At 52.8% G+C, this 69,308-nt stretch overlaps 2 protein-coding genes and 1 long non-coding RNA gene across 12 annotated transcripts; 1 reads left to right on the top strand and 2 right to left on the bottom strand.

Annotated features, from left to right (window-relative positions):
- Positions 1-2,973: 2,973 nt before the first annotated feature.
- LOC130683142 (uncharacterized) lies at positions 2,974-4,823 on the top strand. 2 transcript variants are annotated; one of them, XR_008996751.1, is made up of 3 exons: positions 2,974-3,261; positions 3,444-3,551; positions 4,458-4,823. It is a non-coding gene; the product is annotated as an uncharacterized LOC130683142 (long non-coding RNA). The 2 variants fall into 2 exon arrangements; XR_008996750.1 differs by lacking the exon at positions 2,974-3,261 and having other exon boundaries at positions 3,418-3,551.
- An 18,243-nt stretch (positions 4,824-23,066) lies between these two features.
- On the bottom strand, positions 23,067-51,281 carry LOC130682783 (zinc finger protein 768-like). Its single transcript, XM_057497592.1, has 10 exons — positions 51,270-51,281; positions 50,064-50,807; positions 49,943-50,021; positions 32,871-32,905; positions 32,657-32,790; positions 32,292-32,483; positions 31,925-31,979; positions 29,278-29,680; positions 27,959-28,036; positions 23,067-25,358 (listed from the first exon to the last, which is right to left on the bottom strand). Exons 1-10 carry the CDS (start codon positions 51,279-51,281, stop codon positions 24,268-24,270), a joined length of 2,823 nt encoding a protein of 940 aa, XP_057353575.1. The 3' UTR covers positions 23,067-24,267.
- Positions 51,282-60,189: 8,908 nt separating this feature from the next.
- On the bottom strand, positions 60,190-64,675 carry LOC118930583 (zinc finger protein GLI4-like). Of its 9 annotated transcripts, none has more exons than XM_057497685.1 (5): positions 64,596-64,675; positions 64,043-64,307; positions 62,969-63,126; positions 62,016-62,132; positions 60,190-61,191 (listed from the first exon to the last, which is right to left on the bottom strand). In XM_057497685.1, the coding sequence occupies exons 3-5, from the start codon at positions 63,090-63,092 to the stop codon at positions 60,296-60,298; spliced, it is 1,137 nt and encodes a 378-aa protein (XP_057353668.1). In that variant the 5' UTR covers positions 63,093-63,126; positions 64,043-64,307; positions 64,596-64,675; the 3' UTR covers positions 60,190-60,295. The 9 variants fall into 9 exon arrangements, with proteins under 9 accessions (XP_057353668.1, XP_057353669.1, XP_036778078.1 ...); XM_057497686.1 differs by having other exon boundaries at positions 64,173-64,307; XM_036922183.2 differs by lacking the exon at positions 64,043-64,307 and adding an exon at positions 63,554-63,717 and having other exon boundaries at positions 64,596-64,652.
- Positions 64,676-69,308: the final 4,633 nt, after the last annotated feature.

Below are 69,308 nucleotides of genomic sequence, written 5' to 3'. Positions count from 1 at the left end.
ACTGTAACTGTCGGAGTAACCACATCTTTTTCAAAGAACAGAACCGAAAATAGTTTAAAAGGCATTCGGCGCACAGGTGCCTCTGCCTTGCTTTATTTACCCTGCCTGTTCCCTACCTCTTTCTTGCGTGAGATGACAGTGTAAATAGCGACCTCTATCCAGCAGAACAAAGGAAGAAGCTGATGGGAAAACCGGTAGGTTTTGGCCTTGAGAAATTAGGTGCTGTAAATGAACACACGGCCTGACAACAGGGTCTGTGTGTCGGTTCACGGTGGATGGGGGTAGTTTGAGCTTTGTTGTTTTAAATAATATTCCCATTTCTGAATGAAGCACTTGACCTTGGGATACAGGAGTTGTTTACCTTAGTGTTTTTTCTGAGTCTCAAATTGTGTTTGTATTGCCTGTGATGCGCTGTTCTGGGGAAAGGAGGGGCAGTGCCTTCTATGTCTGCCATTTGTTGCTTCCACCCACTCCCTGCCATGGCCCTGCTGTGAGCTTAAGTTCACATCTAAGTAGGTGCCTGGGTATGCAGACCCACATGTTCCAGGTTGCTGGTTTCTTTCGGCTGCAGAAATTGGGATTTTAAGGTTGAAATGTCCCAAGTGTGAAATATTGCTGAATTTTGCAAAAATGCTTGGTAGGCCAAACAGAAATGTGCGTGACCCAGATGGCGCTCATGTGCCTGCAGTGTGCAGCCTCTGTGCTGTAGACAAAGGCAGGATTTCTCTCTGCTGGGTATTTTGTTCCAACCCTCCTTCTTCTGTCATGGAAAATGTCAGAAATTCATGGAAACTTCTGTAGTTTTTTTTTTTCAGTGATGAAAGTTCTATAATATAAAGTTCATCATTTTGACCATTATGAAGCATACAGTTCAGTGGCAGTAAGGCACATTCATAATCGTGCGCTTCCATCATCACTAATTCTAGAACTTTTCCAGCACACCAAAGGAGATGCCATACCCTGTATTCGTCTCATCTCTCAGCCCCTAACAACCACTAATCTGTTTTTTATTTTACAGATTTGCCTATTCTGGATATTCTACATAAGTGGATTATATAATATCTGTCCTTTTGTATCTGGCTTCCTTCACTTGGCATGTTTCCCAGATTCATCCACATTGCAGCATGAATGAGTACTTTCCTTCTTAGGGCTAGGGATATTCTTTTGTGTGAATATACCTTTTATTTATCCATTCATCTGCCGATGGACATTTTGGGTCGTTTCCACCTTCGGGCTGTTGAGAGTGTTGCTGCTGTGAATATCCACGTACAGGTGTCTGAATACCTAGATGTGGAACGGGACTGCTGGGTCCTATGGCAACTCTGTTGGCCGTGCTGGGGAACTGCCGGACTGTTCTCCAGGGCGGCCCCACCGTTGTCCAGCCCCACCAGCAGTGCTGAGGAACTCCGTTCCGCCACGTCCTTGCCAGCTCCTGTTAGAAAATTTTCTTTTTTGCGATCGCCACCCCAGGGGGTATGACACGGACTGTTGGGAGTGCTCGGTCATGGGTGACTGGTCACGCCTGGCCCCGTGACTCAGGGCCTGGGGACCCCTGGCAGGGCTCTGAGGGCGTGCCCTCCTGCAGATCCTGCTCAGGCTGCTACTGCCTGTCTCTGTTTAGTTTGGGTTTCGTTTCTGAATAAACTTGCTCACACTGATTACTTTTTAAAAGTAGTAATCGAAAGTACTTCTGAAGGACTGTTGTTCTAAATTAACAGTTGTGGGGCATTTGTGCTACTGACGGCACAGAGGCGGACCTGGTGGTGATGGGAGGTGGCTTTGCCCGCCAGCCTTCCTGTGGCCCGCGGAGGCCCCCCGCAGGCGGGAGAGAGTTTTGCAGCTCCCGCCGGCTCAAGTGGGGTAGAGTTTTGCCCCTTGGAGCCTCCGCTCACAGGTTTACCATATTTAGCGAGCACATTTTAGAAACAAGCCCATTAAAAGATTGGAGACTTCTACAAGATTATTTGTATTTCTACCCGTTTGGGGAATGTCAGGCTTTCTAAGTGAGCAGCAGATTTGCATATTTATACATAAATTTGTATTCTGTATCTGCGTGGACCCGGCAAGCAGGTGAAGATGAATAACTGAAAAGCCACTCCAAAGGCCAGGTAAGCATCTTAAAGTGATTTTCATGACCAACTTTATAAACATTCATGCCTGTGTGATGTTTATTCTTACAAATATAAGAAGACAGTGAATGAATCCGCTGTCTAACTTTCTGATAGGACTTTGTTGTGAAATCAGTCGGGGGATCCTGGATGGGGAGAAAGCCCGGAATGGCTCCTCCTCCAAGCCCTCCCCCAGCAGCGCGCGTGCCTGGGGACCGGTGAGCCTGGGGCAGGAGGGACGCAGTGGTCCGGCGGGGCCCGGCCGGGGGCAGCTCCGAGTCCACTGGTTGCGCTGCCCTGGATTCCTGACGAGGACACCAGTGCAGAGACACAGAAGCATTTTCTGAAGCTCGGTGGGAGGTGGTAGAAACACGCAGCCGGGGGTTGTGCGTGCACCCGAGGGGGGCATCAGGGCGCTGCAGTGTCGCCAGTGCGTCCGGGGTCCTTGCCGCCTCCCTGTGAGCTCCAGGGGTGGCTGGGCCTCGGCCACGTGGGCCATCCCCCTCCTCTCCGAGCTGGGGCCGGTGGCCCGCTTACGGTGTGTTCTCTAACGGGCAAGGTTCCGAGGCCATGACGGGGTGCCGGGGACCAGCTGAAGACGGCCCTTGGTGGGCGTGAGGCGGTCCCCGGGGATGGGGCCCTGCAGGCAGCACCCACAGGAAGGAAGGCCCAGGGCCTTGCGGCCCAGCGCCCTGGGCAAGGGAATCGCGCTCGCCCGAAAGGACGTGGGGAAGGCGAAAAGCAAACGGAAGAAAAACGATCGGACGAGAAAAGTTGGGAAGGGCTTGGGGAGGGCCGTGCGGGAGGTTCACCCAAGGCCTGGGGGACACAGGGGTGCGCACGCGGGGGCCAGCCACGGGGGGACGGCGAGCCACGAAGAAGGGGCGCTAGCACCGCGACGAGAGGCTGGCGGACCCCAGAAGTGGAGGGGCGGGCGGGGGCGGCGGGGACGCCGCGCGGGCTGGAAAGCCAAGGAGGAAGGAGACGAAAACGCGGTGGCGGCGCCCAGGCAGGACGGCGGACACCGAGTCCGCGCCTGGGGCGTAGGAAGAGGAAGACGCGCACGGCCGGCGGGGAAGGGGCTGCGGAAGCCAGGGGCGCCGGCTGGGAGCAGGAGGCCACCATCGCGGCGGAGGGAGGCCGCCACCCGGTGGTACGCGCCTGCCCCCTGCCCCTCCGGGACCCCTCCGACGCTGTGGCTGAGAGGGGAGGGATGCCCCCACTCAGTGCCAGCCGCTGCTAACAGTTGGAGGCACGTTGGGGAGGGGTGTGGGTAACTCCAGCGTGTTGTTGGGCGGCACACAGCCTTTGCAATGGCGGCTTTCTGGCCACCAGTTGGAACCGGCGTTGGTGAGGTTCTCTGTCTGTATTGCTGCTGCGGGCCCTGGTGAGGTGGGGGTGTTACCTCCGTTTCTCAGAGGAGGAAGCCAAGGTACAGAGAAGGTAGGCCACCAGCTCACGGTCACGCAGCTACCAAGCAGAGGAGAGACTGCACACCATCATGTTAACCATTAGCCCTGGGCTGTCCCACACGCAGCCACCAGCCTCGCGTACAGTAAGTGCCCTACACCTGGTGGCTCTCAGTTTGAGATGTGCTGTGGGTGTAAAATGCACACTTATTTCAAAGACTTAGTATGAAAGAAACAATATAAGCTAACTCATCAACTTTTTAAGTTGACTAGTGTGACAATATTTTGGATATATTGGTTGAAATTAAAAAAAATATATATATATATATATATTTTTTTTACTCTACATGGCATTTTTTTTTTTTGAGAGGGCATCTCTCATATTTATTGATCAAATGGTTGTTAACAACAATAAAATTCTGTATAGGGGACTCAATGCACAATCATTAATCAACCCCAAGCCTAATTCTCAACAGTCTCCAATCTTCTGAAGCATAACGAACAAGTTCTTACCTGGTGAACAGTACAGGGGCAGTCATATCACAGAAACTTTTGGTTTTGGTCATGTATCATGAACTATAAACAATCAAGTCAGATATGATTATTCGTTTGATTTTTATACTTGATTTATATGTAAATCCCACATTTCTCCCTTATTATTATTATTGTTATTTTTAAAATAAAATGCTGAAGTGGTAGGTAGATGAAAGATAAAGGTAGAAAACATAATTTAGTGCTGTAAGAGGGCAAGTGTAGATGATCAGGTGTGTGCCTATAGACTAAGTATTAATCCAAGCTAGACAAGGGCAACAAAACATCAACGGATGCAGAAGATTTCTCTCAAAACAGGGGGGCTGGGGTTCTAAGCCTCACCTCTGTTGATCCCCAGAAATTAAATGTATTTTTAAAAATTAATTCAACTGTTTCTTTTGGCTTCCAGATTAAAATCCACACATGTCTGCTGGGCAGCACAGGCTCATGCCCTGAGAAGAGGTGCAGAGGAGATACAAGTTTGGTCCTGGCCTTAGGTCAGAAAGGCCTTTATGGGTCAGCTCCCACAGCCAGCGGCTGTTTGATTCTGGGGAGACTGTTCAAGTTTTCTGAGTCTTGTTTCTCTTATCTGTGAAAGGTAGTTACTGAAAACCTAAAGTATGAGGATGCATGTGAAGGGTGTGTAGTGGGTGGGTGTGAAGTGGTCTCTCAGTGGGGATTCGATTTGCGTTGTCCAGAGGCTAATCACAGTGAGCACCTGCACGGGCATTGGTCTTTTGCATATCTTCTTTGGAGAAGTGTCTGTTCAAGTCCTTTGCTGTTTCTAACTAGGTTGTTTTTTTATTGTTGAGATGTAAGAATTCTTTATCTATTCTGAACACTAGACTTTTACTAGTTATGCAATCTGTAAACATTTTTTCTCTTTCTTTGGATTGTCTTCTTGTTCCTTTCGGGTGTCCTCTGAAGCTCAAAAGTTTGTACTTTGGTGACTCCACTTTAGCTCTTTTATCTTTGGTTGCTTGTACTTTTGATATTTAAAAAAACCATTACCTTTGCAGAAATCTGTTGCTTTCCTATACACTAACAATGAACTAGCAGAAAGAGAAATCAGGAAAACAATTCCATTCACAATTGCATCAAAAAGAATAAAATACCTAGGAATAAACCTAACCAAGGAAGTGAAAGACCTATACCCTGAAAACTATAAGACACTCTTAAGAGAAATTAAAGAGGATACTAACAAATGGAAACTCATCTTATGCTCTTGGCTAGGAAGAATTAATATTGTCAAAATGGCCATCCTGCCTAAAGCAATCTATAGAGTCAATGCAATGCCTATCAAAATACCAACAGCATTCTTCAATGAACTACAGCAAATAGTTTTAAAATTCATATGGAAGTACAAAAGACCCCAAACAGCCAAAGCAATCCTGAGAAGGAAGAATAAAGCAGGGGGGATCTTGCTTCCCAACTTCAAGCTCTACTACAAAGCCACAGTAATCAAGACAATTTGGTACTGGCACAAGAACAGACCCACAGACCAGTGAAACAGAATAGAGAATCCAGATATTAACACAAACATATACGGTCATGGTCTATTAATATATGATTAAGGAGCCATGGACATAGAATGGGGAAATGACAGTCTCTTCAACAGATGGTGCTGGCAAAACTGGACAGCTACATGTAGGAGAATGAAACTGGACCATTGTCTAACCCCATATACAAAAGTAAACTCGAAATGGATCAAAGACCTGAATATAAGTCATGAAACCTTAAAACTCTTGGAAAAAAACATAGGCAAAAACCTCTTGGACATAAACATGAGCGACTTCTTCATGAACGTATCTCCACGGGCAAGGGAAACAACAGCAAAAATGAACAAGTGGGACTACATCAAATTGAAAAGCTTCTGTACAGCAAAGGACACCACCAATAGAACAAAAAGGCATCCAACAGTATGGGAGAATATATTCATAAATGACAGATCTGATAAAGGCCTGACATCCAAAATATATAAAGAGCTCATGCACCTCAACAAACAAAAAGGAAATAATCCAAGTAAAAAATGGGCAGAGGAGCTGAATAGACAGTTCTCCAAAGAAGAAAATTCAGATGGCCAACAGACACATGAAAAGATGCTCCACATCGCTAGTCATCAGAGAAATGCAAATTAAAACCACAATGAGATATCACCTCACACCAGTCAGGATGGCCACCATCCAAAAGACAAACAACAACAAATGTTGGCGAGGTTGTGGAAAAAGGGGAAGCCTACACTGCTGGTGGGAATGGAAATTAGTTCAACCATTGTGGAAAGCAGTATCGAGGTTCCTCAAAAAGCTCAAAATAGAAATACCATTTGACCCAGGAATTCCACTCCTTGGAATTTACCCTAAGAATGCAGCAGCCCAGTTTGAAAAAGACAGATGCACCCCTATGTTTATTGCAGCACTATTTACAATAGCCAAGAAATGGAAGCAACCTAAGTGTCCATCAGTAGATGAATGGATAAAGAAGATGTGGTACATATACACAATGGAATATTACTCAGCCGTAAGAAGAAAACAAATCCTACCATTTGCAACAACATGGATGGAGCTGGAGGGTATTATGCTCAGTGAAGTAAGCCAGGTGGAGAAAGACAAGTATCAAATGATTTCACTCATCTGTGGAGTATAAAAACAAAGGAAAAACTGAAGGAGCAAAACACCAGAAGACTCAACAGAACCCAAGATTGGACTAACAGTTACCAGAGGGAAAAAGACTGGGGAGGACAAGTGGGAAGGGAGGGATAAGGGAGGGGAAGAAAGGGGGCATTACGATTAGCATGTATAATGTGGGGGGCGGTGCACAGGGAAGGCTGTACAACACAGAGAAGACAAGTAGTGATTCTACAACATCTTACTCTGCTGATGGACAATGACTGCAATGGGGAATGTGGGGGGAACTTGGTGATGGGGGGAGTCTAGTAACCATAATGTTCCTCATGTAATTGTAGAGTAATGATACCAAAAGAAAAAAAAATAAGCAGCTGCCTGTATTCAGCTTGCAGAGCCTTCATGTGATTTAGCAGGCAAAACTGATGGAGAAGAATTTAGGAAGAGCTGTATTTCTCATTTTGTCAATTAAAATTCCTAACGACTTAAAAAAAAAACCATTACCTAATTCAGGGTCATGAAGATTTACACCTATTTTTTTCTTCTTCTTAGTTACATAGTTTCAGTTTTAGGTTTTTGATCCATTTTGAGTTAACTTTTCCACCCACCCTCCACACCCCTCCCCCCCGGTAACCACTAGTCCCTTCTTGGAGTGTCTGCATCTGCTGCTGTTTTGTTCCTTCAGTTTTGCTTCATTGTTATGCTCCACAAATGAGGGAAATAATTTGGCACTTGTCTTTCTCTGCCTGACTTATTTCACTGAGCATAATACCCTCTAGCTCCATCCATGTTGTTGCAAATGGTAGGATTTGTTTTCTTCTTATGGCTGAGTAATATTCCATTGTGTATATGTACCACATCTTCTTTATCCATTCATCTACTGATGGACACTTAGGTTGCTTCCATTTCTTGGCTATTGTAAATAGTGCTGCGATAAACATAGGGGTGTTTCGCCTATGTCTTTTTGACTTTTGAGAAGTTTTTTTCTTTGGATAAATTCCAAGGAGTAGGATTCCCGGGTCAAATGGTATTTCTGTTTTTAGTTTTTTGAGGAACCTCCATATTGCTTTCCACAATGGTTGAACTAGCTTACATTCCCACCAGCAGTGTAGGAGGGTCCCCCTTTCTCCGCATCCTCACCAGTCTTTGTTGTTCCTAGTCTTTTCTATGCTGGCCATCCTAACTGGTGTGAGGTGATAATCTAATTGTTGTTTTAATTTGCATTTCCCCGATGATTAGTGATGTGGAGCATCTTTTCATGTGCCTGTTGACCATCTGAATTTCTTCTTTGGAGAAGTGTCTGTTCATATCCTCCGCCAATTTTTTAATAGTGTGTATGTCAATCTTATGTTCTGCCACTTTGTTGAATTTATTAGCTGTAAAAAATTTTTTGTAGAATAGTTTGGGTTTTCTATTCACAAGACCATGTCATCTGTAAATAGAGACAGCTCTGTCTTCCTTTCCGGTTTGGATGCTGTTTATGTCCTGTTCTTGCTTATGTGCTCCAGTTAGAGCCCCAGGGCCATGCTGGCCGCAGCACCAAAAGCCCTTGTCCGGCCCTCAAGAGAGGGGCGGCGGTCAGTCTTTCACCTCTGAGTGTGACATGGCTGCCTTGTCTGAGGTCCCGGAGGCTGCCTTCCATGCCAGTTGCTGAGTGTATTTTCCTCTGCTTGTATCATGGTGGTGTTTGTCACGTTCTTTTCCTGCAGCTGTTTAGAAATCTTATATTTTTGTCTGGACACATTACTGCTCACAAAGCCCGGGCAGTATGAATCCGAGAGCACAGGGGTCTTGGATTCTGAAGGAGTGGTGGCCCCGTGCTGACGTTTACTCCCAGTTTTAGAAGGACGGTAAGAGAATATGTACGAACTTCTAAACACACCTGGCACAAGGTGGGCCGTCAGAGCATCAGCCGCTGCTGTTCTAGCATGTGTCCAGCCAGCAGCTGTGAGGCTCATTCTGAAATGGTGGTGATCACGGCCATCCTGGCCTGCCTGGGGGCTGTGAGGCGGCCGCCGCTCTGTGCCAGTGCTTCCGCCACCAGACGCCTGTGGGAGTGGAAGAGCTGGTGGTGGTAGTGAGGGTTACCGTGGGTGTGCGGTGGGCTGGTGTCTGCTGAATTCACCCAGGTGACCGCGGCGAGCCTGGGCCTGCTGTGTACTCCAGGGGTGCACATGCACCTATGTCCTAGTCCTGTTAGCCCCACTTTACAGAGGGACACTGAGGTGCAGGAGAGGCGGGCACCTGCCCAGGGCCAGCTCAGGGTTCACAGGCGAGCACAGGCCCCTCTCTCCCCACCAGGACCTGTGCTAGAGGGCTTGCTCAGCCTCCCTGCCTGGGGTGAGCAAGCATGGGGAGGAAGGTTTTGGCTGTGCAGGGTCTTCGTGGAGAAGGGACTGGTCATCAGGGATTGTGTTTCAGGACTGGTAGAGACAGTCGTGGGAAGGACCCTCCTCTGGGGAGCCGCCTGGGGCAGGGCAGAAGGTCCATCTGTGGGCCCTGTTCTGGCTGCGTGGGTGTTTTGGATGTTGTGCCTTGGGTGCCTCGCTGGCCGGTGTCACAGCATGGCCCTGTGCAGCTGGGTGGCCTGCTTCCGTGCAGGACCTCCCGCATGCCCTTAGGTCTCCGCGCGGCAGGGAGTGGGCCGGCCGGGGCTGGAAGCGTGGGCCAGGCTGCTGCCAGGTCACCCTCAGGGAGGAACCTCAGGCTGGCTGCATGACCATGAGAGCGCCTGGGCAGCTCTGGGCCAGGGCGTGGGGGCGGGCGGGTCCTGGGAGGCCAGGCCTTGTGCCCAGGGGAGGGCCAGGGCCAGGGCAGGCGGTGGGCAGGCAGTGGGCAGTGCGGCTGTCACTGCGGGACATGTGCCCCATGGAGGCCCTGCCCGCCCTGGCGCCGGCTTTCTCAGGCGCACAGCCTTGCTTTGGTTGTGCAAGTGCAGTTTACGCAGCTGCCCCTGCCCTGTGACGCCCTGGCACCACCCCTCCCGGGGTTCCCGCCCCGGCTGGCTCCCACGCTGCGTGGGCCGAGCACCCCTGTCTGAAGCGGGGAGCCACGGGTGGCGTAGGGGCAGGGGTGGCCCGAACCCAGAGATGCGCGCTGGACCCTGAGGAATTCAGGCCCTCCTGCCCCTCCGCGCCGCCTCAGGAGTGCTCCCCTCTGTTGACCCTCGCACACCCAGTCAGCAACCGCTTGGTTCCTCCCCAGAAAGTTCTTCAGCCTGTCGACCTCTTCCCAGGTAGTCCAGGAGTGGCCCCACCCCAAGCAGCCCCTCCACAGCTCTCGCCTGCCCACAGAGCGTGCTCACCGCTCACTCTCCGTCCTGTCGCAGACCCTCCAGAGGCCTCCTGCTGCTCACAGGTCTCACCTGAGCCCAGGGGCTAGCGAGGGTCTCCTGGCACCCTCATGCCCAGGTGTCTGAGCTGGGTGGGTGCTTGACCCTCCAGAAGGTCTGCCAGGTAGGAGTGCCCACTCGCTGGTCCCTCCCTCTGTCCCTCACCATGCGGGGGGGTGGGAGGCCAGGACCAGGGTCTTTATTATCACAGGGCCTTTGCACCTGCTGTACCTTTTGCTGAGAGTTGCCTCTCTCGCCTTTCAGTAAATCAAGCTTAACTGACCCAGAGGCCCAGCATCCAGCTGTCTTCTCAGTGGGGGTATGTCACAGTCTGGGGGCTGCCATTGAGGTTTAGGGGCAACACAAAGATCAAAGAAGGCAGCGGGAGTCGTCATGGAGGGTGCTCAAAAGAGGCCACTTTATTCTGCATAAAGCTGTACTTCTTATACTGCTATAGTGCTAACTGATGGTTACGTTAAGTATTGAAGATGCACATGCACGTGGCCTGCATGGCCAGGTGTCTGGCCTTCAAGGCCCTTATCTAGCTCCTTTCTCGTGGGTACAACACACTGTGTTTGCAGGTTTCTCATATCCAGGGTGAAGCAGTGGACAGCTGTCCTCAGGGAACAGTAGGGAAGTGAGGGGGAGGCCTTCCCTACAGGGTACATCTGTGCCCCCATCTTCTCTCTCACCACGGCTCCTTGGAAGGGGCTTGTGGGCCATCTGTGTCCCGGGCCTGTGAGCACTGGCCAGTGCAGGCCCTTGGCAGGCCTTCTGGGCCTGGGGAGAGATGATGAGTCCATGTGGGACCAGGTGCTGGCACGGAGCTGTGCCGGGCCTTGCCCATCTGCCTCCAGAGCAGCTGCCGTTTGCAGGAGGAGGAGCACTATCTCGGGAAGATCTGGGGACAGGTTGGCATGGGGCCCTGGTGGCCGTCCTCAGGGTCTTGTCCCTCGGGTCTCATGGGGTTGTGTCGGGCCAGGCCAGCCTTCCCACAGCGAGCCTAGAGTCCCTGAGGTGCACCCCCGGGGCTGCCCTCCTCAGCCTCTCCTCTGTGGGCGGGACTCAGGCCCCCTGCTGTCCCGGCAGCCCCCTTCTCATGGACCGCTCTTCCTGTCTTGCCCTTGACTCAGCTCCTGACCCAGCTCTCTGAAGGAGGCTGCAGATAAAGTGAAGGTTCCTGTGGCCAGGATTCTCCCCTGGCCCTCGTTGGCTAGCTCACTGCACACGGGTGGGCATTACGTCATTATTGACTCTATAAAGAGCTCCGCCTAGTGCTCTGGGCCACACAGTGGCATGGCTGCAGGAGAGCAGAGGCAAGACTGGAGTGGTGTCAGCGCCGAGGACAGAGACTTGGACAGCTGCAGAGGCAGAGGCCCAGAGGCAGAGACCGGCTTGCTGCGTGCAGACTCGCTCTGAGTGGACGGGATTCTAGTGACTGACCTGCTACCGTGGGAATAAAGTTGGGTATAACCCTTTCACCCCAAGAACATTCCATTGTTATTTCTTTGGTTTAATTGATTCCATAGTGAACTTGTCCAGGGCTGAAACCCATTGGCAAGACAGAGGTGTATTGGCTTGAGCCAGGCCCTCGTTTAGCAAAACACAGTCACAAGTACCAACAGCATGCTTCCCGGGGGGTGGGTCTGAAGGGACCCAGCTTAGGGGGAGCCTTTCTGTCTTGCCAAGGGGTTTCAGCCCTGGGCAAGTTCCCTATGGATTCAATGTGACCAAAGAAATTGACAGCAGAACGTTCTTGGGGTGAAAGGGTTATACCCAACTTTATTTCCAGGTGGCAGGTCAGTCACTAAAATCCTGTTCACTCAGAGCGAGTCTGTACGCAGCAAGCCGGTCTCTGCCTCTGGGACCCTCTGGGCCCATCTGCCCACACAGCCATCCTCTGGGCCTCTGTCCTCAGCGCTGCCACCACTCCAGCCTCTGCTCTGCTCTCCTGCAGCCTTGCAGCCCTGCCACCGTGTCATGCCCAGAGCACTGGGCGGAGCTCTTTATATAGAGTCAACATGTATTGCCCACAGGTGTGCAGTGAGCTAGTCAACCAGGGCCAGGTGAGGTTCCTGGCCACAGGAACTCTCACTTTATCCACACTTTCCCACCTGACAGGTGCACAAGCCTGTTCTAACTGGTGGCTTCGCCCTGGATCTGAGTGATCTGGAGAGGGAGGCGTGGTCACTGAACTGGGAGCACGGTCTGAGGTCAGCTGGTCAGTCCCACCCTGCTCCTTGTTTCTTCCACCTTTGCGCCACTGCACTCACCTGCGTGGAGTCCCTTGGGGCATCGCCCTGAAGGCCCAGGTGCGGTGCATCAAGGAAGAAAGCTTCCCATCGTCTGTCCTGCAGGTGGGGAGAGGAGAGCCAAGAGGGAGTGAGATGGAAACAGCTAGAAGGCGGGCCTACACTTCACCGTGTACCCAGGGAGTTGGCTTCCGCCCTGATGGTGAGGACGTGCCCTGAATGATCCATGGGGTCCCCTTGCCCATGGGCGAAGGCAACATTGTGTCTTGGACCTGCTTTGCACCAAGTGACCCCAGAAAGCCACCTGAAGGCCTGCTGCTCTTTCCAGCAGCCCACCTGGGTGCGTTGCGGGTCACCCCACTGGTGTGGGCCGGCCCTGTGCTGGCAGCAGTCTCCATGGCATTAAACAGTCTGCACTTCGGAGGCACGCTTGACCTTTGCCCAGGCATCAGTCAGTTGCCACACCCAAGTCTGGAGTTCAGAGGCTCCCTGAGTGCCCAGCAGGGTGGTGGCAGGTGGGCTCTGCCCTCCAGTACCTGCAGTCTGCTGTCCCTCAGAAACTGCCAGTGACTGGGGTGCTGAGGAGGGGACCTGTGCTCCTTCAGCTGGCCCTGTGTGGTGGGCTGAGGGGCACCCCCCGTTCCACCACCTCTGCCGTCCGTGTGGCCAGGGCGGGCTTGTGGCCAGGGCCTCCTCTCTGGGTGAGGCCCGAGTCCGTGTGCCCCAGGTGTGTGGGGCGTGCTGTTAGGGCAGACACTCCCAGGGTTGGCCTCTTACTGAGAAACTTGGTCGCTGCCGGTGCGAGGCCCCGCTGCGGGTTGCCCAGTCTCCGGGGTCCTCTCCCACTGCCAGCGGCCCTGGCACTCACCCCTCCGCTGGCTGTGCAGAGCCCACTTGGGGCTGGCACTGCTGGTTCACCGCTGGAGCCGTCTCTGTGCTGGAGCGAAGGAGCCCTGGGGGGCTGGGCCCCACACGGACAGCTCCTCCTGGCCCCTGCCCGGCTGCTCAGGGGGGCCACGGAGCCGGAGCGCTGCCCTCCCTCCCTGCTGTGGGGCTTTTGGAGTACTTACCCCATGACCTGTGGGTGCCCGCTGGCCACACCCCCACTCACGCCCCCTGCAGACACTCAGCCAGAACTCATGGAACCCCATTTTTTCCTTGTTTACTGCAACTCTTGTGATTTTTGGCTTAGAACTTGTTTCTGTGAGTGAGGCTGTAAATCCCGTGGCTGGTTGGGCCGTCAGAGCTGCCCAGCATCAGACAGGTGCCTGGAGGAACTTCGAGGCCTGGCCAAGCACTGCCTGGGGACGCAGCCAGCCCTGTGCTCCAGAGCCTGCCTCCACTGGGCGCTGGGAGGTGGGGGGACTAGCCAGTCCTGAGCCATCACGGAGCCCTCAGGCCATGGCTGGTCACCTGGGGTCCCCTGTCCTCTTGAGAAGCTAGTTTGGAGAAAAACTGCTGTTTTATCATGAATGCCTTTCTCCTTATTACCAAACTAATGCATTTTTATTTTTCCAGTGTTTTCTTGTGAAAATGTTCACACAGAAAAGCTGAAAGAACTTCATTGATGGCCCTCCTACCAGCGTTAGCATTCACTCTGCTCCTTACCCACCTTCATTTCTTGGCCTGTTGCTAACATACACAAATTCTAGAATAAAATGAGAAAATGGTGAGCCAAAGAGGTGAAAATACTTACAAGGTTACAATACCTGTGGTTACTCCTGCTTCTCTGCTTTGGAGCCTTGACTTTTAATTTGTTTCTATCATTGTGGAAAATATGTGTTTTACAACTGTACATGTTGCTGAACTATAAATTTCTATTATAATCGTAGTAACAAGATAAAATGTTAAAGCAGGGGAAGTGTGCGTGACCCTGGCCGTGGAGGTCTCCACGGCTCCCGGCGTCTGCCCCGAGGAGCCCGGGGTGCTTGCCTGGACACACTGCGCCTGTCTGTGCACGTGAGAATGTTCCTCTGGACGGCGGGGTCCCGGGACTGGCCGTTGCTGGCAGAGAGGGGGACAAGGCGAGCTTTGAAACAGCAGGCCTGCGCGGGCTGCAGGGGGAAGTGCACAGGCCCCGGGCCCTGCACCTTCTGGTGCAGCAGGAAGTCCCTACATTTTATGGGAACATCAGATCCTGAGTCTGCAACCTGAGAAGTTTCCCAAAACAACTCCTCGGGGGTGGGGAAGGTAGGAAAGTGTTGTTGCAGTGCCCGAGGCAGCTGCCCTGGGCCCTCGCCAGTGCTGGGGGCTGTAGGCTGCCCCCTCTTGCCCTCCCTTCTCAGGACAGCCTGGGCCTGGTTGCTTCTCTTCAAGAGGCTGGGGAGGCAGGCAGGGGGTGTGGACCAAATTTGTCTTGATCTAGCCCAGGAACAGCTGCAGGAATGGGCATGGCTCCTGCAGGGGCCTAGGGGGTGTGTTCTGGTCCCCAGGAGACAGACCTCTGAGGCAAAGCTCTTTGAAGACAAGATGCTACTGAAGTGTTTTCTTGTCTCAATAGGAAAACCTTAGTTGTGAGTTCCTGCTCATCCCAGCGCCCAGCTGATGGGGCGTCTGTGTGCCACACCCATGGGACTCCACCCAGAGACAGACAGGCCTGCTCAAGCCCCTTTCAGGGCTGTTTCAGCACCAGCGGGTCAGCCGGTGCTGGCTGTCACTGGTACCCACCTGTAGGCACACTCACGTGTGCTTCTCTGCCGACCGCGCCTGGGCTCTGAGTTCTGGCCATCATGACAGAAGCTGCACGGAATGTTCCCTTCCGGGCACTGTGTGGACACCAGTGTCCTTCCCAGGGCCTGGGGTGGGACGGCTGGGTCTGGTCGAGCAGTTTTCCAAAATGGCCGTGTGTGCACATGCACGTTGTGTGGAGTTGCGGGCGGCCTGTGGAGTCAGCCGAGCTGGGGCAGGTGGGGGGTCTCATGGTGGCTTTTAGGTGCATTGCCCTGAGGATTGAAGACAGTGGGCATCTTCACAGCTGCTTATTTTCATATTTTCTTTTGCAATTTTTTCCATTTAAAAAATTGGGCTCCTCGCCCCTTTCTCACTGAGTTGTAGGAGTTTCTATATTCTGTGTGCAGGCCCTCTGTCAGCATGGGCACCGTGGATGCTGTGGGTTTGTGCTTTTGCACTTTCTCCGTGAAAAAGTGCCTCTGCATGGACAGAAAAGCTTAATTAATCAGCTGTTCAGTTTATCAAACTTTTCTTAAAAAACGAACTGTCTTGTGCTCTCTTTAAGCCCTTCATCAGGAGTGTGGCTCGTGAACTTGCTCCCAGTCTGTGTCTTGCATTTTCTCTCTTAACAGCGTCTTCTGAAGGTCAGGAGATTTTCATGCTGGCGAAGTCCAGTAGATCAGTTTTTAAAACGGGTTGTGCTTTTGGTGTCATGTGCAGGAAATCTTTGTCCAACCTGAGAAACAGATACTTTCAGGTGTTTTCTCAGTTTTCAGCTCTAGTTGGTCTAGGCCTGTGGGTGTTTTGTTCCAGCACCTGGGTTGGCTTTGGGCCATGTGAGCCGGGCCAGGAGTCCTTTTTGTGCACAGGTGCTGTCGCCGGCTGTTGCCCGTGCTCTTGTCCATGTAGGTCCGTCTCTGCCTCTGCCCTGTGCCGACACGTGCTGCCCTGGTTGGGGTGGCTTCGCGCTTCAGTTAGGGAGTGTTCATTGTCCAGCTTTCTTCGCTTTCGAAGGGCATGGCTTTCAGTCACTAACAAAGGACACGCAGGCTTGTTATTTTGCCAGGAGGCAGAGCAGAGCGGGTAGAACCTAAATGGAAGGGGAGTCCTGTTAGTCCTCCCCTGGTGCGCAGGCCACATGGCAGCCTGAGTGGGGGCTGTTCTCCAGACGAGGCCATGTGGCCCAGCTCAGGAAGGCACTGGGAGGACGCACCAGGACTTCGGCTCATCTGGCCGCCTGTCTGAAAGGCCACTCTTGGCTGGACAGGTGCAGAGCACAGGGGTGGCCTTGGTGTTCTCTGTCCAAAGTCATTCCTTCTGCTTCTGGGGTGTTGTGACTGGCCCTGTGAATGGGCCCTAGCCTAGTCACAACCATGCCTGCGTCAGAGGACCAGAGTGTGCAGCCTGGGAGGCCCTGTCCAGGGAGGAGAAAGGGGGCCGGGGGACAGGAGGCGCGGGGAAGCGGCCCCATCATCTCACAGAGCCGTGCCTCATGGATTCTCCCGGATGAGTCCCTGAGAATATGCACTTATGGGGCTGTGGCGACCCTGGCATCACGTCTACAGACGCTTTGGAGTTATGTTTTTCTGTGTGTTTAAAACGGACCTTGTCTACCCCAAGCTCAACAGACAGTCCACCTGCTGCGGAACAAGGATAAATAGTGTGCCCAGTGATAAAGGGCTCAAAACGCTTGTGGGTGTGTGGGTGGGACCCTGGGACCCTGCTCTGCCCTCCCAGGCTCCTGAGGGGACAGTGGCTTGGGCAAGTGTGCCACCCAGGCCCTGGCACATAGATGCATCCTGTCCCTTCAGCACTAACATCTGTGTAACATATTATTAGCTCAGAAACTAAAAGAAGAGGCAGAAAACTTCAAGAGCTACTGTATTTTAGATGGTTGCCGAGAAAAAACAGGCAGTTTCAAGACAGCCGTTGTGTTGTTCCGGGGCCACGTCCACTGCCCGGAGATGGGGATGCTGAAGAGGGGAGTCCTGCCCCAGGACGTGGCTGTCACCTGCACAGTGTGTGGCCACTGGTTCAGACCTCATGTGGGAAGGGTGCCCTAAGGAGTCATACGCCTCTGAGGGAGGCGCCACAGGTGCATCGCCGTGGCTGCCCTCCCGACGGAGCTCTGGGCCTCGGGTGGCACTGCTTGTCCCGAGTTCTCGTCTCTGTGCCCCACGCTTGAGGCTTTACCACCATCCCCTGCCTCCAACCATGAATGCCTGCGTGTTTTCTGCGTATTTTTCTGTAGTTCAAAGGCTCAAGGTGGTATAATGCAAGTGGCTGATTCGAACTTCCTGGGAGAAGGTTCCAGCGGCTGTGGGGGACTCTGTGCATCCTCCATCCCTTCAGCATGAGCCGCTCATCTGGGCAGCAGGGGCCGGCTGGGCCTGTGAGGAGCCATGGGGTGTGTGCACAAGCTGCTGAGGCCCTGGAGACACATGGGGCCTCTTGGGACAGCTGCCTGTCATCCTGCGTGGGGGCAGCCGCGGCTGCCGTACCTGGCAGGCCCCTAATGAGTTGTCACACGCCTGGTGACACAGGAGGAATGAGGATAGAGGCGAGCTGCCGACATGTGGGCTGCTGAACCCTGCAGGGCGGTTGTTCAGCTGCATCCAGAGGCCGCTGGTGGCCAGCACATCATCGTGTTCAACTTCCTGGTGAAGGACTCAATCCGCTACCATAATGGTGCTGTGGAGAAGCCTGAGAGAGCCCCGTGGCAGCGGCCTGGGTCTGGGGGAGGCAGTGGGCCTCGCACCTTGCCTGCGGTGACTTCCTCGGTCTTTCCATGTGGGTGGTCAGGGAGCCAGGCCCATACCAGGACAGGCTGGTCCAGACGAATGGAGGACGTGTGTCCCCTGCAGGGGGGACCTGTGGAAGCCGCACTGGGCCCACCTTTGTAGGTGTCCACCTTGTTACTCTGTCCTGGAGACAGGAACCGCCGCACAGCTCTGGAGGCCAGATCTGAAAGCAGGGAGTCAGCAGGCCGCATGCCCCCTGAGCCTCTGGGGAATGTCCCTGGTCTCCTGTCTGTAAACAACGCAGTCGGGTGGAGCCTGCTGGCTGGCTACCGACCCACACTGCGGGAGGGGCGGATGAAGCCTGGATGAATGGGTAAATTTCTGGTCTGCAGAGGGGTCTGGATAAAGGGAAGTCAGGGTCTGGCAGACACCGTTACCTTGTGGAATGGTGGGTCCGCATGATGGATGCCCTGGTCTCCTGTGGGGGTGGCACCAAGTCTCAGCCACACACAGTGGACCCCACACTGACCACCTGCACCTTATGGTACAAACACGCCCAGGGTAGGGGCCCGAAAACAGACGGAAACGTGGGGGGACACCCACATGGGAGCGGGTGGTAGTCCAGCTCAGAGACCCCAGCCACCCAGACCTTGAGGGGCACTGGCTCTGAGATCTGCCTTGGCCGTGATTAGTGGGGAGCTGGCATTGCTCCCAGGGATGAAGGGCAGGTAGGGGCAGGTGGGAGCCTCAGCTGTGGTGGTCTGTCCACACCTGGGCCACCCGGCAGCCGTGTGGGGCTGTCATTAACAGGACCCTGAGGTGCGCCCAGGCCCAGCAGCTTAGAGTGCTGCGGACACATCTGCACCGGGCCAGCTGGGGGTGGCGAGGGTGTGCGAGCTAGTGTTCCAGGGGGTGGTGTCCTTGCATGGCGGTCGGTGAGGGAGCACCCTGGGGTCTTCTTCTGAGGCCCTGACCCCCTCACACAGCACCAACTCTGTTCCACTCGGGAGAATTGGGAGGCTGGGCCTCCCACCAGCCGTTCTGGACACTCTGTTGCCGGCCACCTGGTGGGAGCTGCGTGGGACATGCGGCTGCTGCAGAGCAGCGTGTAGCTGGCTAGAGAGCCTGTGCTTCCTGGGGGCTGAAGAAAGGCCGGTGGGGGGGTTGCCCTCGCGGACACCACCCTCTGGGCGCTGTCTCCCAGCAGTGAGTCCTTCCCCTGGAAGAGGCCAGAGGGGTATGGACGCTGGGACCATGCAGGCCCCCGAGAGGCCCTGCGGTGGCAAGTGAGTCTGCACGTGTCGGGAGCGCAGGCCTGGACTCGCTGTGGCCTGGAGGAAGGAGCTGGCACGTGCGGAGGGGTCCTGCGCGCTGGCTGCCCCCACTCCCCAAGACCCCTCACCTCGAACACAAGGAAGCCAGCTGCTGGTCTCCACGTGCTGATGTGCAAATGTCCGGGGAGGCCCTGGCTGAACGCCCGTCCCGTCTCCCGGAAGAGGCCACCTCCCGCGCTCCGCTGGGCCGTCTGGCCTCCTGCCGGCAGGTACGACTTGCAGCTGTCCACGAAGACGAAGGCCCTAGGGCGACCTCTGGCGGACCCGGCGAGAGCTGCGCTCACAAAGCCGTAGGCTCGCGGCTGCCCCAGAGGCTGAAATCCCCGTGCCCCTGTCCTCCCCTCCCCGGGCGGAGCAGGTGGGACGCTGGCACAGCCCTGGAGGCCACCTCTCCCCTCCCGCGTTCAGACTGCCAGCCTGGAGGGGCACCTCAGGAGTTGGGGGCGGCTTGACTGCCAAGGGGCCCCGGACCTTCAAGGCCAGCGTCACTGCAGGAGCAGCTGCGTCCACTGAAGCAGGCGAGCGCCTTCCCGGGGCCCGCGCGGCTGCCTAGTTGGCAGGCCGCTGCCCATCAGGGTGGAGTGGGGCCGCCTGACCTGAAGGGACAGTCCTGGGGGGCCGCAGAGGAAGGTCAGGGATGTGCGCTTCTGAGCTGTGAGGGGCTCAGGGCCCCAGGACTCTGCTGTGCCTTCCCTGCAGGGCTGCTCCTCCTGGCTGTGACCAGGGGCCTCCCCAGGGGCCACCACCACTCAGCACCCATTTCCCCTCCATCAGCCCCAACCCAGTTAGGCCCCTTGCCCGGTCTTTGCTGCTTAGGCTGCACACAGTGGGGTCTAGTGCTGACACCCAGCTCTGCACCCACTAGGACAAGGCACCCACCCCTACCCCTTGGTCCCGTCTGTGGTAGCAGGTCCTCAAGCAAGGGGAAGGGGCTCCCACATGAAGCATCGAGGCAGGGGGCAGTGGTCCTTCCCGTGGCTCCTGCTTTCTAACAGCCTCTCCGGTTCCAGGTGAAGACAATGTAGTCACTAAGGCTCTCTTTTTAACAACCGTGTGAAATAAGCTGTGGCTGTTCTTGGCAGTTACCAGTGCGAGACTCCCAAGACCTTTGAGAGGTCGATGCAGAATCTCCAGGTGAAGGTACAGAGTGGAGGTGGCACCTCCCCACAGGGGCCGCTGGGGCCAGCCACTGTGGGCTCATCTCCGCAGCCACCCCTGCTCTGTGCCTTGTCCACAGGGTGGGGCTGCACACTGGCAGAGGTGCTCCAGGCGAATCAGGCTGCCCTGCGCCAGGTGCTGGCCTGGAGGCAGCTCTCCTGGGGGAGGGCCAGAGGCTGTCCTGGCATGGCCTTCTGGTGTGGAAAGGCCTCTAGTCCAGGAAGGAGGTCAGTGGGACAGGAGGCCGGGTCTGGCTGGAGCAGGTGACGTATCTGGGGCCTCTTGGCCTCACTTTGTCCTGGCCAGAGTGACTAGTCAGGGTTGGCTCTCTGGCACCCTGACTGGGCGAGCAGGTATCTGTGGGGACTTGGGGCTGGTTCAGCTGAGCCCTCTGGGGGCACAGGGGTAGCAGGCTGTTGACAGTGAGCCCTGGAGCTGGACCAGAAGGGACTGGGCCCCTCTTTTGCAGATCAAGGCAAAAGAGCAGCAGGTTGTGGAGGCCAAGTCCCCACTGAAGAAGGCGAGGGCCAACCAGAGGCTCCTGGGACCACAGGTTCAAAAGGTGAGTGTCCTGACAGCCCAGCCCATCGAGTGGGGGGTTGGTCATGAATATCAGCTTTTCCCTTTATTAATTCTCTTGTTTTCTTTCCAGTCATTACTCTGTGATTTAAAAAAATACAAAGTATAAATTTCCTTCATGAATGATGGGGTTACATTCCAACCCTTCCTAAGTTTAAAATATCTTCAGTCAAAATTGCATTTAATACAGCTGACGTGCCGAATGCCACAGCTTAGCCTGGCCTCCTTTAAACTGCTCAGAACACTCACGTCGGCAACCCATTCAGCAAAATCCTTGTCATGTATTGAACACTGTACTGAAAGTGAAAAACAGTGGTTGTATGGGGACAGAGTGGCTGCATGGGGATGGAGGCTGCATGGGGACAAGTGGCTGTCAGTGTGTTGGTGCTGACCCTCGCGACTGTGTGGCTGCCTGGAAGCTGTGCTTGCTCCCCACCCAGCATCAGAGAGGATCAGACTGTGTGTCACTGCTGGAAAGGGATCCAAATTCAAACCTGCAAGTACTTTCCACCGAATGCATTTAGCTTTCATACCATCATGAAGTTGAAAAATCTTAATTCAGACCATCATATGTTGGGGACTGTCTGCATATTATTTGTGCACAAAGGGGAGGCAGTACACGAGTGCCTGTGGAGAAAGGTGGCCCGGTCTAGTGGGCAGAGGCTTTGTGGCCTTGTGCTCCCTGTCCCTGAGCTCCTGGGCCACTGGAGCGCTTCCTTTTAGAGGCTGGGTTGAGATGTGTGTTGGTGACATTGAGCTCACTGGCTTCGCGGGCAGTGAGAGGTTTGCACATTCAAAGAGCTGTGCTGCCCTTAGCCATTGCCTTCTGGACGTTTCCACCAGCTCAGAAACCAACCGGGTTCTGAGGGCCCCTCCCCCGGCCCCAGACGTCTGGACGGGGCCCTTGGTTTGTGGGCTCATGCGTCTGCCTGCCTTTTCTCCCTGTCCTGGAGGCTCACTGGAGCTGTGGCCCATGCCGGCTTCCTGCCTTTCCGCTGCTCGACCTCCCCGATGTGGACAGCCCTTGTTTGGTTGATCCATGCGTCGGCTGCCGGACATTCGGGTGGTTTCCACTTTGTGGCTTTTGTGAGGAAAGCTGCTGCGAACACGCGGGTGAGTCTGTGTGTCCAGTTCTCATGGGCACACACCTACGAGTGGGACTGCCGGGTCACCTGGTAGGTGACTCAGGTTTAACATTTTAAGAAAGCGCCAGGCTGACTACACCGCGGCTGCCCGTCGCCAGCAGCTCTCAACCTGAAGAAACTCAGAGCCTTGGCCCTGCTGGAGGGGGACCAGGAGGCTCAAGCCGGAATGTGCATATCCACGGGGTGACCCTGCAGGTCTGTCTCCTCTCCTGGAACTATGAGATCCATGCCAGACCTTCTGTTTACACATCTCTTTACATTTCCTGTGTGTCTCTGTCCTTGCCTGGGGGGTATGCCGGATGCCTTTGGGCATGTCTCCCACTATACCCAAGTTTCCTGCAGCCCTGCCTCATCTGCTATTTAACCTGGGCATTTTGAGTTCTATGTCAGTAACTATAGATTTCATTTCTAACAGTTCTTTAAAAACCCTCCTCCTCATGCCCAATGGTCTCGCTCTCTTGTGCCTAGTGCTGTCTGAACGCCACACTGGACCACTTGCTGCATCGGCCAGCAGTTCGGCAGCTGTTCTTTGTGGTGGTGTTTTCTTGGCTCTCGTACAACTGGGCCTATGTTCCTGCTTCTGTAAGATAATTGTTGCAGTTCATGAGCAGCAAGCAGCGATTGCTCTGCTCTACCGGGAGGCATGGTGATCCCGGGGCCCTTCCACCTGAGGTCTTGGAGCAGCATGGGAGTCCTGGACTGTCCCCACCTCACCACTGGCCCCAGTCAGCAGCCCAGTCGCTGTGGTACCACTGGCTCTAAGCTTAGAGGACGCTGCCCTAACAGGCTGCAGCCTCTAGCCTAAGTGCACATCTTAAACAGGTGACATCCAGAGCCCTAGAACTACTGCCTTGGGGTCCCTGCCAGCTGCAGGGCCCAGAATAACTCACTGTCGGTAAACTACAGCAGACAACTGCTATTGCACAGCACCAAACCGTGGCCGGCTGGGACAGATGTGGCACGTGACTCAGGGCCACTGACTGCTCAGCCCTGCCCTGGTCACCACGAGCTCTCAAGAGACCTGAGGTCACCTCACCTGACTTGTGCCGCAGAGCCGTGTGACATGCACCAAGATGCTTCCCCAACTGACACAGCTCTCCTTCCTATCTGGCAAGTAACATTCACACAGATGCAGAGCACCACCCTACTGGGATGTGAAACGAGATCATAAAGAGCGCAGCCACTCAAGACTGTTGCTTTATATTAGTTTTTGTCTTCTGTCTCCAGCCACAGATCATAAGGTCCCATAGCACATTTCTTAGACTCTCACATTCCCCTGGTGCACTCTGACCTGTGCTTTGTACACATCTAATCTGCCCGCTGACTAAGTCTTTTGGGAGCCATCCCGGACACACTTTCCCGGGAGCACAGCCCACCTCCCCCAGCCCCAGCCCTCCTGTGCTCCTCGCCTGTGTCCCCTCCTATCGTGACTTCCACTGGGCACTGCTTACTCAGCTGTTGCCTCTCACCTGCAGAGTCCTTGGGCACAGACGGATGGTGGCCGTGTTTCCAACAAGACTGCCATTGAGCTGGGACGGCTCAGTGCTCAAGGATGGTTCGTTCAAAGTACAAATAGCTCAGACTTCCCGCTTGTACTACCGTCACGAGGCTGAATTCTGCACGCTGTGTGCTCTGAGGTGGCGTGAAGACAAGCGGATCAGTGTCCCCCCTGCCTAGCCAAGCCTGTGCTGCCTCTGCGCCTGCCTTTCACAGTGCCCCCCGTATTTACTTCCTCTCTGGTGCAGTGCCTCTTCTGTGTCAGCTGTACTAACACAATTCTGGCTACAAGGAGCTACACTTTGGTGGGGAGACACAGACATAAAGTACAGCTTTGATACAAGGTAGGGAGGGACTCACGCCTTTAGGAAGTTCTACGGGAATGAACCAAAACTACTGGTATGTGGATCAATCTCAGGAACATCAAGCAGAGGGAAAGAGGTCAGACACAAAAGAGTGCAGTATGTCATACTGTTGTACTTACGTAAGGTTCTAGAACAAGCCAAACTATAGTGATGGACACAAGGTCATTAGCAGCCCGTGGATGAGGGCTGACTGGAGGGGACACAGGACTTTCCAAGTGCTGGGAATCCTCTACTTTGATAGAGTGGTGGTTATACAGGTCCAAACAGGTTATGTCTGTCAGAACTCATAAAACCCATACTTAAGATCTATGCATTTTACCACATGCAAGTTATACCTAAGGAAAAAAGTACTATGCAATTAACCTGGACATGCGTGCCACCATCAGAGCTACCGGCTTCCCATCTAAGAAGCTTGCCTTCCCCAGGACTCCTGTCTCCTCTGACTGCTGGGCAGGGCGGCACAAACACTGGGGGCGTCCACGCAGGCAGAAAGCTGAACCTCCAGGGTGCACACTCGCCAGCAGGCTCACTCATCGCCGTGAACCTGCCGGTGCTGAATCAGATGAAAGCTCAGGCGGAAGGCTCGGCCGCACTTGCCGCAGTGGAAAGGCTTCTCCCCGGTGTGGACCCTCTGGTGCCGGAAGAAGCCTGACAGCGCCCGGAAGGCACGGCCGCAGTGGCCACACTGGTGGGGCTTCTCGCCCGTGTGGATGCGCCGGTGCTCCCGCAGGAAGGAGCTGCGGCTGAAGGCGCGGCCGCACTCGCCGCATGCATAGGGCCGCTCGCCCGTGTGGACCCGCTGGTGCTGGATGAGGTTGGAGCTCTGGCTGAAGGCCTTCCCGCACTCCCCACACACATAGGGATTCTCCCCGTGGTGGGTCCTCCGGTGCCGAACAACATTGGAGCTGTGGACAAAGGCCTTCCCACACTCCCCGCACCCATACAGCCTCTCCCCAGTGTGCACCCGCTGGTGCTTGGCGGCATCCGACCTCTGGCTGAAGGCCTTGCCGCACTCGGTGCACGCGTAAGGTTTCTCTCCTGTGTGCGTCCTCTGGTGTCTGACGAGGTTGAAGCTCTGGCTGAAGGCCTTCCCACACTCCCCGCACACGTACGGCCTCTCCCCGTGGTGAGTCCGCTGGTGCCTGACGACGTGCGAGCTGTGGATGAAGGCCTTCCCGCAGTCGCTGCATTCGTAGGGCTTCCCCCCCGAGTGCGTGCTCTGGTGTTTCACCACGTCTGAGTAGCACTTGAAGCTCCTGTCGCAGCTGCTGCACTGGTAAGGCCGCCCTTTCCAGGGCCCCCCCCGGTCTGCTAGGGAGCCGCCGTGCAGGGTGGCCTCTGACCCGCACACAGGGTGCTCCCGGCCCCCCTGCCCTCCAGTTTCCTTGTAAATTACTGGTCCCCAGGGGGAAACCCTGAGCTTCTCTCCAGTGTCCTCAGTCCCACGACGGTCCAGAAGTCCCCGTGCCTGGGGCGGCCCTGGTGCACACTCCCCACTGCACCCCACTTCTGAAGTCTCCTGCTCTGGTGCTGACCCTGTGCTCCGAGCCCCACATTTGGCAGCTGGAGCTGCACTGCCGGAAGCCTGGCCACCATCTGGCACCTGTGCTGAGGAAGCTGGAAGGGAAGAATCAGAGACGTGCCATGAGGCATAAGAAACCCAGCTGAACAGGCCACAGTGGCATGTGAGCCCAAGTGGGGCTCAGCCATCTGCAAGAATGACAGAAACGACAGAAACAACAGCAACGTGGTGGTGGACACCTGGCGTTTGCCCGTCCAGTTCTTGCATCACTTCCTCCCACTCCCTCACATCCGGGGTTGTGGGAATGGGCAGGGCTGGGAGAGGGCTCTCTGTGCCCCTGGGGCTCCAGAGGGGCTCCCCTGCTTCTCTCTGCCCTCCCCAGGGCTCCACAGGGGCTCTCCTGCTTCTGTCTGCCTGTCCTGGGGCTCCAGAGGGGCTCTCCTGCTTCTGTCTGCCTGTCCTGGGGCTCCAGAGGGGCTCCCTGCTTCTCTCTGCCCTCCCTGGGGCTCCAGAGGGGCTCCCCTGCTTCTTTCTGCCCTCCCTGGGGCTCCAGAGGGGCTCTCCTGCTTCTGTCTGCCCTCCCTGGGGCGCAGAGATAGGAGCCTGGCTGCATGTGCTCCCTTGTGCTGCCATCATGGCCTAGAAAGCAAAGTGGAATAAACTGGGACAGAGGCACTAGGAAGCACCCGACCTGGTCCCAGATTCCTGCTCCCACCCTAGACTCCCCAGGATAACCCCTCAGCCCATCACACTGACAGAGCCTCTGCCCTGTGCAGGAGAATCCTTTCGCAGACAGAAATCAGTACCAGCGGGAGCAGCAGTGACAGGATGGAGTCCTGGCCAGGCTGAGAGCCCCAGCCCCTGCCGCCTGGCTGTGAAGCAGTAAGGCAGCTCCTGAAGCCAGGCCCTGCCGGCTCGCTCACACAAGAGCTGCGTCTACTGGGGTGTCACAATGCGAGGCACTTACTACAGCCCTCACAGGGTGGCGGGTGCTGCAGGGAGCCGCTGGGGAGGTGACTCGGCAGGGCAGGGCCCCCAGGAAGTACATCAGCCGAGTTAAGTGAAGCCTTTGTGCCCACAGGCCATAACCTAAGCAACTGAACGGCAGCCGTGAATTCTCAGCTGTGGCCCCCCAGTACTTTGATTGCCAATGCAACAGGTACCCACGTGGGCCATGCTGAGGATGACGATGCTACTTCGGGGCAGGTACTGCCCACAGCATTCCACTGATTCCTTAACAGGAGCTGTGGGACTGAGCCACGGCCGGCGGGAGGGTGTCCAGGTAGGGCGCTAAGAAACAGGCCCTCTGGGGGCCCAGCCCTGGGCTTGTGGTTTGGCAGACATGGAAGTTCAAGAAAGTGACTCATGGGCACTGGATATGAAGAAGAGCCATTCACAACAGGAGGATGAGGTCACATGTGCTTTCTAGTCCACTGGTCAGCCACAGGTCCTGTGAGCTGCTTGCCTCCCAGGGCGATCCCCAGGCGCAGCGGCAATCCCTGGGGCTGTCCCAGTGACAACTTCTCAGGGAACCCTGAAGAGCTGCAAACATGGGGTGCTTGTTCTCTACTGCTCTGTCTGCAAGCATCTCTGTTGTCATACCTAAAAGGGCTGCTCCCAGTGCCCAGCAGGTGGAGGCCAGGCAACTGCTCACTGCCTGCAGTGCCCAGGACAACCCACACAGGATCCTCCCACCTTGATGCCCACAGTGCCAAGGCTGAGAGACCTTCTACCCAAGACCTCAGTCCCCTGGCAGTGCTGCTGGCCATCCAGCCAACATCGTGAGCTCCACAGGTCACCACTGACCTCGCTCTCACCCATTCCTACCTCCAGGCCATTCATCTCATGGAAGATGGTGGGTGGTTTGATTGTGAGTAACCTGTTTCTTTTTTCCAATTTGCATATGTTGATGTTTGCTAAAATTATTTAGTCTAAAGTTGCAGGATAGTGAGGAACCCCACATGGACCAGATCTGGCCAGACAATGTAGGAGGCCCAACCTGGGAGTCCCGGGCCTAAGGGCAGCACCATGACAGGATGAGGTTATGCATGGACACAGGGTAGCTGAGTCACGTGACACAGGGGTTCTCTGACTTCCAGGGAGAAGAGATGACAGGTGTGCTGGGGGTGTGTGTGCAGGTATGTTCTGGGCAGCCATGGTTATACTTTACACAGGCTCCCACTACTGGACAAGAAACATCAGAATATGACCGTGAAAAGGCTTGTGTCGGCCCTCATTTCCTTGCTAAAATAAGATGGCGTTGCTGTCTGCACTGACGGCACTGCACTGTCATACCAGAAACAACAAGGGTCAGCTTGGACACCCCTCAGGCGTGGCTTTAAATCCTCACAAAGGAGGGGCCTGGAGCCTAAGGAGGAGCTGACCGCCAGGAGGCCAGCCAACTCTGAACCCACGCCAGCCACCACTGCTGGGCCCTGGGGAACCAAAGCCAAGAATGAATATTCTCATTCTCAGAAGTCTCCAGGTGGAGGCCACACAGAGAGAGCGCTGCATGCAGGAGCACAGAGGAATGACGGACAGTGTGGGAAAGGACGCGGGCAGGCAAGGCTGCCTGGCCCAGCCACAGTCCCTTGGTGGCTGGGCGCCCAGACCCAGGGAGCCCCACTTCCTAGGCTGTTTCACCTGCCTGACCCTGCGAGGAGCCTCTCCCAGGTCCTGTAAACCTGGTGCTCACCTGGGCATGCATCCATCAGGGCAGCTCTCTCTGTGGCGTCCTGGGGACTCAGGCCCGGGGGTCCTCCTTGCTGAAAACCTGCAGAAACACCAGGAGGGGACACCTTGGGTAAAAGAGAAGAAAAGGGGGGAGGATGGCAGGGAGGCTGGAGGTGAGGTCAGAATGCCTTTAGAGGAGAGGGTCAGAGATGCCCCTGGGGGACACTGCAGGAGCCACGTCACCTACTGACCTTGTTTGTCACTAGAGATGAAGGTCCTGACTAAACAGACGCCCAGAAGCAGTATTCTGGGAACTTGAGGCCGTGCTTACTGCTTTCCCTCTGCCCCGCAGACTCACAGCAAAGCTGGGCAGGGCAGCATCTGCCAGCTGCCTGCTGTGGTCTCGCCTGCGATGGGCAAGCCCAGCACCTTCAATCAGTCCCCAATGTCTGCAGAAAGATCTATGGATTTTATTTAAAGTTTTCTTAATAATTATCAAGATTTGAATATAAAAGTAAGAAACCCCCCAAAAATAAGAAAAAATTATTTGAATGGCGCAATTTTGGATCGAGGAATGATTTTGCTAAGCTTAACACCAAAGGTAAAGTCTGAGATATTTAACTATATAAAATTTAGTACAAAACACAAGCAGATGAGGGAAGTGGGACTGTCTGCAATATAAATATTCACGTCCTTAATATCTGAAGATCAGTGGGTACTAATGGGGAAGCATGAAAAATGGGTAAGTCACATACGGGCAACCTGCAAAAGCAAGCAGGTGGCCAACGCACTTTAAGTATCAGCCCCATATTTGTCCCACTCCACTGCAGCTAAATGTAATAAAAAAGTTCTTTTTTACTCTACAAGTAGAAAATACTTAAAAACGGCAGCCCCTTAGGAACAAGATGAGGGAACAGGTACTCACACCGCTGGAAGGAGGATGAACCACCAGGCTGGCAGCGAATACCGCAATGCAGGGAGGCCTCAAGAGTCGGACTAGGATTGCACTTGGGGAATCTATGCGACACTGAATCAGGGATGTTTGCAGATTTTACCTACTGGATATTTCACATCCTACTTGTTTATAGAAGAAACCTTGGAAATCTAATTTCAAGGAAAGAACAGGGAAGGTTAATAAATGCCAGCAGCTGGGAATGACGTGACCCCTGGTGGCTGTCACAGCGGTACGTGTGGGCCTGTCCCGGGGCGTCACACTGGCCAGGAGGAGGGGGCCCTGTACCAGGGTGTCACACTGGGCGGGGTGGGGGTGCTGTCCACAGGCCGCGGTCGTCTTTCCCAAACCCAGGGAGCGCCCAGGACCACCCCGCGAACCCCACTTACCTACCGCCACACCGCCGCCGGAAGCGCCGCCTCCCACGTCCGCTGCGCGCACTTCCGGCGACGCTCTAGGCCGTCGGAGGACTGTGTGCTCAATTGCCCTGGAGGCCGGCCCCCACCCCCATCCCCTCCGGCCTATCCGCAAGGCGGTTCCCTGTCGCGACAGTGCGGCGCCCCCGCCCCCAGGGGCCTCCCAGCCATCCCCGCCTGGACTCCATCGCCTCCAGCCGGCTCCAGGGATGAGGTTAGGGGAGTCAGTGGGTTCGGTGGCCGAGCTGACTGGGGAACGAATGAAGGAGGCAGGCAGCGGTGCCAGTGGAGAAGGGGGCGCGCCATGGGGTAAGGAGGCAGGCCGAGGTAAGGGACAGCGGGGGTCAGGGTCAGGAAGCTTCCCCTTGGAGGAGAGCTAGAGAAAACCGGCGCCAGGCCGGGCCTGGCCACTGGTCCCCAGCACGTGGATCCCCCTTAACAAGCCTAAGGCAGCGAAGAAATCCCCTCTCCTGGCCCCCCTTAAGGCACTTTCTCCTCTCAGCTTCTGGGACAACCCCACTTCACGTTTCCCTGGTCACTGATGCGCGGTGACCACACCCTTAGGGGCTTGAAGCGAGCTGGGGTTATGATCTCCTGGTTCCTTTGGGCCTTGAGCCTGGGCGCAACCTGGACTGGTCCTGTGCTGTGTCTGCTGGTCTACCCGGAGGGCTCAATGGGGAAGCATCTGCTCCCAAAGTCCCGCGGTTGTCAGCAGGGTTTGGCCCCTAAGGGTGGGAGTCCTGTGGTTTGGACATGTGGGTTGGGGTGCGGGTGCTCCCACAGGCGGAGTCCTTGGGCTTCTCCACAGATGGGTGCTCTCATGTTTATCACTGCTGAGAAACCTTTGCAGCACCTGTCAGACACATGCCATGGGGCTGGGCTAAGGGGCATGTCCCCAGCCCCAACTCAGTTGCCTCTCCATGTCCTAGGCATTCTCCTGTCAACGAGAAGTCCCTCCTCAACCACCTCATTCTGATGTGCTTCCAGAAACCCTAGAGCCCAGAGAGCCCCTGCTCTCTGACAATGTCTCTTTGTAAGAGCTCCTTCTAGAAAGCCTTTCTCTGGTGTCCCTCCCCCACCCCCCACCGTTCTCAGCCCACTCACCAAACAGCTTTTCCCCAGCAGGCCCAGGGTTACCTGAAGGGCCTGCTCTTCACTTCTGCTGGGGGGCCCTCCTCTCATGCGTCCTGGTCACAGCTCTCCTTCCTTCTGGGGGTGCTTTTCTCTCGATATTCCCCTAGATCACTCTGGAACCCTCCCTATTGCCACCCCCCAGGATGGGCCTGTGACCAGTCTCTCTAGGGGTTTTCACAGAAAAACTGCGGAGGTCCCTGTCCTCTGCAGTCATGGGCTAAGATGGCTGTAGACCTGGGGAAGGCCAGTCAGCAGCTGGAGCCCGAGGCCACGTGAGGCCCTGCAGAGATGAGAGGTGGAGTGATGACAGAGACAACGCCTGGACTTCTTGGGTTCCCTTGGTCCTTCCAGGTCCGCCTGCTGCCCACACGGTGCTGAGGATCCACTCAACTTCAAGGGCTCAGGCCCCAGGCCTCAGAGAGCTGGGAAGTGTCCAGACTTGCTGGGAAGCTTCAGGGGACCAGACAGGCTGGGCAGGTGGTGAGGGGAGGAGGCCCAACTCCTAGCGACTGGCCATGGCCCTAACCATGCTCATGGGCTGTCTGTCCCTCCAAGAATTCAGTCCTCGTGGGTGTTGCAGAGAGCAGAAGCCCCAGCTACACCCACCTTTGATAGCGCCTTCCTGGGTCAATCACCATGAGACCTGGGTTTCCAGAGGAGGGAGCTAGCCACAGGAAAGGGGGGCCGACACCCAGCACTCTGGCAGGATAAGCCAGGTCACACCGCGCTAATAGGCAAGCACCAAATCCCCATGGCCGGAAACACAGAAGCCCATGTTCACAGCTGGCTGCTGGGCTGTCACCCCTGGGCCTCCCTCATTCAGGGCCAGGTGGACAGAGCATCACTGGAACACCACTGGCTCTTCTGGGTTCCCATTACTGCTCAAGAGCAAGTCTTCGGCATGGCAGGGCTCATGAGAACTGGGGTGTATGGTTCTGCTACAGTTTGGGGGAGGAGTTGGGAGAGCAAGGCCACAGAGGTGGTCAGCCCAGGGCCGGAAGGAATGGGGCCCCGGCAGTTTGAAACCCCTCATCGCCAAAACAGACCAGAAATAGCTTCAGAACGAAGAGGGAAGGGCAGAATGCAGACCACAGCCTGCAGGTCCCCCAGTGGGTGAAGGGTGGTTGAGTGCACCATGTGCGCCCTGCTCACAGACAGGCAGCCCTCCCCCAGGGCAGAGGGCTGCAGCCCCAGGCCCCGGGCCCTGGGGCCTCTCCCACAATCCCAGAGTGTGCACCTGCCAGTCCACCCGCCACTTCTTGTGTCATCTTTTTCACTGCCAGCTGCGCCAGTAAACACTTTGGGGCATATGCCTGCCTCATACTGAATTATTTGCAACAAATCATAAAAATTATAAAACATTCCTAAAAATTAAAGCATTTAAAGAATAAAAATTGGGGTTTTCCTCCGCATCCCAGGGGAACAGTGCAGGTATTCTGGGAGGGCTGCTCTTCCCCAGGCAACATTCCCAGCACCCAAGCCTGACCTCGCGCTGCCCAGCCTCTGGCCCCGGCTCGCAGGTGTGGTACCTTCGGCCATTCCTATAAAGGGACAAAATGGACGAGAATGCATCCGGGATTAGGAGCCAGGGGCCCGAGCACACTATTTTTGGACAGGGCCAGGTACCACCTATTAACCTTTTTAAAAAGTAACCCTTTACAAATGTAAGACCAACGCGCACGGATGGCTGTTCACCATCAGGCCGCAGGCGCTGGTCTGGGACCCGTACCGGCTGCCCTGCGTCCTTCGTTTCCCTGCGTGTCCGCCCACAGCAAGGCCGTCAGGCCCCCCAAGGAGGGGAGGGGCGCGAAGGCTGGACAGGGTCGGGGTGGGCGGCGCGCAGGCAGCCTGACCAGGGACACCGCGAGCCCGAGCTCAGGGTGCGCAGCGGAACGGCTCTCCCGGCCAGGGGCGTAAGAAGCCCCGCACGGCCCCGAAGGCGTGGCGCTCGGCTGGCAGGCGTAGGGCCCGAAGGCCTGGCCGCATCCGCACCTGCGAACGGCCTCTCGCCAGGCTGGATCCTCCGATGCCTCAGCACATCCGACCTGCGGCCAGAAGCCCCACCCGCGCTGGCTGGCATCTCCCCAGTCCGCGCTCCCAGGCCTCGGCGCCCACTGCCCCGGCAGAGCGCTCGCTGGCCCAGCTGGGCCTCCCCACACCTGCTGGGTGCTGAGGGGCCCTCCAGCCCTTCCCAGCGACGGGCCTCCTGCCTGCTCACTCCTCCTGGTGGGTCACCAGGCTCATGGTGGCGCTGGCTTTGCTTCTGGACTCGTGTTGATAGCCCATCTCCTCCCTAGGACAGGCCTGGTCCCGCGTGGCAGTCTGGCCCACCCTCGCGAACCACGGCCGCTTCTGCACGACCAGCAAGTTCCCAGGCTTTGCCCCTAGGACCCCCTGGGGCTCCACCACCTCCAGGGTTTGTGCCTGCTTACCTGCTCCTCCTCACTCTGTGCTCCATCCTCAAGGTCTGAAACCAGAAAGGGAGGCAGCAGAGGTCACCAGACTCTGAGCCAGAGAATGAGCCTCCAGATAAGGCACTATCATCTCATTCCAATCTGGGAAAGGGCACTAGGAAGTTAGGACCTCTGTCCAGGATGGGAAAGGGCACCGATGGGATTGAGGCCGGGGCGGTGGGGCGGCGGCTGCCACACGGGAAAGGGGTGGAGGCGTGGACCCAGAACATCCCAAGTCCCACACGGCACTGCCACCGTGACACTGTGGGGTCTGTCCGGCCTCAGAGACACCTCCCTCAGGGGACAGGAACCACTGGGGACCGCAGGGTGTGCGCATCCCCTGCCAGGCTGTTGTGACCGTCCCAAGGTGAAAGGTGTGGAGCACCGTCCAAGACGAGGCCACAGAGCTGTTGTGGGGAGACAAGCCTGCTGCTCTCAGGACTGCACTGCCCGCCGCTGGGCTGCCGGCCAGAGCACTCACTCCACAGCCTCTGCAGCCTGTGTGCAGACCGAAGATGGACCTGCAGCCGTGGGTTTGGATGTCTGCCTCTTGCCCCCTGTGCTGAGGTGACAGAACTTCATCCTTGATATTACCTGCAGTCCGCCTGTTTTTCCTAAAAATAGGGCAAGTCTGGGCAAGTTGAGTAGAGGCTTTGTCCCTCCTTTCCCTCAAACTACACTGAAAAGACAAACAGCTCGTAAGGAATGGACTGCAGAGCAGCATAGCCCCGGGAGGCCTCACCCCGGCAGCACTAGGCTGAGCAGCCCATGGACAAGGCACTGGCACGGAGCTGTGGGCCTCTGCAGGGGTTGCACATGGCTGTGGGAGGGCCAAGGGGGCCACCACAGACCCACCCTGACATGGGCAGGCAGGGGTAGTGCCTGGGGCCTTAGGGAGACCTCCCAAGGTGGGGAATGGGTGAGGCGTCTCAGCTTCAAGGCCAGGTGCCTCCAGGAGAGGTGCCCCCAGCAAGGAATATGGCAGAGCTGGTGACAGGACAGTGGGCTCAAGTCAGGGTGAGCCTGGCCTAGCCCCACCATCCCTCCGCTGTTTTCCCACAGGGCAGGCCCCAAGCATCTCAGGAGGCCCTGGGATAACTTCTAGAATTCCAGTGAGGACATTACAAATGGCATCACTAAAAAGAAGGAAAGAGCTCAGAGAAAGGTTCCAGTGTCACAGATGAGGTTATAAATCTGCAGAGCGCAGAAGGAATGGAAGGAAAGGCATCTCCATCCCCTGGTGGGAGGAGCAGAAGCAGAGGGCAGTCAGTAGCTCCCAGGAGCTGAGGGGTCAGCCCCACAGCCCCAGGGACCTGAGTCCCACCTCCAGCCTAAATGGGCCTGGCCAAGGACCCTGGGCTCCAGGTGAGGACATGGCTGGGCTGACACTTGAACAGCAGCCGGTGAGGCCTGGACTCCTGACCCCCAGCGTCTGTGAGATAGCAGAAGGGATGTCTGAGAGAGGATTCCCAGTGAGACACCTGGTGGCCCTAAGACTAGAAAATTGAGTTTGATGAGGGGAAGTCACAGCACACGGAGACTCAGCAGACACTTAGGCCAGTCCTGAGGGGCATGTCAGGGCTATGGGGTCAGGGAACACCCCCCCCAGGACCTGCTCCTGCTGTGCTGGGTGCTCGGGACACAGAGATGCCAGGGCATCACAGTGCCTGCCCTTGGGGGCTCACAAAAGAAGGCAGGGACATGGAAGACATGCTGTCATGGCGCAGCAGTTGCCAGGCAGCGGTGGGCACAGGGTCACTTCAGGAGCAGAGACAAGCGAGCAGCTGACTCCTTCAAGAGTGAGGCCCGCAGGTGCCCACACAGCTGGTCCTGAAGCCTGAGGAGGGAGGAAAGGCAGCACGGTGAGGGTGGAGGGAACGGCGAGGGCACAGGGCCCTGCCGCTGATCCCCTGGAGCCCCCGAGGACCCCGGCTAAGAAACGCTGGGACCTGAGAGGTCTGGGATGGAAAAGTGACCGAGACAGACAATCTTGAGAAGCAAAAATGGGGTCAAAGCAACAATGTTCATGTTGAGAAACTATGTGAATTCTTAGTCACCTTTGAAGTACAAGTTAGAATAATTTGCTAGGATTTCATTGCACACTATTTCTTGTCAACTCTTCCTTAAAAGTTTTTGTAAAAAGCAAACAAGGCTAAAGAGCAATAGCACAGGGACAGAGGAGCAACGGAGACACAGGGCAGGGCGAGACAGGCAGGCTCTCTCCTACCGGTCTCCTGAAGGAGAGGCCTGGATTGGGGACTGTGAATGGCACGGGGACTGTGGCAGTGAGCCAGTAGCCCCCTGCCCCACGTGTGTGGGTCTCAAACTCACTGCGTTGAGCAAAGGAAGCCAGACCCAAGGCAGTGCATATGCTACAACTCCATTTCTCCAAAGTCCCACAGCGGTGGGACCACGCAGAAGCTAGAGGGGTGGTCACACTGGGGTGACTGGAGGGGAGTTCTGCAAAGTCCTACATGTTCACCTGGGTGGGTTTACGAGATGTACAAAGTCAAACACTACATTTAAGGTGTGGGAATTTCAAAGATATTAAGCTACACCCTAATGAAACATTTAAAAACACCACCACCATATCCCAGGAAAAATCATGTAATGTGTCAACAGCATCATGCATCCTGGTGAAGCTATGCAAGTTGGGGGATAAGGGAAGACGGGATGGGCTCCTGCATGGTGAGTGCATGGCACATGCTCAGCGAAGGCCTGAAAGGCAAAACCCCCAACCACAAACACAGGGGGATCCCGAGAACTTCACACCTCCCCAAGCTGTCCTTCAAGAGCGAGGGTGATGGAGAGTGTCGCCGTGCTTTTTTATTATTTTTAATTTTGGTATCATTAATCTACAATTACATGAAGAACATTATGTTTACTAGGCTCCCCCCTTCACCAAGTCCCCCCCACATACCCATTCGCAGTCACTGTCCATCACCATAGTAAGATGATGTAAGACCACTACTTGTCTTCTCTGTGTTGCACAGCCCTCCCCATGCCCCCCCACACTATACATGCTAATCGTAAGGCCCCCTTTCTTCTCCCCCCCCTTATCCCTCCCTTCCCACCCATCCTCCCCAGTCCCTTTCCCTTTGGCAACTATTAGTCCATTCTTGGGTTCTGTGATTCTGCTGCTGTTTTGTTCCTTCAGTTTTCCTTTGTTCTTATACTCTACATATGAGTGAAATCATTTGGTACTTGCTCTCTTTCTCTGCCTGGCTTATTTCACTGAGCATAATACCCTCTAGCTCCATCCATGTTGTTGCGAATGGTAGGATCTGTTTTTTTCTTATGGATGAGTAATATTCCATTGTGTATATGTACCACATCTTCTTTATCCATTCATCTACTGATGGACATTTAGGTTGCTTCCATATATTGGCTATTGTAAATAGTGCAGCCATAAACAGGGGTGCATCTGTCTTTTTCAAACTGGAGTGCTCCATTCTTAGGGTAAATTCCTAGAAGTGGAATTCCTGGGTCAAATGGTATTTCTATTTTGAGCATTCTGAGGAACCCCATACTGCTTTCCACAATGGTTGAAATAGTTTACATTCCCACCAGCAGTGTAGGAGGGTTCCCCTTTCTCCACAACCTCGCCAACATATGTTGTTGTTTGTCTTTTCGATGATGGCGATCCTTACTGGTGTGAGATGATATCACATTGTGGTTTTAATTTGCATTTCTCTGATGACAAGTGATGTGGAGCATCTTTTCATGTGTCTGTTGGCCATCTAAATTTCTTCTTTAGAGAACTGTCTATTCAGTTCCTCTGCCCATTTTTTAATTGGATTATTTGCTTTTTGTTTGTTGAGGTGTGTGAGCTCTTTATATATTTTGGATGTCAATCCTTTATCAGATCTGTCATTTATGAGTATATTCTCCCATACTGTTGGATGCCTTTTTGTTCTATTGATGGTGTCCTTTGCTGTACAGAAGCTTTTAGGCTTGATATAGTCCCACTTGTTCATTTTTGCTTTTGTTTCCCTTGCCCATGGAGATATGTTCATGAAGAAGTCACTCATGTTTATGTCCATGAGATTTTTTCCTATGTTTTTTTCCTAAGAGTTTTATGGTTTCATGACTTACATTCAGGTCTTTGATCCATTTCGAATTTACTTTTGTGTATGGGGTTAGACAGTGATCCAGTTTCATTCTCTTACATGTAGCTGTCCAGTTTTGCCAGCACCATCTGTTGAAGAGACTGTCATTTCCCCATTCTATGTCCATGGCTCCTTTATCGTATATTAATTGGCCATATATGTTTGGGTTAATGTTTGGAGTCTCTATTCTGTTCCACTGGTCTGTGGGTCTGCTCTTGTGCCAGTACCAAATTGTCTTGATTACTCTGGCTTTGTAGTAGAGCTTGAAGTTGGGGAGTGAGACCCCCCCACTTTATTCATCCTTCTCAGGATTGCTTTGGCTATTCGGGGTCTTTGGTGGTCCCATATTAATTTTTTTGTTTGTTTGTGAGGGCATCTCTCATATTTATTGATCAAATGGTTGTTAACAACAAAAAAATTCTGTATAGGGGAGTCAATGCTCAATGCACAATCATTAATCCACCCCAAGCCTAATTTTCATCAGTCTCCAGTCTTCTGAGGCATAACAAACAAGTTCTTACATGGAGAACAAATTCTTACATAATGAATAAGTTACATGGTGAACAGTACAAGGGCAGTCATCACAGAAACTTTCGGTTTTGCTCATGCATTATGAACTATAAACAGTTCAAATATGAATACTCATTTGATTTTTATACTTGATTTATATGTGGATACCACATTTCTCTCTTTATTATTATTATTTTTAATAAAATGCTGAAGTGGTAGGTAGATACAAGATAAAGGTAGAAAACAGAGTTTAGTGTTGTAAGAGAGCAAATGTAGATGATCAGGTGTGTGCCTGTAGACTATGTGTTTGTCCCGTCCAGCGGGACCTAGTTATTTGTGGAGACGAAGGGGATCTGACCTGGAAGAAAATGGGGGCGAGAGAAGAGCGAAGGCAAGACAGTATTCTGATCAAGCCTTCAAATTTTATTGTAAGACGGGGGTAGATATACACCAGTGTTCAGGGGCAGAGTGGGCCATAGGATACTTGTAAGCAGGGGATTGGCTGCATAGCAGGGATGGCGCAGCGAGTTACATTCTGATTGGTATATGATAATGGGGAAGGAGGGGGAGAAGAGTATCTCTTGGCGCGCGCGGGCTTTCTTGTTGGCGCGCGCGGGCTCGCAGCTAATCTCCAGGAAGTGAAGCAGGAACCTCATGAACTGTGGTCGTCTTGTTGTTTCAGTGGCCATCTTGTTGCCTTTGTGTGGCTCCCAACATCTCCTCCCTTTCTATTTATTTCAGAAAGGTGGGCCTTAATCGAGTGAGGGAATAGAGGCCTGGCTCCTCCAGTAAGGTAACATCTTGCGAATGTCTACCTATATGCTCTCGGTATCTTTTAGGGAGGAGAGGCAGAGCTGAAAGCCAAATTGCTAGCTGATATTAAGGCTTTATGTACATATGGATACCAACCTCTATGCAAACCAGGCATATTCTCAGGGAGGACCAGAGAGGTTCTAGGAAGAACCCTCCCTTGCGGTACTTTGTCTCGCACTCATCTCGATGCCCATACCCTCACAGTTAGGGGTATGCTTGGTTCTGGCCGACCAGCATATGGGCCACATTAATTACGGTGTCAGAATCGATGGTACCATGGTTGAGGCGTTTGTAAAGTAGAGAACTGGAGACCGGGAGCGTTGGTTGGCTCGGTATCAGACTCTTCATCACAGGCTGTAAGTCTGTGATAATGAACAGCAACTGCTGGCTTGACGAGCTGGTCAACCTGCTCTCGAATAAAGGCTGTTAGTTTTCTTAAGGCCCAAGGGCCAAAAGACACTAAAAGGAGGAGTCCTGCTAAGGGTCCAAGGATGGTGGGGATTAGAGCTGTGAGCCATGGGGACTTAGTGAACCAGGACTCAAAGGGACTTTGGCTAGCTTCTCGCTCTCTCTTTCTCTGGTCTAGCCTTTCTCTAAGCTTTGACATTGAATCTCTTATTATTCCGGAGTGGTCTGCATAAAAACAGCATTCTTCTCTTAAAGCTGCACACAGTCCTCCATCTTTTAGGAGCAGTAGATCTAGCCCCCGTCTATTCTGCAAGACGACCTCAGAAAGGGAAGTCAGAGATTCTTCAAGTTTGGTAATAGATTGTTCTATGGTTTTTAGATCGTCGTCAATGGCGGTTCTCAGCCCTTCATAGTTTTGGTTCCCCTGGATGATGGCAGCTGTCCCTGTTCCTACTCCTGCTGCAATTCCTACTCCCACTAATGTGGCTAGGGTCAACGAGACTAATTCTCTCTTGTACCTATTTTTAGGGTCGAACTCAGTGACAAATGAGGGATCACTATGATATATAAGCCTCGGCACTAGTTGAACCATAACACAGAAATCATGGGAGAAATTGAAAACAGAGGTGGAAACACACGGTGTTAGTCCAGTGTTACAAGCCCACCATCCTTGACGGGGAGGGACTAGATATCTGTTTTCACCTGAGGAAACTATGGGTATGGTGTGATTACACAGACTCTTATGGGTTGAGGGAATTGTTCCTAAACATGTAGCTTTTCCAGTTACCTCAGTCAGGGTTAACTTCTGCATGCCCCAGCCACAGGCTTCGTGGCTGGTCGTATTGTTAAAATTGCCCAACAATCCTAGTCCTTCATAGTAAGGAGGTGAAGAGGAAAAGCATAACCAACAGGATTTGGTAGAATTTGGGTTGGTGGTATTTAGAACTCGGAAAGCTCCTTCAAGGAGGTTGAGAAGGCGCTGTCCGGTGCTAGGAAGGAAGGTGGGTCGGTTAAGAGTGGAGGCGAAGGAAGGGGTGGCAGCGTCTGCAGGTGGGGCTAGGGTCGGCGCGGGCGGGGCTGGGAGACGCGGCTGGTCTCGCAAGACAGCGTTGGGTCCTACTGGGACAGCCGGAAGAGGCTCTACTTTGAGCTTGATCGTAAGCAAGACTCCATCGTCATAACGTTCTTTGTACAGTCTTAGTCCCCATGAGGCCCCTGTTGTCCAAAGGGTACTCTTTTTCCCATGATCGGTGAACTCGACACGCAACGGGTGACACCATGTTTTGCACGTGTCATCGTTGCCCCAATTTGGGTTCCCTTGGCTCCGTGTTTTTGGGTGGGTGTAATTAGCGGTGACCTTAATAAGGTCCCATGAGGAGGAGGGCTGCCAGTAGGTGTCACCTGAGGTCTCACAACCCCAGCTTTTACAAAAAAAGTCCGCTCTTCCTCCACACTTATGGTTAAGGGCTTGGCTGCGATGGAAGCCAGGGCAAACGTAGAAGGTGAGGGTCTTTAACCTGCTCCTCCTGCCAAGCTCTCCACATCCTCCCCAAGGGTCTAATCCTAGTCTCCCAGGGGGTGAGGGGGAGTCGGGGGGTTTTTGGAAGTCTTTGTGCCCTTCTAAATCCCAATCGGCTGGAGCACCTATTGCTAATTTGCACAGGTCGGGGTACAGGTCTGGCCACCAGGAATAGGGGTGTGCTATTTTTGACACACTCCAAACTACGTCCCCTGCCCCACTACTCACTATCCAGGTCAAGTTGTGAGGCTGATGTGGGCTGGAACCTCTGCCTGGGGGAAGGGAACACAGTACTAGTACAATGGCGCACAGTTCGAAGGTGATCATCTTAGGGGCGTTCTGCTGATCTTAAGCCGGAGAGGATTCTTGGTAGATTAGGCTCTCTACGCGGGATGGTCGTCAGTCGTTTCGGTTGAGACAACAGGTTTCACATGAGATGCGTGGATCCACCTGAAATTAAACAGAAAGGAAAGGCTTCTCAGGGTTTAATATGCCCTGGACTAGAATTATTGTTTTTGCTTTTATTTGTGTCTAGAAGTTTAATGAGTCTGTCTGGGAGCCATCGGGCATTTTGTGCCTTAGCATCATATATGCAAGCATGTCCTTTCCCCCATATGAGCACAGGGTCAGGCCCGTGCCATGTGTTGGTCATCGGATCTCTCCACATAGCCTGTGCATAATTATCTGCCGTGGAGGGATGCCAAAGGCGATCAGCAGCGGTTTTACCCGCGGAGTCATAAGTAAGGAAATTAAGAACAAACAATGCATGATTTAGGAGTGTCTTTGCATTACCTGTTTTCGGATAGAGTACTTCTCCCCCCGACTGAAGTTTGAATAACATGTTTTTAAGGGTTAAGTGGGCTCTTTCAACAATGCCTTGGCCTTGGGGATTATAGGGGATTCCTGTTATGTGCTTAATACTTAACTGCGCACAGAACTGTTTAAAGCTAGAGCTGGTGTATCCAGGCCCATTGTCAGTTTTTAAGATTTTAGGTGGTGGTAGATATGCCAGGCATGAGAGAACATGGGTAATAACATTTTTAGTTGCCTCTCCCGTTTGCAAGGATGCACATAGGAAACCACTACATGTGTCAATAGACACATGGATATATTTTAATTTACCAAAGGGAGGGTAATGAGTGACATCCATTTGCCATATCTCTCCTGGAACTAACCCCCGGGGGTTGATTCCGTTATGAGGCTCTGGGAGGAGAGTTAGACATCCTTGACATTGCCGAACTATTTGGCGGGCCTGTTCTCGGGTGATTGAAAATTTGAGTCTAAGAGTATGAGCATTGAGATGATGTAGTTCATGAGCCCGTTGGGCTGCAGCCAAGGGTGAGTCTGACGTGACAGAGGCTACTAATTGAGTCGCCAGATCAACTCTGTCATTGCCTTTGGCAAGCGGCCCTGGAAGGCCAGTGTGAGCGCGTATGTGCCCGATGAAAAAAGGGGCATCGCGGTTTAGAATTAATTTTTGCAATTTTGCGAATAGGGGGGAAGCATTTGTAGAGGGACGTATGTAAGGCACTGTCTCTAATAGGGGAACAGAGGTTGCTACATAGGCACTGTCAGTGTAAAGGTTAAAGGGGGCATCTATTAAAAGCTCAAAAACTTTGATTATTGCAGTTAGTTCAACAAGTTGTGCAGAAGAGAGGTCTGTCTGTATTCGAGTAACTTGCCCATTAATACTGGAAGCGGCTATACCGGAGGAGGACCCATCAGAGAACACCATTACGGCCCCAGCAATTGGCGTGGTTTTAGTCCTCTTGGGAAAGACAACCGGGGTCTTTTGAAGGAACTGGACTAATCTGTCTGCAGGGTAATGATTGTCTATTGTCCCCTGGAAGGAGGTGCAGCTAATTGCCCAATCATCATCATGTTGAATAAGCCATTGTAATTGAGATGTATTGTATGGGAGGGTTATAACTTCAGGGTCTCTCCCAAACAACTTGAGAGCTGCCTCTCGGCCTAAACGTAAGAGGGCAGCAACTAATTGAGGATAGGTAGCTAAGACTCTAGGGGGGGAGGCTGGCAAATGAACCCAAAATAGTGGATGGTTTTGCCAAAGGACTCCTGTAGGGGAGAAGGGGGTAGGGAAAATGAGCAGCCACAAACTTAGATGTGGAGAGAAGTAGCTAATGGTCTGTTCAGAAATAGCCCGCTCTACAATGGTTAATGCCCTTTGTGCTTCTGATGAAAGCGAGCGGGGGGAGGAAGGATCAGGGTCTCCACGTAAGACATCAAACAAGGGCTTTAACTCTCCGGTGGTCAGCTTTAAATAAGGCCTGAGCCAATTGATGTCTCCTAGCAGACGCTGAAAATCATTAAGAGTGTTTAAGGAGCTTCTCTTTAACTGAATTTTTTGAGTGAGGATTTTATTAGAAAATAATTCAAAGCCTAAAAAAAGTTGGGGGGGGTGGACCTGGACTTTTTCTGGGGAAATTTGTAGTCCTCGATCTCGGAGGGCAGTGACTAGCTGTTGACTGGCCGCATAGAGCTGTTGCTGGTCAGGACTGGCAAGAAGAATATCATCCATATAATGGATAATATACAAAGTGGGGAAGAGCAACCTAAAGGGGTCTATAGTCTGGGCTACAAACTTTTGGCAAAGAGTAGGACTGTTGGCCATTCCTTGTGGGAGAACTCTCCACTGAAACCGGGGAGAAGGCCCTACACAATTGGTAATGGGTATACTAAAGGCAAAACGTTTGCAATCATCAGGATGCAAAGGTATGGAGAAAAAGCAGTCTTTTAGATCAATTACTAATTTGACATACCCTTTAGGGATGGCTATTGGAGAGGGAATTCCCGGTTGTAATGCGCCCATAGAGACCATAGTCTTATTAACCGCCCTGAGGTCCTGTAGGAGCCTCCACTTGCCTGATTTCTTTTGGATTACAAAGATTGGGGTATTCCAAGGGGATGTAGAAGGTTCAATATGTCCAGCAGCCAGCTGTTCCTGCACTAACTCTATGGCTGCATTTAATTTTGTAGTGGTAAGGGGCCATTGATCGATCCAGACAGGAACATCACTTTTCCAAGTAATCTTGTCTGCCTGGAGTGCAGGAGGAGCAACGGCCCTTACGAAAAATGTTTTTCAAACCCTAAACCTGAGCGGTCTATCTTAGGCGTGGCCAGTATCGGGTTGGGATCTCCCTGTTTTAGTTTGCCCAACCCCTGACCAGGGAGGTAACCCTGTGAAAGCATCTGCTGTGTTACAACTTCATTAGGGCTACACATGATGACCTTCATTTGAGAGAGGATATCTCTTCCCCAAAGATTTACCGGTAACCCAGGAACTACGAAGGGTTGAATGGATCCGGTATTTCCTTCTTCATCTTCCCAGTTTAATAACTGTGAGCTCTGTAAGGTGTTTCTTGACTGCCCAATTCCTTGTAGATGGGTCAAGGAAGCGTGTAAGGGCCAGCTGGAGGGCCATGAAGCCTGAGATATGACCGTAGAGTCGGCCCCCGAATCTAAAATTCCTTCAAATACTTTTCCTTGGATCTTAAGTTTAAGAGTGGGGCGTTCTTTAGTAATAGCTTGGATCCAATATAAGTCTGAAGAACCTGGGGTAGAGGAGCCTCGCTGCTTATGAATAGCAGGGTGAGATGTACTTAAAGGGAGGGGGAGCGCCTGCGCAAGGCGCTGACCTTTCATAATGCTGATAGGGCACTGGGGGGCACTAGCAAGAATTTTTATTTCTCCAGTATAGTCATTGTCAACTAAGGAAGGGTGGACAATAAGGCCGTTTATTGTGGTGGAAGCTCGCCCTAAAATTAGAAAATAAGTATCTTTGGGAGGTGGGCCATAAATTCCTGTGGAAATAATTGTAATTCCCTCTTCAGGCGTTAATATTGTTGAGGAGGAGGCACAGAGGTCAAGTCCTGCACTCCCGGGTGTGGCCCGATAGAGGGCGGGAGTGCTACAGCTAGGCTGTTCCCCGAGGCCGGCTGAAATGGAATTGGCTGGGGGGCCCGGGGCTGGCCCCTCAGCCCGTTTCCCTGAAAAGGGGGGGTGAAAGGATTTGTGGTACTGTAAAAAGGATTTGTTGGATTGTTACGGCACTCTTTGGCCCAGTGCCGCCCCTTATGGCAGCGAGGGCAAATACCGGGGACTGACCCAACTCTAGGAGGAGGAGCTGTGGTAGGGCATTGGCGAGCGAAATGGCCTGGCTGTCCACATTTAAAGCAGTTACGCATAGGCGGTGCGCCCCTGGGGAAGGAAGGAGGATAAGAAACCGGGGGAGTTTGAACAGCGGCACCTACAGCTAAAAGGGCTTGGACTTTGGATGTAAAAGGATCGACATCTCTACACATTCTCAGCATTTCATCAAGAGTTTTGTCTCGAGTCTTACCGCGGAGGACGGCTCGACATGCCGAATTGGCGTTTTCATAGGCTAGCTGTTTTACAATCTTATCATTGGCAGCCGCGGAACCAAGGGTCCTTTCGGCGGCCTCTAACAGTCTGCTAACAAATTCGCTATAGTCTTCTTGCGAGCTTTGAGTGATCTTAGTTAGAGGAGTGTTAGCAGTCCCGGAAGCAGGGAGTGATATCCAAGCGCCCAAAGCGGCATCTTTCACTTGAGATAGAAGACCAAGGGGAAGGCGCTGCTGCCTGGTTTCAGAGATATATCTGCCCTGTCCCGTAAGCTTATCAAAAGTCCAGGACGCTGTTGGGGAATGAGGGTCTTTTACATTGGCAGCAGCGATGGTCTGACAGCGGTCAGCAAAATCTGCCTTCCAAGTTAAAAACTGACCACGGGTAAGCACAGCCTGGACTATACGCAGCCATTCACCTGGGAGTAAATGTCCTCCTCGAGACAGCGAATCAAGAACAGAAAGGGTAAAAGGGGCATTGGGGCCATAAGCTTTAACGGCCGCGTTCAGCTCTTTTAAGCTTTTGAAATGGATTTTGTGAAATTCTCTAGGGCCATCAGCAGGCTCGGCCGGCTCTGGCTCAGCCTGCTCCTCTCCCTCACTTTCTATTTCCTGAGCAGCAGGGGCGTCTTCGCTATCGCTTTCAAGATCGCCCTCCTCCGGGCTATGTGTTGTGGAGGTGGGGCCAGAGCGGGCGGAGGCCCGGGTAAGAACAGGAAAGAGCAGTTTTTTAGGTTGTTTTTTAGGTTTTGTGGCTGTAAGCGGTTTCTTAGAGAGGCCCTTTTGCGAATATAATGCGGGACGAACTGGTTGGGAGACAACTAATTTTTGGAGATGGCAAGTTATTCTTTGTTCTACTATCTGTGCTATTAGGTCTTCAGTGCTGGTAGGGGGGCCAACAGGACCGGGAGCCGGAGGGGGTAGCGGAGGGGCCGACGGGGGCAAAAAGGCCGGGGCGCAAACATTGGGAGGCCGAATAGGGGGAGTGTAAGAGGCTCCTTTCAAAACTGGGGGTGTGTAAGAAGGGGGGTTAAGCGACGGGGCGGCAAGGGGCCAATCTGGGTTGTGATACTTGGCCGCCTCGTCTTCTAGTTCAGCCGCGTCTCCCGGATCTAAAGGCTCGCCATTTTGGCTCTTAGTCACGACTGGAAAAACCTTTTGTGTATCGACAAAGTCCGAATCTCGAGGGAGGGGCGGATAAATGCGACATTTGGGAGGGGTATCATGGAGGGCACCGAGCAAAGATGGTGTCGGACTAGGGGAGGGGGACTTAGCTGATTTTGGGGCAGGGGGATCACTCGAAAGGGACGATTTTGAGGCCGCCCGAGATAGGGGGCGGAGGCAATATTCTGCTACTGACAAGAGTTGACGTTTATCAGGGTCAGTATTTTCAACAATATCTCTGATAAGACCCCAATAGGAAAATACTGAAACAGGAACAGAGTCAGGGCCGTTTTTGATAAGGTAATCATTTAAATCTCTACCTACTTTCTGCCATTTTTTAGGATGAATTTCGGGGCCATTAATGATAAACCACGGACAGACTTCATCAACAAAAATAAAAAACTTTACCAAGTCTTTCTTTTTAACTCGAACTCCTCTCTCCCTAAGTGAACTTTTTAGGTCTCTTATGAAGACCGCTTCTTTACTTAATTTAGTTCCCATTTTCTTGTAAGGCGGCCGGTACTCACCAGGGACGACGGCTTCCGTGAGCGGCGAAAGGCGTCTCCTATTATTTCATTAGTAAGGGGTCTGCAGACGATCTCTTTCTCGGGGGTCCGCCTGCGAAAGATCCGCACTTCGAGCCCCACGTTGGGCGCCACTTGTCCCGTCCAGCGGGACCTAGTTATTTGTGGAGACGAAGGGGATCTGACCTGGAAGAAAATGGGGGCGAGAGAAGAGCGAAGGCAAGACAGTATTCTGATCAAGCCTTCAAATTTTATTGTAAGACGGGGGTAGATATACACCAGTGTTCAGGGGCAGAGTGGGCCATAGGATACTTGTAAGCAGGGGATTGGCTGCATAGCAGGGATGGCGCAGCGAGTTACATTCTGATTGGTATATGATAATGGGGAAGGAGGGGGAGAAGAGTATCTCTTGGCGCGCGCGGGCTTTCTTGTTGGCGCGCGCGGGCTCGCAGCTAATCTCCAGGAAGTGAAGCAGGAACCTCATGAACTGTGGTCGTCTTGTTGTTTCAGTGGCCATCTTGTTGCCTTTGTGTGGCTCCCAACATGTGTTAATCCAAGCTAGACAAGGGCAATAAAACATCCACGTATGCAGAAGATTTCTCTCAGAATGGGGGGGTGAGGTTCTAAGCCTCACCTCTGTTGATCCCCAATTTCTCACCTGATGGCCCCCCTGCGACTGTGCCTGTCTTAGGTTGTTCCTCCCTTGAGGAATCTTACCCGTCTCTGGCTACACAGTCATCTTCCGGGGCCATACAGGGAAATGTAAAGTTGGTAAGTGAGAGAGAAGCCTTATTGTTTGAAATGGTTAGCTTTTTATTTCTTTGCACATTTATGCCCTGTAGCTTCTATGCCCAGCATTTGTCTTGAGGTATCTTTACCACTTGGAAGAATTATGATACTCAGTAAATTTGATATGAGGCACGAATTCTATTTAAGGGTTGTAATTAGGAAGGAAGAAGAAAAGCTATAGAAGTAGCAGGCGGAAGAAAACATGGGAAGATTATTTCTTTGACATATCTTCTTGTAGAGTAACTTCAGCATGTATAGGTTTTAAGCTACTACTTAAATTGCGCACACACATTAACATAATAGGAGTATAGTTACATAACCAAAGCATATCTGTAATTACCAGCCATCTCCAGTGAAACCAAGAAAACCAGTTAGGCACCTTAGGCATTTGTGAAAACTTATCTATGATATGGTGGATATTGTCCATCTGAACTTGAACAGTCTGAGAGAAATCAGACAAATTAAAACAACCCATTCCTGGGGAATGTTCACATCCCATATGTTCTTTTAACAGTAAATAGTCTGTACTTGTAAGACTTTGGAGTGCTACAACTTGCACTTCTCCTAATTCTTGGTTGAGTTCCAACAGTGTAGATCCAGTCAAATCTGTTGTTTTACTGTATGCACAGGCCAGCTTAGATATCTCCTTCCTCATTCCCACGGCAAGTCCAGGAGCTGGTGGGATGAGTGCATCTACAGCTGTAGCAGTGCGTGGATCTTTGTTGGGGTTTTTTGATGATCATCTTCTGGCCTGAGTCTTCCAGAGAGTGCTGATGTTGGAAGTTCTCTTTCATATCATATCTTAGTTCATTTTCGGGGTAGCCCAATTAGGCTTTGATCCTCTGTATAAACACAAACAGACCCTTTGCCTACACTTTTATATGCCCTTTATACCCTTGTGTAGAACTCATTGGAGGTTACCACACAGGAACTGCCTTTTTTTGTTTTTTTTGTATCACTAATCTACACTTACATGACCCATATTAATTTTTGAACTATTTGTTCCAGTTCATTGAAGAATGCTGCTGGTAATTTGATAGGGATTGCACCGAATCTCTATATTGCTTTGGGCAGGATGGCCATTTTGACAATATTAATTCTTCCTAGCCAGGAGCATGGGATGAGTTTCCATTTGTTAGTGTCCTCTTTAATTTCTCTTAAGAGTGTCTTGTAGTTTTCAGGGTATAGGTCTTTCACTTCCTTGGTTAGGTTTATTCCTAGGTATTTTGTTCTTTTTGATGCTATTGTGAATGGAATTGTTTTCCTGATTTCTCTATTAGTTCATTGTTAATGTATAGGAAAGCCACAGATTTCTGTGTGTTAATTTTGTATCCTGCAACTTTGCTGAATTCCAATATTAGCTCTAGTAGTTTTGTAGTGGAGTCTTTAGGGTTTTTTATGTACAATATCATGTCATCTGCAAATAGCGACAGTTTGACTTCTTCTTTACCAGTCTGGATTCCTTGTATTTCTTTGTTTTGTCTAATTGCCGTGGCTAGGACCTCCAGTACTATGTTGAATAACAGTGGGGAGAGTGGGCATCCCTGTCTTGTTCCCGATCTCAGAGGAAAAGCTTTCAGCCTCTTGCTGTTCAGTATGATGTTTGCTGTGGGTTTATCATATATGGCCTTTATTATGTTGAGGTACTTGCCCTCTATGCCCATTTTGTTGAGTTTTTATCATGAATGGATGTTGAATTTTGTCAAATGCTTTTTCAGCATCTATGGAGATGATCATGTGGTTTTTGTCTCTGTGCTTTTGGGCACTGAGAAATGCTCTTCCCGCTCTATCCATGCTGCCCTTTCCCAGGCAGGAGCTGAGCTCAGGGTCCTGCCCGGTGGACGAGGGGATCAGAGTCCAGAATCTGCCCTTCCCACCTACATGTCACTACAGTGAAATCCTTAGGACTACCACTCGGGTGCTGGTCATTGTGCACTGGCTGGACACTGCCCGGTGATGGAGGGGGTGCCTCATCCCACAGGACTGCCTGAGGGTCAGGTGTGCCAGGAGCGGAATAGCAGCCTTGCACAGAATGCACATGGCTGAATGGGATCCTGGAGTGAGGCATACCTGAGGCTGATGCTGGTCCCTGCTGGCATTAGCTGCATAATCTGGACAAATGACTCACTGGGTTGGAAATCATGGGACAAATTACCACCAAAAGTCCCTGCTCCATGCGTACTCGTGGATCTCCGTCCTTGTACTGAGGGGTTGTGTGACTCTAGGGCAGAGACGGCAGTTTTCCATCTCAGCAGCTGGGGCCTGGCACTCAGTGCTGAGCTAGTGAGTGGACGGCTTGTTCCCTGATGGTCACAGCAAACTGTGTGAGGGAGGAGGGGGTGGGGTGGAAGCCATCGTGTGAGAGCATAGGGCTCAGAACCCTAGGGCCGGGTGAGGCAGTCGTAAGTCTTCTCTGAGCCTCAGTTTCCGGCCTCTAAGTCAGGGAAACTTCCCACAGTGGGTGGTGCTGATAAGGTGCAGAGCACTTCCCGCGTTCTCCCGGCAAATTTGAGACCTTCAGGACAGTGTGTTATTTCAGGGTGAGGTTAGGTATTGCGTTTATCAACAGCAACGACAGGAAACTGCCACGCAGAGCCTAAAAGGTTGACGGAAAAAGTGTGCAAACACTCCCTGATTAGTTGCTCATTAGTTGTTCACTTTGTTGGGGAGAGGAGTTATTTTTCCCACACTTTCCAAATTTTCTTTAAAAAGCATGAACTCCTACAATGAAAACAAGCCCCTACAGTCGATTCAAGAAAAAAAAATCTGTTTAAACCTGTGCTCCTGGAAGACCAGACGTCAAATTTCCCGGAGATCTACGGTCTGGCTGAACCATGGGACGGGTGGGCGGGGGACTCGGCAGGACGCAAGGAGGCTGCACGCCGGGTGTCCGAAGACGTCAAGGTCAGGGCCTGTGGCCCGAGGGACAAAGACTAGGGCCCGAGAGGGAGTACCGTGTCACAGCGGCTGCAGAGCCGCCTCGGCGGGCTGCCGACGGCCTGCGGCTCTGTGGGCAGGTCCTGAGGAAGCAGTGCCAGCTTGCCGGGGGGTCCGTCCCTGCACGCCAGCGGCCTCCCCGCAGAGGGAAGCGGCCTTCCGCGGGAGGCTCGCGTCTTTCGGCGGGCCTCCTTCCACTGCAGAGGGCCGGAAGAGCACGGCGCCCGCTGGGCGTGCCGACGGCGGAAGGGAAGGCTCGACGAGCCCGACGTCCACCACGCGGCCCCGCCCCAGGCCCCGAGGCGCGCGCCGCGGAGCCGCACACCCGCCGGCGGCCGGGGCCCACGAGCCGGAGTCGGAAGCGCGCCACGCCCACAGCAAGCCCCGCCCCGCGCCGCCGGCCCTTGCGGCCGCTCTAGGAAGCTCGGGGGGCTTGCTCGGAGGCCCGGCCCGACGGACGCGTCCGGGGAACCGGCCCAGGAGAGCGGCGGGGGGCACACACCCGGAAGCCCCTCCCGGGGGAACCATCCACGGACACACTCGGAGGCCTCGCCGGAGGAACCGCCCGGGGACACGCCCGGAGCTGTCCGAGGTGCTGCGTTGCGCGGCGCGATGTGGCCTGAGTATGGGTGGTGTGGCAGGGACCCTGCAGGAACCGAGCAAGGCGACGCGGCGCGTAGGACCCTGACGGCCGTAGGAAGGGCTTTGGGAAGCAAGCGAGGGACACCATCTAATGTAGGAATCCAGCCGACCACTTTGGTCTACGGTTGGTGGAGGAAACGGAGGCGAGTTCTGGGTAGTCGGAGTGGTCTAGGGGAGGAATGGCGCGTGCTGGCTTGGACTGGGGTGGGAATATCACCGTTCACTGCTAAAGCAGGTCCACACACCCTGCGGCCAGCTGAATGGACTGCTTAGGAAAGAACTGCAGGGGGAAGGAGAGGTCCCTGGGCATGACGGCTCCTTCAAATCCTGAGGACCCTTCCTGTGGACGACGGGCCCAGAGAGCAGAGCTGGGGACAGCTGGCGAAAGGGCAAATTCTGGCCCAAGCCAAGGTTGTCCAGTGGTTCAAGTTGCTCGGCCAGGTGGTGTCTGAGTAGGACCTGTGGAGGCGTGCCTGCTCTGAGGGGCCGAGTGAGGTCAGACGTTCCCAAACCCAGCGCACTGTCAACATCACTGGGGGTGCTGGAACTAAATCCATTCTCTGGCTTCACCCCAGGCCTACCGAGTCTGTCATGGGGTGATGCCTAGGAATCTGTGATTTTCAGTGAGCTTCCTAGGTGATGTAACTGGGTGATTCCTCAGTGGGTTTTTACATCCCAAGAAACAAAATGGAAGAAAAGGCAAAGCAAGGGGCCTTACGAGAAGCCAGTGCTTCATAACAATTTGCTGAGATCAGCATGCAACCTCCAAAACACAAGGCAGGGGGTCACACAGAGCCTTTCCAAGCAAGAGATGCACTTGAACAAAGGGGAGGGTGGTCTGTGAAACAGACAGGAGCACATCCGTTCTCTCAAAACACTGCAGAGAAGCCTCCGCTGGACCTTTGGTGGGGCCTCTAGCAGCTACAGCAGGCCGCTCTCCGCCTCTCTCCCAACCAAGTTGTACTGGACTCAGCTATGAGTAAGGCACACAACCTCTTTAGGATCAGAGGATGGAAGGGCATCCATTCTCACTCTGGAGCGATCTGCACATGTATACGATGTGTTGAGATCCCTGTAATCAGTGTCAGCTGGCACTATTTGCACACAATACCTCAGAAGTTGCTCTAGGAAAACATGGTCAAGTCCCTAAGAAACATGCCCCCTTTCTAGACCATGACTCCAAGGAAATCCTCCCATGAGCTCACTTTGGGGTGAATCCCCAGCCAGGACATCTTTGCCTAAAGGCTTTGGATGGCACTCTGTTGCAGCAGAGTGGGGTGGAGATCCTCAGTGCCATTTCTCAGATTTCAAAAACAATCCTTTGCGGGAGTCCAGCTCCAGCCTAGGGGTGGGATGCCCAAAGGTGCAGGACGGAGTCGGCGTATGGAGAGACAGGACACGGAGTCAGATGGAGGTGGTCTCTCGACAAAGTGCCAATGACAGCTTTATTTATACCATTTTGCACAAGGATATGATTATTTTTTATTATTCTGATGATTAATTCGTATAGGCAGTTGGTTAATAAGTATAGGCAAGCCTTTTTCTTTCTTTTACTTTCTAATCTATTCATGGTTGGTCAAGCGTTAGACAGGTGATTGTTTTTCTGTTCCTTGACCGAAACTTTTCCTATCAACATGTACTCTATTGTGTTTTACGTTTCTATGCAACGCAGTTTCTAAGTAGTGCATGTGACCGTAGGGGCATGCAGTATGTAGCAGTGACTATGGAGTCTTATCAGCTCAGGGTGTAATACAGGTCACCTAGTGCCACAGTTAGCTAGGATTCTGTCCCACAAAAATATTCTTAGAGGCTTTAATAAATTTATAATCAATCTAATAAATAAATTGCCATCTTACAGGGCCATACAGGGAGATATAAAGCTGGTAAGTGAGAGAGAGAGAAGTAATATTCTTTGAAAAGTTTAGTTTTTCACTTCTTTGCAGATTTATGCTCCGTGGCTTCTATGCCCAGCACTTGTTTTGAGGTATCTTTACTTCCTGGAATATGGTACTTGGTAATTTCACGTATGAGGCACAAATAATAAATCATAAACTCATATCTTCACTTTATACCCCTTTATAGGGCACAGTAGGCAGCAAACTAAATTTCCCCTTCTTATCTACATTTCTCTTTCTTCTGTGTGGATACTAAAATCTCCCTGACATATGCTACACAGGTCTCCATGACTCCACTACTGCAGGGACTAAACAAGTTCTTACATGGTGAACAATGCAAGGGCATTCATATCATAGAAACGGTTTCTGTTTTAACTACAAACCTTAAACTATAAACAATCACGTCAAATGTAATGTATGATTATTCATTTGATTTTTATACTTTATTTGTGAATCTAATAAAATGTTAATGTAGTAGGTAAATGCAAGATATAGATAGAAAGCATGATTTAGAACTGTAAGAAGGCAGGTGTAGATGATCAGGTTTGTGCCTACAGACCAGGTATTAATCCAAGCTGAACAAGGGCAACAAAACATCCACAGCTGTAGAAGATTTCTCTCAAAACTGGGGGGGTGAGGTTCTAAGCCTCACCTCTGTTGGCCCCCTTTTTCTCACCTGATGGCCCCCCTGTGACTGTGCCTGTCTTAGGTTGTTCCTCCCTTGAGGAATCTTACCCGTCTCTGGCTAAGCAGCCATCTTATGGGGCCATACGGGGAGATGTAAAGCTGGTAAGTGAGAGAGAGAGAAGTAATATTCTTTGAAAAGGTTAGTTTTTCACTTCTTTGCAGATTTATGCTCCGTGGCTTCTATGCCCAGCACTTGTTTTGAGGTATCTTTACTTCCTGGAATATGGTACTTGGTAATTTCATGTTTGAGGCACAAATTCTAGTAAAGGGCTGTGATTAGGAAAGAAGAAAAACAGACTATAGAAGTAGTAGAGGGAAGAAAACATGAGATGATTAATTAAGTGTCAAACAGGGTTATTCTATTCAATATTTTCTCATGACTCTATTTCTATAAAACTTTCCATCACTAGTTTCACTAGCATTGTGAACAAGGGGGGCTTTCTCTGTGGAAATGGGGTGGTCAATGTTTGACTAACTAACAGCAGGTTTTGGTACTTTATGCCAAGATTGCCATTTGGCCCCTGCGTGTTCCATTCTTCAGGAGCACCGTCCTGAAAAGCTTTTGGGAAGTTTATGTTCTCATCATTTCTGTGCTGCTCAGCAAAGGTTAGCTTAATCTTTGGCAACAATGCAAGCAAAAACAAAGCCAATGGTATAATGGAAAATAATAAAATCAAGGTGGGTAATAGAGGGAGCCAGCTGCGAAGGCCCGATTTGTGGGGGTCTCCCTCCAGCCTGAGCTTCGCTACACAGCTTGAGTAGCATGGCTCCGGCAATCCTTGATGGTTATTTCCCACATGGTGACACTGACAGGGATCCTCTCCATTGTGGACTGATGCCTCTCCCCATTCCCTGCATCCATAGTGCCCTCCCTCACCCCAGGGTGAACCCCTCGGGCTTCACCACGATCACAGCATCTACGTGTGAACTATGATGTCTGACAAGCTGACCCTGAACAGAAGGCTTCTTCCCAGTGTGATTTCTCTGATGCTGAACTGAGTCTGAGCACCCAGTGAAGCCCTTCCCATATTCACGAAATTCACGAGGCCTTCTTCTAATTCTCTAACATTTTGTTACACTCGACTGTGGGTTGCCATCCATAGATGATTCTGTTTCTATGGGAATTGTTTGCCTTCCTTGTTATCTGTGCTGCACGCCACAGCTCACTAAATCTAAACTGAGATCTGTTTCTTGTTATCTCTACCCCCTCATTGCCTGGCACCAGGGACGACTTGCCCCAGCGACCTGGAGGCAATTACATTCCTGTAGTAAAGCATGTTAATCATTGTGTCTAGAAACTTGTTAACCCACTCAAGAATGTGATGCCTGATCAATAAATATGAGAGGTGCCTTTCCAGCACCACTCTTGAGCTGGTATTCCTTGAGTCCCCTGGCTGGCCCACTCAGGTCTTCAATATCTTATCGCGTCGCCTCCTTTATCTGCGGGCCGGAGAGGGGGAGGAGGCCGACACTCGACATCCAAAGAAGGGTCTGTCCACCTTGATCGCATGTATAGGGTGTCTCTCTATTGAGACATATCTGATGCTTCCTGACATCCCTGGTGCTCAGAGCACCAGGCCCACGCCATCCAGGGACATCACATCCACTATGTTGCTAGCACACCACTGCTCTCAGCTCTGACTGCAGGATTGTCCGCACCTGTGGCCCCGTGTGAATTCCTTGAAGCTTACCATCACCTGCATGACTTCTGAAGTGCAGGTGGCACATGGGTGCGGGTTTCCCGCCAAATCTCTGAGGTTACCTGGGCAGTAAATTGTGGCCTTAGAATTTAACTTGTGAATAAGGTTCAAATGCACGAGGCATCTGTGCAGCCTCCCTCAGCTCCACCCACCCTTCCAAGCCGACTCAAGCCCAATGCGGCTCTGCAGACCTGCCGGGACCACCATGCGGGGCTCCGCAGCTAGGGGCGCCAACGGAGCAGGCGGGGCTGAGAGGGGGAAGGATGCGCTCCTTCCGGTGTACTTCCGGACTGACCACGGAGACTTCCAGCCCGCGCGCAATTCCGCGTTGTCGGCGCACGCGCCTTTGCTGCACCGGCTCTGGTTTTCCAGTGTTGCAGACCAGCGTTGTCGTGCTCCCTCAGGAATCCCAGCCCCCAAAGCGCCCCTGCTTAGGACCTGGCGCAGCCTGGGCACTCCAGCTCAGAGACAGCCCTTGGCTGAGGCTCCAGGAAGAGCAGTTTGCCTGGCTTTCCCTAGTGTAGTTGGAAAAATCTTGAGAGATCTGATTTAGTCGCAAGCCTTGGGTTTAACAGATAAAGCTGGGGTCCAACCAGATACTCTTGGGTGACTATTAGCGACTGTGCATCTGCACAGCGCCGCCGCCGCGGCTGCACTCTGAGGACAAAACTGTATGAGGCGTGCTGCATGGAGCACCTCCCAGGTGGGCACAAGCCCAGCGCAAAGCAGGTATTCAAGAACGATTTAATGGGTGAAAGACTGGAATAAATAAATGTAATAAACTATCACGGGAAGGACATAATTCTTTTCTAGATGGTAGCAGGGAGGGTGTGTGTGTGTGTGTTAGAAACTCATACTTGATGGGCCTGTGCTTTGCTGGCTTTTCACATAACGATCTAATTTAGTGCCCACAGAAACCCTAAGTAAAATCATTAGTCCCAGTTAGCTCGTGCAGCTCAGAAAGGGTATGTACCTTGTCCAAGATGGCAGAGAAATAGGTGGCAGAACTGGACTACAAAGTAGAGTGAATACCCTTAGCATCTGGATGCTGGGAGATGCCTTCCTGCTTGCTTAGGGTCACAGGGTACACAGCCGATGAATCACAGACCGCACATTGTTTTCCACCTCTAGATTCTCTATCATTGCATTAGGGTCTCTCAAGGAATGAAAACCTGGGGGAAACTGAGGTACCCCAATACAGAATGTTGGGATAGCAACTGAAAGACAAGTGAATGTGATGCTGGTATCAAAAATGTGTGCACAGGACACCTACAGTTTTGACTGGCCGGATTCCCAGCACCCTGCACCCAGCTGTAGGCATGGCCATCAGTCAAGCTGAGCAGCAGTCTCTAAGCCCATCCACAGCCCATGGCCCAGTATGGGTAAAATGGCACAACCCCTCAGGACTCAACAAAACCCTTTCCTGGTGAGACAGGGACCATGGGATTAGGCAGAGTAGGGTGAGGGCCTCCGGAGAAAAAGCAGAGCAAGATTAATTACAGTCAGAACAATGTAGCAATGTGCAAAGAAGTCCCTATTGAAACTCTTGTGATAAGCATTACGCAAAGTCAGAGTCACAGTAATTCTCTAGGGTAAAGATACCAGACTGGGAATATAGGCATCTTCAGTGAGATCAGTTAAAACTCAAAAGGCCAGCAGCAACTTAGCCTGGAATGTTTTGAGTGTTCTGCAGATAAAAGTGTCTCAGCATAACCCGTGACTTCACTGTAAAATTTACCTTAGCCTGCTAAAAGGCCCAGCTTATTTTAACCGTACATATGTGCTATATTTCCTTCTCTGACCCTAACCAAGTAATCTGCAACCTAGGAAAAAGACTAATTTAGTAAGCAAGCCCAACTATAAACAGCCCAAGAAGTTAAGAAGTAATATTCTTAACTAACTTCAGCAAACAGGCAACAACCCAGCCCACCTTGGGGGCAGGGCAGGCGGTCTTAACTGACATGCTCCCAGAGGGAAACTGCTATCTTGAGAATCAGAGCTGAAAATCTCCTCTGTTACTCATCAAGAAAGCATTCTGGGACCACCCAACAAGTCTGCACCCCTAACCCTTTACCCTCATTCCTGAAAATCCTCAACCGCGCATAAAACCCCTAGACAATGAGCCAATGACGGACTCTCTTGTCCCCTCCTGGCGTGAGCCGGGAGCTCTGTCCTGTCACTTTCTCTCTAAATAAAAGCCTGTACCTTGCTCTCCTACCTTGACTGACTGTGAAGCTCATTCTCCGGCTTCGTGAACAAGAACCCCGGCATCACTGGGATGTTTCCAAGGTGCTGGGTAGAGGGCTCTTGCCCTCTAGTGGCTGAATTGAAGGTGGTGGTCTGGGGCTACTTGGAGCTCTGCTCAATCATGCGTGGTAAAAGAGCACATCTGTAGTGGGAGGAATTAGGCTGACGAAACAGCACTAAGTACAGTTCATATCCTTGCTTATGATGGTTAATTCTGTGTGTCTACTTCACTGGGCGATGGGATGCCCACTTACTTGGTCTAACATTATTCTGAGTGTGCCTGTGAGGGTGCTTCTGGATGAGATTAGCATTTGAATGAACTGAGTAGAACAAAAAGGCTGAGGAGGGAAGTCTACCTGCCAATTGAGCTGGGTCATTAGTCCCTTTCTGCCTTTGGACTTGAACAGAAACCCTGGCTTTTCTTGGGTCTCTCAGCCTGTTGGCTTTCAGACTGGAGTTAAACCATTGGCTCCCCCAAGTCTCCAGCATGCCAACTGCTCAGTTTCCGATTATTTATCGATCTATCTCTATACAGACATATATGTACGTATGAATAAAGATTAATAGACAGACCTCCTATTGGTTCTGGTTCTCTGGAAAACCCTATTTATCTTTTTCCTAATTAGGAAATGTGTTTGGAGAGAGTAATAGCTCATATGGCCTTACAGTTTAAGCGTTGAGCTTTAAACTTCAAAGCGTATTTTCTTAGCCATTACACACACCATACTGCTTACATGCATGTGAAAATAACATATCCAACTGAACAGCCTCCACACTTAGGCTTGCCCACGCCATGCTCTGCGCACAGCTTGAGACAGTGACATTGTCAGCCCCCAGAGCCTTAAGGCTCCTCAGAAGACCACCTTTCTCTAGGGTTCAATGTGCCTCTAGGGCCTTTATTTCCTTCTAGGACCAAAAGCAGATATTGCCCCCACACCACCACTCCCTGGGCTCTGAAACTCACTGGGACTCCTTGGTGCTGTCCTGCTTTTCAATTGGTAGTCCCTCACATTTGCTGGGGCCACCCCTGGCCCCAGGTGGCTTTCTGCTGAGATGGTCCATGCAGTGTCCCTGACCTGTCCCTGGTTGCCAACCATGCCTTTCCAGGGGCTTTGCTGTGTGCCAGGCAGTGTGCAGATCCCATAGCCATCCTGCCAACCACCCTGTGTAGTGCTGCAGACTACTGTCCCCATGTTCAAAGGAGGAAATAGGCTCCACAAAGGACAGTAAGTGGCTAAGTGGCAAGGCTGCAATCAGGGCAGGGTGGCCCTCAACCTGGGCTCCCAGTGACCACTGGATCCTTGAGTAGTTTCCTGGGCACTCTGGGGAAGAATGAGAGGCTGAGGCTAAGGATTGGGAGGTGGGAGACCCAACAGCAGGTTGGAAGGATGTGCAGGACAGTGGCTGTTAAGCTAGAGACACGTCCAGGGTGGACTCAGGTTCCTGAGGGAGGCCTGGGGTGCAGAGAAGCAGGAGGATGAGCACAGTGGCAGGAAGGCAGGGCGCAGAGCCATCAGCTGCACCCACAGCCCCAGAAGTGGCCAGGGATTGAGAACAATAGTGTCCTGCATAATTAGATGCTGCTAAAACAAGGGGCACAGCCAGGTAGGGGACATCCCTTGGAGTCCTTGCTCTGGGCTCCTGAAGTGCTGACCCGATCAGAAGGAACGTTGGGAGAAATCAGCCCTGGCAACTGAGCATAGGAAAGGGACTCTGGCCGAAAGGCAAAGGCCATTCAGCCCATCTCACCAGCCCTGCCCAACAAGGGAAGCCACAGCGACCCTGCTGAATGTTCACCATGCATGGCAGCTGCTCCCTTGCCCCCTCCTCCAGGAAGCCCTCTGGAGCACACACTTGCAGCTCCATGATCTAGGGAGGAGAGCAGAGGGGCACCTCTGGGTATCTTGGGTCATATGGACGACGGCAGGACTCTGCTCTCAACGGTGGCCTACTAAGTGCAATGGCCTGAGCCCAGACTTGGTGCCCAGGCTGCAGGACAACCCTTCTGGAGCAGAGTGCAGGCTGACCCTGCTCTGCTGCTCAGCCTTCCCTTGAGGCTACCCATGTGTTGTTAGGCAACAGTGGGGAAAAGGCAGGCTCCCCTTCAGGATGGAAGACTGATCCCTGGGAGCACCAGCAGCCAGCCAGAGGTGCCTTAAGCTCTGAGGCTGATGTCCAGAGACCTCCAGCCCTCTCCCCGCAGTGGGGTACTCACCCAGAGTGGGTTACTCCAAAACCCTTAGTGACCACAGGGATCTGAGTGTGGCCTGGAGAGGCCAGGAAGCCCAACCACAGGCCTTCAGGGCAGGGTAATGGCAGGTTGGGTAGCAGTGGAGTCTGGGAAGCTCCTCAACATGGGGTGGTAGTGGTGTCCAAGACAGTCCAAGAGGGAGCAGAGGGGGCAGAAGGTGCACTATTATTGACACCCAGGGGGCACCCAACTGGCTGAGTTCTTCCATGCACATGCAGGGGCTGAGGTCTGAGAGTACACCTCAAGATGGCCAGGTCATGGCCCACTGCTGTAGCCTACACCTGTCAATAGGTGAACGCCACAGGCCCCCCCACCTTCTCACAGCTGGAGGCAGCCAGGTGCTTGGCATATGGGCAGGGGTGATGAACAGGAGGCACCTTCCACTGACTGGTGGACTTCATGCAGCCACTGCCAAGCACAGAGGCAGGGGGAGAAGGCACACCAAGCACGTGTCTTCCTGCATGAAGAATGTCCTCCAGTCACAAAGGAACCCAATTACAGAGATCCCACACGTGGGGCGACAACGGGCAGCCTGGGCCTGACCCGTCTCTGCCTCTGGAAACGCCTGTCTCAGAGCACCTGGCCTGCCCCAGGTGCAGCCTTGGGAAAGTCAGGCCTCTAGATCAGTAACCAGGGAGCCCGGGAGACTCACAGGGTCGCCACTCCTCTCCCCAGGCTGGGATGCGCGGCAACCCCGAGGCCTGGCCCAGGCAGGTGCAGCTCCTGTTGCCATCAGAATTTATTTGGGATTCTTGGCATGCGGGCTGGTTCTGCCAACTGGGAAGGGTGGAAAGGCGGGAGCCCACCTCTGGAGCCTCCCCCACCCACTACTCCCGGTAGTGGACCCTCTGGTGCTGGATAAGCTGGGAGCTCTGGCCAAAGGCCTTGCCGCAGGTGCCGCAGGTGAAGGGCTTCTCGCCTGTGTGGGTCCGCAGGTGCCGGCAGAAGTGGGAGCGGCCCCGGAAGGCCTTGCCGCAGGCGGAGCACTCATAGGGCTTCTCGCCCGTGTGGATGCGCTGGTGCTCGATGAGCACGGAGCTCCAGATGAAGGCCTTGCCGCACTGGCTGCAGGCGTAGGGCCGCTCGCCTGTGTGCAGCCGCTGGTGGCGTACCAGGTTGGAGCTCTGGCTGAAGGCCTGGCCACACTCGCCGCACTTGTACGGCTTCTCGCCATTGTGCGTGCGCAGGTGCTGTGTGAAGTGCGAGCTGTGGCTGAAGGCACGGCCACACTGGCCACACTCATAGGGCTTCTCGCCTGTGTGGATGCGGTGGTGCTGGATGAAGCCCGACCAGCCACGGAAGCGCTTGCCACACTCCTGGCAGGCGTATGGCTTCTCACCCGTGTGGATGCGCTGGTGCTTTAGCAGCAGTGAGTTGTACTTGAAGCTCTTGCCGCAGGCCTCACACCTGTGGGGCTTCCCACCCGGGGCACCACCCCGCCCGAAGCCAGCCCCCAGCTCGGAGCCCCCCTCAGTGCCAGGGGCTCCCTGTGGCAGGAGCGCCACCTGCCAGGAGCCCCTCTTCTGCATGTAGGGCGTGACCCCTGGAGGCTTGTCAGTTGGCAGCTCCAAGCTGGGCTCCTGTCCAAAGCTGTCCCCACACTTGGGTCTACGGGGAAGGCTCCTCAGAAGGGTCCTCAGCGCCCCCCCGGCCTGATCCACCTCATTTTCAGGATGGTGCGGGTGGGGAGACGATGGAGCCTGCTCGGACTCTGACTCAGAATCTAAATGAGAAATGGCAGAATGGCAGAGATAGAGGTCACCCACCCACCCACCAGCCATCCCTCCACAGGGCCCCTGTATGCCATCCTAGGGGACAGGGCAAGCAGGGCACACCACAGTGCTGGGGGCCAGAGTAGGGAGGGCCTGGCTGGACATTCAGACGCAGAGACCAGCAAAGAAAACCTGCCCAGAACCCTGGCAGGGCAAGGGTCTCACTTTGGCCCTCTCCAAGGTGGCACCTCCTGGGAGGCACTGCAGGCCCACGTCCTTCCAGAGCTGCCTGGGGATTGGACGCCTGGGGACAACTGCTTCCTGGCCCAGCTCCCCTTCCACTCAGGAACCTCCTGATTCTGTGGCAGGGTCTACCTCCCAGGGGCCTGACCTCAGACACCTCCAGTCTCCCAGCGTGGGGCGGAGACCCTGAGGAGGCAGGTGGCGGTGGGCGAGCAGGGGAGGCTGAGGGTCTGGATTAGTGCAGCCCTAGCCAGGCCACAGGGAGAAGGGATGGGGACCAGAGCTCAATTCAGGGACAAGTGGAGGCTGGGAGCACCACACAGCACAAAGAGGGGGCAATGGTGCGAAGCTGAAGACCTCAACCTGACAGGCAGGTGGCTACAGGAGTCTGGGGCTCAGGGGAGAAGTTGGAGCTGCACTCAGAGCCTTGGGGACAGTCAGTGACAGGACTGGCGCCGAATGAGGGAAGGGCAGTGGGAGGTGGAAATGAGTTCCGAGCCAGGGACAAGAGGGCCAGTGTTGTTAACAGTACTGGTGCCTGAAGCAGTAGGCGCCTGGCATGGGGCAGCCACAGGCAAATGTCCTCACTCACCTGGCCAGCAGGTGTCTCTCCCAATCCGGACCTCCTCCACATCCTGAAGGTCCAGGTCCGATAGTTCCTCCTCCAGTGGTGACCGAGAGAACACCTCAGGGCTGCAGGTGGGGGATCCTGGGGGCACAGGGGCACTGGGGTTCACCTTCCCCTCTTCTTGAATCCAGCCTAAGGCTCACTCAGCCACCTGCAGGATGCCACCCACAGCTGGGTCATGGCCGCAGCACAAGACGCCTCTGTGCCCTCTTGGTGGCTCAATGGAGCAGCTGCTCCCCAAGAACTTTGAAGGGTTGGGTGTTCAGGAGATGGTCGCAGCCATATGACACTCCTTCTTTGTCCAGGAGCCCCAAGGCACTGCTTGCCTTTGCTGGATCAGGGCCAGGGGCGGTTCCCAACTGACAGCCACCTCTGGGCCTTTCCAATGCTCTCCTAGCCCCTCCCCAACGTGCAGCAGGCCTGGGAGCACAGGCCTCTCTGGGCTTCAGCCCTCACTTCCTTCGCCCACAACCACCACCTCTTAAGGCCCGGGGCCTGGCTGGGTTGTGCCCCATCTAGACAGGCTTACGTCTGCAGCAGCCTGCTCATGTGGTCTGTCCTGGAGTGCCCTCCCACTGCTCAGTGCCACGTCTCCCCAACACTGGCACCTCCAGAGTGGCTGAAGCCCAGGAGAGCGAAGCTGGCCCTCACTAAGTGACAGGTCCTGGTCTCTTGTGCAGGCCACACTGTCAGGGCTGGTCTTCCAGAGGCTGGGAGGGCAGTGGGCTCTGTTCTGGCTGGAAAGGGCTTCTCTCTTCACCCCTGCCTTCCCCCAAGTGGAATAAACAATCCCTAGGGACTGTCCACTAGGGAGCTATCACTCACATCAGCCTGTGCCCAGCACCCAGGTAGTTGCCTCAGTTACATCTCCCAGTGTCGGGGGTGACAGGTGGGCAGTGCAGTGGCAGGGCAAGTACCGTGTTGGTGACTGTAGAGATGAAGCCGGGCCTTGTGGTGGTGGGCTCCAGGAGTCCCTGGTGACTCAAGATTGACAGGGGATGGGACACGAGAGGGCTCCTGACTGTCCCCCAGGGCCGCCATCTTAAGGCCTGCTGATGGAGTGCCTGCCTGGGACCTGGGGAAACAAAGACCACAGTAGGATGAGCGGTCAAGGGACGTGCAGGGGCAACACCAGCTGCTGATTAGCCACAGGTGAGCTGGCGGATCCTTCGCTGGGTGAGAGGGACAGGGATGGGAGAGGGGCCATGTGGGTCCTGGGGTGTGAGGGGACAGGGTCCCTGGTATGTTTACTCCCCTGCGCAGACAGCACACCTGCAAGGACCAAACAGGCTCTTGTCCCAGCGATGGCCTGGAGCGTCCTCCCAACCCACAGCCTCGCCCCCAGAGAACAGCACGCTGGTACTCCCAGAAAAGCATCCCGTGGCATGGCACAGCTTGGGCTGCTGGCTCTGGGGGACAGCAAAACTGAACCTTGCCTGCTGGGGCATGATCATCCTATATTAAATCAACATTTCTGAGAAGAAAACCCCTCTTCCTGAGACCTGGCAGAGCTGTCAACGCTACAGGCTGCATCTCCCACATCCCAGGCCTGCCCACGGTGCTCAGAGCCTCTTCTGGGGTCAGAGACACTTTAAGTTGGTTTGCAAGAATGGTTTGGTCCAACGTGAGAAGTGTTCTTCTTTCACACAGTGACAAAGTAGAATTCCTTATTTGGTGGGTAGAAACGTGGAAAAGACAAAAGGTAAGATATATTCAGCAACCAGAGCCCTGAGGTTGCAGGCAGCACTTGCCTCAAGGAGTGTGGAGGCAGCCCCACCAGGGCTCCTCACCAGTTGCGGACCTTCTGGGTCAGGCCCCCCGCAGATGTCATCCCCTAGTGATGGGAAGGGTCACGAGCAGCCAGGTAGTGGACCACGAGGTGAGCTGCAGTGATGACGTCTGAGTGCAGGTCCTTAACCCCCTAAGTCACATCCTAAGTTACTAGGTTAACTTCCTGGGACTTATCTGGGAAATAACAGGCTCATCCCTACCCTGGCTGTTTGGGTGGAGGTTGCGGTCACACAGGGACGCCCGCGGGGACGCGAACACAAGGCTCCACGCCCACGATGCTGCAAGTCTGAAGGCGGAGAGGGCATGAATGCCGCGGGCCCAGAGGCAAACCGTCCTCCGCCCGCTCTCTTCCCGCCTGGAGCCTGTGCCCGGTGGGAAAGGGCCAGCCGGCGGGGCCGAGTCCGGCACTCACGTTCCCCGGCCGCGGACTCGGAACAGGGACTTCTCTGAGCCTCAGCTTCTCACCTGAAAAGTGGACATAATGACCGCTGCCGTCCCTGGGGTCCCGGGCGCGTGAGGCGGCGGCCCACGAGCGGACACCCGCGATCGCCAGGGCCAGCGCGCCCGCTGCGGCCCACCACCCCGCGGAGGCCTCCTCTCCGCCCCGGGGCGCCCCCAACAAGCCAGGCCCGGAGCCCAGGTCACGGCGGCAGCGGGTACGGACGCCGGGCCTTGGGCACGGCGCGCGAGCGCAGGCCGGGCCGGGGGCCCCAGCAACGCTGCCTTCACCCCCGCTGCCCGCCACCCACTCACCTTCCGAGCCGGAGACGGCCGGGGCGCCGGCCGGAAGTGTTCCCCCGCCCTGGTCCCTGTGCGCTCCGCCCCGCCCGCTACCACTTCCGGGACGCTCTGGGCGCCGAAGGACCGCCGCCTCGGTGGCCGCCCCAGGCTTGGGGCGGGGCGGGGCGGGGCGGGGCGGGGCGGGGCGGGGCGGGGCGGGGCGGGGCGGAACCTGTGTATGCGAGGCCCGGGGCGGGACTTGCGGCCCGGCGGCGTCGGGTGAGGGTAAAGAGGGGCGGCACGTGGGTGTGCGACCGCGGGCTTTGGAGCGCCTCCGTGGGCGTGGGGTGCTGTCTGTGGCAGGCTGGCTTCTCCGCGGGAGCGGTCGGGGCCCCGTCCAGCACTCTTGCCACGTCCCTCCCCCTCGCCCCCGCCTGACTCCTACACCATCCGAGGGCTCGTTTTACCCCCGGATTCTCCTGTAACTAATAGGTTTTAGATTCGATCGAGAAGCGCCATCAAAATCATCCACAGTAGCAGCGTTCTTTCCTGGGGACGTTTCTCCCGGACCGCCATCATTTGCTAGGGAACTTGCTGAAAACATTTTTTTCTCCCTTTTTTTGGGTGTCTCGAATGCCGCTTTTTAAACTGTTCTGCCATCAAAAAGTGTCCCAGACTCTAGGACTTGAGAAGTGTGTTACGGATTTTCCCAAGACCCCTTGATGGAATTCTTCTGAGTCTCTTTTACAGCCCTGTTCTTACAACCTGAGAAACATAAAAGCATCAACTTCTTGCTGGGAAAAGCATACAGGCAGAGCAGGGTTCCATGAACTCACCCAGCGGGGATGGATGGCCAGCACTGTTGCTGGCCTGCCCGCCCGTAGCCTTGGGCCTGGGCAGGCAGACAGCAAGGGAGGAGCCACAGCCAGGGGATCCCACGCTGGAGGGATGTTGGGGTCCGCGGATTGCAGTTGAAGTCTTGGGGTGACGCAGAGAGCAAATAAGGCAGCGGGAGTTGCCATGGAGGGTGCTCAAAAGAAGCCACTTCATTCTGCTAAAGCTATGCGGGAGTCCAGCTCCAGCCTAGGGGTGGGATGCCCTAAGGTGCAGGACAGAGTCGGTGTATGGAGAGACAGGACACGGAGTCAGATGGAGGTGGTCTCCCGACCAAGTGTCGATGACAGCTTTATTTATACCATTTTGCACAAGGATATGATTATTTTTTATTCTAATGATTCATTAGTATAGGCAGTTGGTTAATAAGTATAGGCAAGCTTTTTTCTTTCTTTTCCTTTCTAATCTATTCATGGTTGGTCAAGCGTTAGGTGATTGTTTTTCTGTTCTTTGACTGAAACTTTTCTTATTAACATGTACTCTATTGTGTTTTACGTTTCTATGCAACGCAGTTTCTAAGAAGTGCATGTGACCGTAGGGGCGTGCAGTATGTAGCAGTGACTATGGAGTCTATCAGCTCAGGGTGAAATACAGGTCACCTAGTGCCACAGTTAGCTAGGATTCTTTCCCACAAAAATATTCTTAGAGGCTTTAATAAATTTATGATCAATCTAAAATCATAAACTCATATCTTCACTTTATACCTCTTTATAGGGCACAGTAGGCAGCAAACTAAATTTCCCCTTCTTATCTACATTTCTCTTTCTTCTGTGTGGATACTAAAATCTCCCTGACATATGCTACACAGGTCTCTCATGACTCTACTACTGCAGGGACTAAACAAGTTCTTACATGGTGAACAATGCAAGAGCATTCATATCATAGAAACTGTTTCTGTTTTAACTACAAATCTTAAACTATAAACAATCACGTCAAATGTAATGTATGATTATTCATTTGATTTTTATACTTTATATGTGACTCTAATAAAATGTTAATGTAGTAGGTAAATGCAAGATATAGATAGAAAGCATGATTTAGAACTGTAAGAAGGCAAGTGTAGATAGATGATCAGGTTTGTGCCTACAGACCAGGTCTTAATCCAAGCTGAACAAGGGCAACAAAACATCCACAGCTGTAGAAAATTTCTCTCAAAACTGGGGGGGTGAGGTTCTAAGCCTCACCTCTGTTGGCCCCCTTTTTCTCACCTGATGGCCCCCCTGTGACTGTGCCTGTCTTAGGTTGTTCCTCCCTTGAGGAATCTTACCCGTCTCTGGCTAAGCAGCCATCTTATGGGGCCATACGGGGAGATGTAAAGCTGGTAAGTGAGAGAGAGAGAAGTAATATTCTTTGAAAAGTTTAGTTTTTCACTTCTTTGCAGATTTATGCTCCGTGGCTTCTATGCCCAGCACTTGTTTTGAGGTATCTTTACTTCCTGGAATATGGTACTTGGTAATTTCACGTATGAGGCACAAATTCTAGTAAAGGTGAGGCACAAATTCTAGTAAAGGGCTGTGATTAGGAAAGAAGAAAAACAAACTATAGAAGTAGTAGAGGGAAGAAAACATGAGATGATTAATTGTCAACAGGGTTATTCTATTTAATATTTTCTCATGACTATTTCTATAAAACTTTCCATCACTAGTTTCACTAGCATTGTAAACAAGGGGGCATTCTTAGTGGAAATGGGGTGGTCAATGTTTGACTAACTAACAGCAGGTTTTGGTACTTTATGCTAAGATCGCCATTTGGCCCCTGCGTGTTCCATTCTTCAGGAGCACCGTCCTGAAAAGCTTTTGGGAAGTTTATGTTCTCATCCTTTCCACACTGCTCAGCAAAGGTTAGCTTAATCTTTGGCAACAATGCAAGCAAAAACAAAGCCAATAGTATAATGGAAAATAACAAAATCAAAGTAGGTAATAGAGGGAGCCAGCTGCAAAGGCCCCTGATTTGTGGGGGTCTCCCTCCAGCCTGAGCTTCGCTACACAGCTTGAGTAGCATGGCTCCCGGCATCTCCCCCTTTTTTATTTTTTAAAGCAAGTTTTAAAGTCTTCAGTTTTAAATAGGTTTTTCTTACACTTTTGCTTAGCAGTCGGAGGAAGACTGGAAGAAATAAAACAAGAAAAAGAATTATTAAGGCTATAATTCCTAGATTAATAAAAGACAGAAACTAGGCTTTGGAGGTGGTGTAATGTAGCAGAGTGGCAAGAAAAGATCTCGCTACTTCAGAGGCAGAGGCAGAGGATACGTGAGCAGTACTAATATCACTAATAGTTTGCTGCAACTGGCCCGTATCCAGGGATAAATTGGTATCGTCCCACACTCTTAATAAATGATTTTTTATTTTATCCCAGGAAATTTCTGTATCATTATATAAATGAGGTGTAACACAAATCTATTTATAGCTACTGTGGCATCTGGTGGTTAAACGTGTCTTTAAATTTTGCACTTGGGTCTTCGCATAAAGCAGGGTTTCTTCTAGGGCATTAACTTTAGATTTTAATTTTTGATCAATAATCTTTTAAGTGACTAAAACTAATGATACATTCTTAGACAATGATCAATAATCAGCAGTATGGGTCTCTTGTACTAGGGGCTACAAAACACTTTTTCTGAAATAAGAGAGTGCTGGTATCACGACGTGCTTGTAGTTTATAATCATTAAACTACGTAAAATTTAAAGTAACAGAAATCATCAAATATGGGAGATGGTGCACAGTAGAAATGATTTTTGCATTATTTTTTACAGAAATACAGGTAGAAAGTACAATTATTACAATTTATAATGAATTTATCTATAGTTTTGCTAATATTCATAGATATAATTCTAAAATAGCAAAAAGACATATGAAGTTTGCAAACAGGCTTGAAGTTGATAAACAGCTTTTTCTGTGGATTTATGCAGTGTTACTGGTCTGACAAGCTATAACTCACCATAATTCAGACTGTAGGAAAGATTTTTCATTTAAAGATGTAGTTAATATGGGTGGGACTTAAGCATGGCAGTAAACAGAGTTTTACTAGTAATAGGCAAACTCTGAAGGCGATCTACAGCTTCGGCTTCCTCCGTCAGCTTCTCTATCTGGTCTAAGGTCGGAGGGTCACTTTCTCGAGTTGATCTTGCTAATCACCGCCGCGAGGGAAGACTTAGTCACGACTGGCGAGCTTCTCAGGAATCTTGCAGAGCAAGGCTCTGTAAACTCTGGACTAGAAGTTCTTGAAGGTTTTTTCTTGGGCAGGGACTTTCACTTCGTCTCAGGAAGTTGTGTCGGGGAGGAGGTGGTGGTGGAGACTTGTCTGATGAGTCTGTCTCGTACTCACATGGGTGTATCTGAGTCCTGTTTAAAAATACAAGCATATCCTCTCCCACAGGTTATTAAAACATCAGGCCCTTTCTATTGCCTTGTAAGCAGGTGTTTCTATCTTATTAAAGGTTTGGAATTAGTTGAGGACAAAAAGCCACAAAATCATTTTCTTTAGTTTACTTAATCTTATGTAACTAATACCTGTTCTGCTGAAATCTAGTTCTTTACTAATTTAGGAGTAATCAGTGACTAAAATGATAACAGGCTTATGAATGACAATGTTTAAAGATATGATGAGAGTTTACTGTAAGACAATTGATATAGGGAATTTTGGATATTTCTGTAACATAAAACATTCAGTAACAAAGTTTAGCATCATCTTCTTTGACAGTGCTTTCCAGGTAAATATATATATTAGGTAAATAAGCCAAATTAGCCAAATGTTTTCTCCAATGAGGACTAAAAATTCCTCTGACATGTTCCAGGGGCCCTCTGGAAAATATCAGAGTTAACTGAGGTAAAAGCACCTTTTTGAAATTGATTTCGG

The sequence above is a fragment of the Manis pentadactyla genome, chromosome 3, assembly GCF_030020395.1.
Source record: "Manis pentadactyla isolate mManPen7 chromosome 3, mManPen7.hap1, whole genome shotgun sequence".
Lineage (NCBI taxonomy): Eukaryota > Metazoa > Chordata > Mammalia > Pholidota > Manidae > Manis > Manis pentadactyla.
This window is presented reverse-complemented; position numbering and strand designations above follow the sequence as displayed.

What these genes read in the sequence shown, in the direction of transcription:
- LOC130682783 (XM_057497592.1), bottom strand. An exon ending in TCTGCAGCCGCTGTGACACG is followed by an intron (nt 50,022 to 50,063) that starts GTACTCCCTCTC and finishes CTCGGGCCACAG; the next exon opens with GCCCTGACCTTGACGTCTTC. An exon ending in CTGGTGACCCACCAGGAGGA is followed by an intron (nt 32,484 to 32,656) that starts GTGAGCAGGCAG and finishes TTCTGGCCGCAG; the next exon opens with GTCGGATGTGCTGAGGCATC.
- LOC118930583 (XM_036922148.2), bottom strand. Translation starts at nt 63,505, where the DNA reads ATGATCATGCCCCAGCAGGCAAGGTTCAGTTTTGCTGTCCCCCAGAGC. An exon ending in AGCCTGTTTGGTCCTTGCAG is followed by an intron (nt 63,127 to 63,323) that starts GTGTGCTGTCTG and finishes TTGTTTCCCCAG; the next exon opens with GTCCCAGGCAGGCACTCCAT. An exon ending in GAGAGACACCTGCTGGCCAG is followed by an intron (nt 61,192 to 62,015) that starts GTGAGTGAGGAC and finishes TTTCTCATTTAG; the next exon opens with ATTCTGAGTCAGAGTCCGAG.